At 34.5% G+C, this 72,089-nt stretch overlaps 5 protein-coding genes and 1 non-coding gene across 9 annotated transcripts in view; 3 read left to right on the top strand and 3 right to left on the bottom strand.

Annotated features, from left to right (window-relative positions):
• Positions 1-3,293: 3,293 nt before the first annotated feature.
• Positions 3,294-5,653, top strand: LOC107889843 (GDSL esterase/lipase 7). The gene is made up of 5 exons (XM_016814393.1): positions 3,294-3,606; positions 4,450-4,580; positions 4,681-4,750; positions 5,255-5,323; positions 5,436-5,653. Exons 1-5 carry the CDS (start codon positions 3,294-3,296, stop codon positions 5,651-5,653), a joined length of 801 nt encoding a protein of 266 aa, XP_016669882.1.
• Positions 5,654-21,488: 15,835 nt separating this feature from the next.
• On the bottom strand, positions 21,489-21,594 carry LOC121221425 (small nucleolar RNA R71). Its single transcript, XR_005918816.1, has one exon. It is a non-coding gene; the product is annotated as a small nucleolar RNA R71 (small nucleolar RNA).
• Positions 21,595-56,727: 35,133 nt separating this feature from the next.
• Positions 56,728-61,544, top strand: LOC107888523 (uncharacterized protein HI_0077). 3 transcript variants are annotated; one of them, XR_005918360.1, is made up of 8 exons: positions 56,764-57,231; positions 57,382-57,623; positions 57,948-58,044; positions 58,876-59,059; positions 59,159-59,240; positions 59,777-59,846; positions 60,497-60,591; positions 61,027-61,544. XR_005918360.1 is itself a non-coding variant. In XM_016812662.2 (7 exons), exons 1-7 carry the CDS (start codon positions 56,827-56,829, stop codon positions 59,993-59,995), a joined length of 1,152 nt encoding a protein of 383 aa, XP_016668151.1. In that variant the 5' UTR covers positions 56,728-56,826; the 3' UTR covers positions 59,996-60,205. The 3 variants fall into 3 exon arrangements, 2 of the variants coding, with proteins under 2 accessions (XP_016668151.1, XP_040957446.1); XM_016812662.2 differs by lacking the exons at positions 60,497-60,591; positions 61,027-61,544 and adding an exon at positions 59,924-60,205 and having other exon boundaries at positions 56,728-57,231; XM_041101512.1 differs by having other exon boundaries at positions 60,497-61,544.
• Positions 61,545-62,632: 1,088 nt separating this feature from the next.
• Positions 62,633-65,137, bottom strand: LOC107888524 (ABC transporter G family member 10). Its single transcript, XM_016812663.2, has one exon. The coding sequence runs from the start codon at positions 64,929-64,931 to the stop codon at positions 63,120-63,122; it is 1,812 nt and encodes a 603-aa protein (XP_016668152.2). The 5' UTR covers positions 64,932-65,137; the 3' UTR covers positions 62,633-63,119.
• A 738-nt stretch (positions 65,138-65,875) lies between these two features.
• LOC121221193 (uncharacterized) lies at positions 65,876-69,230 on the bottom strand. The gene is made up of 6 exons (XM_041101838.1): positions 69,135-69,230; positions 68,702-68,885; positions 68,385-68,620; positions 67,632-67,922; positions 66,749-67,475; positions 65,876-66,234 (listed from the first exon to the last, which is right to left on the bottom strand). The coding sequence occupies exons 1-6, from the start codon at positions 69,228-69,230 to the stop codon at positions 65,876-65,878; spliced, it is 1,893 nt and encodes a 630-aa protein (XP_040957772.1).
• A 1,698-nt stretch (positions 69,231-70,928) lies between these two features.
• LOC107888525 (probable protein phosphatase 2C 28) overlaps positions 70,929-72,089 on the top strand; it is a 1,818-nt gene continuing 657 nt past the window's right edge. For both annotated transcript variants that reach the window (XM_041101511.1, XM_016812666.2), the window contains exons 1-5: positions 70,929-71,040; positions 71,185-71,229; positions 71,437-71,493; positions 71,577-71,816; positions 71,886-72,089. The exon at positions 71,886-72,089 is cut by the window's right edge and continues 70 nt beyond it. In XM_041101511.1, coding sequence (XP_040957445.1) covers positions 71,035-71,040; positions 71,185-71,229; positions 71,437-71,493; positions 71,577-71,816; positions 71,886-72,089 — 552 coding nt within the window. In that variant the 5' untranslated portion in view covers positions 70,929-71,034. The remainder of the gene's footprint in view (positions 71,041-71,184; positions 71,230-71,436; positions 71,494-71,576; positions 71,817-71,885) is intronic.

Here is a 72,089-nt window from a genome sequence, read left to right as displayed (position 1 = left end):
CACTTACATTCTCATCATTATGCAATTGAATATCAAAGGTTTCTTTTTTACCATGTGTTCCCCTATTAACCCGACTCGGACTCGAACAGATACATTGATCCAACCAACACACTAGTTTGGCACCTAGTGTCTCATCGGATAAATCTGAAGCAAATAGTTGCACTCTGTGTTGTAAATAAGTTGACACCCAGTGTCTCATTGGTTAAATCGAAGCAAATTGGCACCCAGTGCTTCATCGACTCGTAGTCGATGAATCCCTGGACTCTTCTTATCCTATGGCATGTCAACTATATTTGACTCTACCCGAACAATTAATACGGTTTTAATTTCATAATTCAATTCCAACCAATGTCTCAATTTCACAATTATTTCTAATAAGTAAACATTTATTCAACATATATAACAGCAATAATTATCCCAATTCATATTAAATTTTCATAATTAATAAAAATACACATATTTATCAAAAATATTCAATTTAATCCTCATAATCGTTATTCGATTCAAATCATTTCAAGTGAACAAGAATTCTCACCTCATATTCTTACCATGAATGAATAAATCAATATACACCAATTTATAATCAATTTGGATTATAGAAACACAAATCGTAAACACTGAGCTATTTGTCGACGACCTTTTCTTTTCCTTTATTTTTCGAGGACTCTGGGTCGATGTTAGCTACAGACAAAAAAAACACATACAATTATCAATATACAACCATTTTCACATTCAGTTTCAAATTTATGCAATTTTTTTATTTTATTCTAGTCCCTAAAATCGAGACTAACATAACTTTCAAATTTAACCTCAAAATTTTATATTATTTTCACTTAAGGCCTAATTTAACTCTCTATTTCACATTTTTACAACTAAATTTGAAATTTGTGCATTTTAATCTCTATTGCACAAAATCATGAATTATCTTTACAATTTAGTCCTTTACCACTTCTAAACTTAAAATCTACTAAAATAACACCTAAAACTTCAAATATTTAACAATGTTAACATTTTAAATCTTTAAAAATACAAAAAAATCAACATGGGTCGGTTAACTTATAATGTCGGGATTCTGAAAACATAAATATTATAAGGAAATGACTAAGTTGAACTAACCAATTGAAGCTTGAAACTTTTAAACCCTAAGGTAGTACGTTGAGCATTACTCTTCTCCCAAAATTGATTAAAACATGAAACCGTTCATTTTTTCTCTTTCTCCCCACTTTCTTCTTTAATTACTCATGTTTTGTTTTGTTTTAAAATACTTTAATATTTTTTTACATTTTAATTCAACAAAAATTGTATTTTACACACAAGTAGAAATCAATCATTAAGCTCTAATGATTTAATTACTATATAAGCTATTTTCCTTAGGTTCTAATTATAATTCTTTAAGTAATTTCACTTTTATCACTTATGTGATTTAGTCCTTGTACTTAAATTAAGCTCTAATTATACGAAATTACCTATATGAAGATCAATTCACTTAAATTATAACTCCATAGATATGTAATAAGCATATTTACAAATTTGGTTTACGAAAATAGGGTTCCAAAACCACACTTTTAGACACTACTGACTTTTGGGTCGTTACAAGAACCAAGCTGTTGTAGATGAAAAGACTTAATTTTTTATAAGCACACTTAACCACGAGAATCAAGAATGTTAGTGGAATTATCTGATTTTTCTGCCAAGCCTTGTCCCTGTGCTTAAGTATATAAAGGTAGCAGTCCCTTCACCGAAAATCTTTGTGTCTTCTTTGTATTCATCTTCCTCCTTCATCTTTTTTGCATTTTATAAAAACCAAAGTCCAGAAAACCTATCTGAAGTTAGGTTCACTGTAGTCAACCAACTTATATGTTTTCCATAGCTCCCTGGTAATTAGCAATAAACCCTAGGTTATTTTTAATTAAAGTGTTTCTGATTTTGCATGCATAAGGGTCAGACTAGTGTGTAAGGAAGAAAACTTCCTAGGTCTGGGTTAAGTGTTAATGTTTCATGCATGCATGTTTAAATTTGATGAAGTAGTAATCTGATATGCTTAAATGACCTTATTTTTAGCTCAAGAAACTACTGAAGGTCCAAGTGACAAAGGCAAAGGACCTGCTATTTAGACTTTGTTATTTTTCTTGTGAGTTCCTTCTTACTTCGATGTATTGTGATTATTTTTACTTTATCATAATGTAAGGAAAGTATTCTTACTCTGTAAAGGATGATCAATGCATGTGTGTGTGAATAATGGTTGTTTGTCCAGAGTCATTATTCTAAGTTCTGTATATGTCTGGGATAAGAAGTATGGGTCATTGTTATGTAAGTCACTACCATCTTATTCTAATATGAATGATATGATATGGACTGATCTATGAAAATAGAGTCAAAGGAAATATATTATGTACCCTTTCGGTAGGGCAGATATATATTGCAAACTAGATTGGCATAACACAATTATACATGCTACTGAATGATTCTAAAATGGGGAGCTATAAGGAGAGAATGTAAATGAATGAAACGAAAACATCTTATATGAATCTGGCTCTGAACTCTGCGTATCTAGCTGGCATGAAAATGGAATGTCTGTTTATATTGTGTTGGCATATAGTATTAGCCCATGTGACACGCCATTGGTGTACCAAGTCTGTCTAAGTTCTATATACGCCATTGAGCATACTTTATAATGTTGAGAGATTCCTTTGAAAGATTGGACTGTGCTATTAGTATTTTGCTTAAGATCTCTATGGAACTCACTAAATTCTTTTAAACTTACCCTCATTCCCCTTTATTAGTATTTTGCTTAAGGACTACGCTAGAGGACATCTGCTGTTGTGAGACATCTTTTTATTTGTACAATGTATGACATATGAAAGGTGATGTTTAGTTGTATTTTAAGATAGAATTGTAATTACCTTAACAATTATACAAACAAGAAACAAAAAATTTGTTTTTACAGTTTTACAATAATTATCTTAACAATTAGAACTAAAATTTTTAAATGATTTAGACAAGAATAAAAATTTGTAGGAAACTAATATCAATTTAGCTTAACAAAAATCTATTAGTAACTAGTAATATTATATTATAGTTAATTTGATTAGGAGTTTCTTTTATATATGTTTAATAATCAGTTTATAACTTGCCAATATTCAAGAAGTTGGTATGGTTAATTTAAACAATTAATTGAAATCTATAACAAAATAATCAAAGAGACACAATTTATAAATCCACACAAAAACCCAAGCTCAAATATAAGAATTAAATACCAAATATTCTAATATTCTTTGAGTGTTGCAATTATCATGGTTAAACTTCATCTTTGGGTTTTTATCGTCTTAATTTATTTATTAGAATTTGGTTTAAGCGATGTGATTGAAGTGCCGCCATTGAACATTAATCAAAAGGATCTTATGAAGCATTTATCATTAATAGATATCAAGATTGCTTTGCCAGCTATTTATGTATTCGGTGACTCTTTTGTTGACAATGGAAAAAACAAAGCAATTTTGGGAAATAAAGATGCAATTGGAGGAGGTTATTTGCCATTTGGAATTGATTTTGATGGAAAACCTACTGGTCGAGTCACCAATGGTAGAATTGGAGTAGATTTCATTGGTATGACACAAAAGTAAAATTACATTGTACTTTAATTCATTTTATTATATATATATGTATTGTTTAGTTGATATCTACTATTCTGTTTCATTCTTATTAGATAAAGTAATTCTATTTTAATTAATACTTTGAGATAGATTCCTAACTACAATAGGTGAGGATGGCCTAGGCCAGGTTGTGTTTAGGTCGAGATTGTATACTTTACATGCTAAATCCATGCTTGTCGAAGCCTAGATTGGGGTTGGACCTTGAATTTTGGAGCCTAAACTCGTTCATATTTTAAACATGTCTAGTTTCTTTTGCCCAAACTCATTTCTGGAGTCTAATATTTTGTCCAAAGCTTCCAAAATTTCAAGCAAGACATTGGACTTGGTCGAGTAGCTTGTCCCTTGAACATGGCTATTGTTTATACTATAATATTTGCATTAGTAATTTTATCTTGTTGGAAATGGATCTAGGTTGTGATTCTTTTTATGAGATAATTTAAGTAGGATAGCTATAACTTACTTATAAAAAATAGCTTTTTAACATTTTTTTAACTAGTAGTATGAACTTTTAGTATTTTTTCAGTCAAATTTTTAACAAAAAATTCTTTTTCCTAACCTAACTTACTCAATCTGATCCCAAAACTATTTGAGTTATTATAATTCACAATATTTTATACACAAAGACTAGATGAGATCAATCCATGTTCCTACATAATTCCTCTCTTAGACAAATGATTTAGTAATAATAATCTAATTTTGAATAGAAATATAGGCTCATGTTCGTATATGTCTGTGTGCAAGAAGTCCAATTACTTTCCTTTTAAGTAAACAATTTTTTTTCTTTTCCATATTACAGCTACAGTGGCAGGTTTGCCATACCCACCACCAATTATGGGTATGTCTAAGATAGACAGAAAAAGAATTCAAACTGGTGTTAATTATGCATCAGGATCTTCTGGACTTCTCCCTCAAAATGGACATTTTTTGGTAAAACACCTATAATATTGAACCATTTAAGTTGACTTTTTTATGTAGATAACACACTAACTATATATATTCTTGATTTGGATATGGATATTATTTATAGCATAAGAATGTCATCAACTTCTTTCAACAAGTTGACTTGTTTGAGAACACCACAATGGAAGACTTGAAAGGTAAATTTGATAGCTATAAAGGCTTTACTCAATACCTTTCCAAGTCTCTATTTTTCATCCATCACACAGGCAATGACTTAAGTCTTACCTTTGAAGCTGAAATCGCAAAAAAGTACTCTATTGATAAATATGCCAAACTTCTCATTAAAGAGTTTTCCAAGCAATTGAAGGTTAAATTATACAAATAATATTGGGTTTTGCAAACATATACTTATGACTCATATCAGACAGACTAATTTTATATCATTAAATAGATAAACTAACCCTTTTACTCAAATATTTCTTTTAATGTCTAATGACTTATACATTTAACAATGCAGAGATTATATACACTAGGTACTCGCAAATTTTTTGTAAGCAATGTATCACCATTAGGATGCTCACCATTTAGCATAAATACAAAAAATCACAGTGGGCCATGTGTCGAAGAAATAAACAATCGTGTATCGATTTACAATGAGCTCCTTCCTAGTTTGTTGAAAAATTTGCAATCCACTCTTTCAGGCTCTAAATTCGTTCTTGGAGATATTTACAAGGTATTTCAAGATGTGTTTGAAATGCCTGAATCTTATGGTGAGTAAATAATATTTAGCAATAATCCTTAAAACTGCAAACAAATTAACTTTTATGTGAGGTATTTTGGATTTTGAATGAAAGATAAATATGTGTATATTTGTATATGCAGGATTTAAGGATGTGAACACTTCATGCTGCATTGATAATAATGGGACTAAAATTCAAGTTTATGCTCCAAATATTGCTCTATGTAAAGATAGGAAGACTCGTGTGTTCTTCGACCCATTCCACCCAAGTGAAACCATGCATTTCCTTTGGGCTAGGCGTTTCTTGAAGGACTCCTCCGTTTGTTCGCCTATCAACTTGATTCAATTAATGCAGGCATAATTATAGGCACTAGTGAATGCATGTTATGTATTGTATTTCTTTCAGATCAATCATGGAAGCATAAACATAAGTTATTAAATGCATTCAGATCTACATATCAATGACTACCCTACATTAAAATTGTGTTCAAAAACACCAAATCTCTTAGTCAAGTATCTTTAATTTTAATTCAAAATGCTTCATTTTTTTCTCGAGGAATGGAAAAAGAGAGAAAATAAGTTATGTGTATACCTTTACTCTTTCTAAGGCCCCCTAATCAGCTCTCATTCTCTAGTTTCCCTTCTATATCTTAAATTTGAACCAGGTTCTTCCTACCACTCTTATAATCTCGCTTGCAGCTAAGATAACATTATTTTGTCTCTAAAGTGACATCTTCAACCCCATCATTTTGTTCCAGGCAACACTCTATCATGTTATTTTTTAGGATTGTTAAATTATTACTATATCACAATTACCATTACAAGTCATTGTAAACTCAAAATTATATAGGATTTTTTATATATTTTTACCACCTTTTGACTTAATAAATATGTTAATCTCGAATAAATTTTATTGAATTAAGTGAATTTTACTTAAATATTAATATTGGACATGAATTTATAAAGTATGTGAAATTATGCTTTATTACATGATTTTTGTGCATAATTTATATTATTTCATGTTAATTATTAATATGTGAATTTTCACTATGCAGTAGGACCATGGAAGATGAGATTAATATAAATGTTTCATGGACATGAACATACCCACTCTATTTGGATGGCAAGACCATGTAAAATTAGGTTATAAGGATGTCAATTTGACCAGTAGAAGTGTTGCTATATGATGGACATGTCTGATTAATTATTGGATCAATAAACCATCCAACAAAGAGGAATTAAAGCCCAATTTCGGTGCAAGCAAATGGCTGCCCAAAAATAATCTTTGAGATATTTTGTTGAAGGTCCCTGTAGTTGGAAATATGTCAGAAATCGGTACACAAGTTCATACTTTGAAACCGTCCACCTTATGGCTATTAATATCAAAGTTTTGAATTCAAAATGAAGCAACCAAGTCATCCCCTTTCCACAATTTGTGGCCGGCCAAGCATGAGAGAAAATGAAGGATTTTCAAATGTTATTTTTAGTAAACTTCACCCTTACCTTCACCTATAAATACTATACAAATCCCACTTCTCAAATCATCCATTTATCCCTCATCACTCATCCATCATTCTCTATTCATAATATCCTTTCATTCTCTCTTATTTTTTTCATTTCCATTCTATTTCCACTTCCATTTTAGTCAACAAAACCCTTGTCAAGATCATCTCTTGGCTGACCACCTTGAGAAACCCTTAGCAAAGGAGCAACGGGCGGATCGAATGAACACCTCAGTCAAAAAGATCCTAAAGGTTGCTGAATTTAATTAGAGTTTACTCTTTCCTCCTTGTTGTTTAATTTAAGCATGTTTGCTAAGTGTTCATTGATCTTGCAATCAACAATGATAGCTTAATTCTTCATAGCTAGGATGGTTATGTTAATTCAATAATATTTGTTTGATTCATGTTTTACGTGTTTGTGCCTCAATCGATCATGTTTTCAATTAAAATCAAGATGTATTTCATTCATACGTGATTGGATGAATTTAGATTAGCTGAGCGATCCAAACCAGATGACGCCTAGTAGACACATAATTGAAAAGTGCAATGCTCAATTTAGATTATTAAACCTGACTAAATTAGAGGTTCATAATATCTTTAGTTAGCTCTATTATCTTGCATAGTTTTTAGGTTTATGTGATAAAATTGTTTCAAACATAAATGTTCCTTTTACCTCGCATAAATGCTAAGAAACCCTTAGTTTAATATGATTAGTAAAATGCATATTTCACTAAATAAAAGCTTCCGAAAGGACTTAATTTGGTTTCCAAACTCCTGAAAGATTGAGTTGCCATGGAATATTTTTCGAACACTGTTAAACATGATGAAAATGAATTGAGTTGATTAATATAATTATCCTAGCCTATTTACGTTGATTGTTTTTGTTGCTAAAGTCCATCCATTCATTTGTTTAGATAGTTTGCAAACTTAGATGAAATTTGCATTAAGGATCAATTTTACATCTAAATAATTTAATTATCACCATTCAATTTATTATGTTTTTTTTACATTAAATTGTTAACTATAATTTTCCAAATAATTGATTAACACAAACAGTCCCTATTGAGACAATAACTCATTTTACTTACTTATTACTTGAACGACTGTATACACTTGCACAAAAATTCCATTACAAGTTTTTAGCGTCGTTGCCAGGGACTGTTGCCTTAATCATTCTTTGTGAAATCATTTTTGCAGTTTGGTTTTTATTTAGTTTCTAACATTACTAATTTATTCTTTATGATTTATTTATGATTTATTTGTGATTTATTTATGATTTATTTATCAAGTGTTTATGAACATAGATCGAATCATTGATCTATTACTTGTAGACCCTAAAATTAAGTAAACATTTAGATAGAGGAGACGCGAGAGATTAGCTCAAAGACAAACCGAGATGGACTATAACAGCCCATTTTAAGTGAAATCAGAACAGTGGTTTCGGGACCACAAATCTGAGTTCCAAAAAATTGTTTTCTAATTATTTTATTGCCTAAAGTATGATAGAAATACCGTATAAAAATTTCGTTAAGAAATTTTACCGTTTACATGTTCAATTTGATAAAAAGGACTAAATCACGTAAAATGCAAAAGTTGAGTTCTAATAGGTAAAGGTATTAAATAGCTATAGAACTTTAAAGTAGAGGTCCTTATACGGTAATTAGACCATTAAATGTGATAGTGGATGTACATGGCTTGGCATTAGTGTAATTTTTAATGTTAATTAAGGTTAATTTTGTAAATATGTAATAAATGATAAAACAAATAAAACCAAATTTGCTATCATCTTTATCCATCTTTTTTTTCAACCGAGTATTGAAGGAAGAAAGCCATTTTTGTTCAACTAGGGTTCGGCTACTTTGAAGCTCAATTGGTGAGTGATTTTTGTCCCGTTTTTAATGATTTTTATGTTTCCGTAATCGTTGTTGCTTAACCTAGCTAGCCTGGGGACTAATTCGTAAAACTGTTAAAGTATTTGAGTTTTGCCATTGATGAGCATGTTAGAGTTTTGAATTTTAATGGTAGAAAATGAATGGTTTTTTTTAAATAAACAACTTTTGTAATGGAATTTTTGATGAAATTATCAATTAAGGATTAAATTGAAAAATGTGATAAATTATGCGGTAAATTTGTGAATTTGTGGAATATATGGGCTTCTATAAACATGTTTATAATTCAGCTAGGCTTGGGTAGGGATAAAATTGAATGAATTTAATTTTCCGAGCCTAGGGACTAAATTGTAAAGAAATAAAAGTATAGGGGTAAAATGGTAATTTTTCAAGAATATGTGTTCGACTAAATTGAATATGAATTATATTGAATTGATTTAACTTCATTCGTATAGATCCGGTTAGACTTCGTATGGAGTTAGAACGAGGCAAAGAGAAAACTTCGGATTAGTCGCCTCCGTATCTACAAATACTCGTCGAGGTAAGTTCATGTAACTAAATTGTGTAATTATATCCTTTGATTGAATTAGATGTATGTTATTTTCATTATCATCATATATGAATACCGATCGCATATTCGATGTTGTACGATGATTATTAAGCCCCGTTTGAACCTTAGGAATTCTTAGGAATACAAATGACATGTAATTAGGATTACGGATTTCAGCTCGTACGAGCTTACCGATATTCAGCTCAAAAGAGCTTACCGTTATTCAGCTGGAATGAGCTTACCGTTTACAGCTCGTATGAGCATACATGTACATGAATTGACATATTATAGTTCAGTACATCTCGTGTGTACTAACCGCGTATTTAATGATATTCTAGATGGTTCAACTGGCACAGTTCTGTTTCAAGTTTATATGAGTTCAATACGAACTAGTACATGTATTTACATGAATTACTTGGAAATGGTTTGTATATGATATATGGATACATGATATTGATGTTACATGTATATGGAGTTTGAATAGTTGTTGAACTCATACATGATTCTCGATTTTTATATGAATTATATGGCTAATATGGTTGATGAATATGTGTTAGGCTTTTGGCTAAATTTAGTTAAGATATGCTTTGGGTTTAGTTACCATAAATGTGATTAAAATGGTAAGTTAAATTCTCTATTATATGAACATACTAAGCTTAAATGCTTACTCTGTATTATTTTTTCCGTGTTTTATAGTGATTCAGGAGGTTGTTCTGGTTGGAAGCTTGTCAGAGCTATATCACACCATCCACCGGCTCTATTGGTACATTCAGTTATTTAATTTTGGTTATAATGGCATGTATAAGTTAATTTGGCCAATGTTGGCATATAAGTGTTTTGTTTAGATTAGCCATTTATATGGCTTGTGTTTGGTATATTTTGATGTGTATATAGATGTGGCCTTATCATGTTTGATGTGCATTTTTGTGAGAAGGTTGATGCAATTTTTGGGTGAGAAATGTGGCTTAGAAAATGACCTATTTTCGTCTACACAGGCAGAGACACGGGCGTGTGTCTCAGTCGTGTGTGACACACAGCTAGGTGACACGGTCGTGTGTCCCCTGTATCTTTTAAAGGGTGCACGTCAGTATGCTCACACGGCCTAGCACACGGGCGTGTGGCTTGGCCATGTGGCACAAGTCAGTGAATTACACGAGCACGAACACGGGCTAGGACACGACCGTGTGTCCCTATTTCGAATGCCCACACGGCCTAAAACACAGGCGTGTCTCTTGGTCGTGTGCCCTCTGTAGTTTTTAAAATTTTATAAGTTTCCAAAAAATTCTCTGAATCACTGATTGAGTCTTGATTTGCTTCTATGGTGTATTTTGGGTCCGATGGCTCGTATTAGGGACAACATGCATATCTATGATTGGTTTCGGTCATGAATGCTATATGTTATGAAATGGTTGAATTTTTCTGTCCGTTTAAATTGTAAACTTTGGTAATACTTTGTAACCCTATTCCAGCGACGTATTTAGACTAGGGGTGTTACATGGTGTAACAGCCCGATTTCGACTCTAATTGGACATAGCGGTTTCGGGACCACAAGTCCGAGTTAAAAAATATTTTAATATTATTTTGTGTGTTTATTATGTGTGAATTTAATTGTGTGTAATTTTCGTGTTTTAATTTCGTCGTTTGAGTGTCCGATTAAATAAAAGGATTAAATCGCGTAAAATAAAAATTTAATGGTTAAATATGAAAGTGTCTATTTGCTGTTGCCTTTTTAAGTGAGAGGTCTAAAGGTGTAATTAGACCAAAAATATAGTTAGTGGGTGACATATGACAACATTGTCCTTTATATATATGTTTTATATATTTATTATATAAGGTTAATTTAGTAATTTATTAAATTATGTCATATAATTAAAATAAGTAAAGAAAGCATAACAAAAAACAAAACATTCTTACCTTGGCCGAATGTTAAGCTTGGGAGAATTCATCAATGGCTTTTAGGGTTTCGGCAATTCCCATTGAAAATTAAGGTGTGTTTTGGTTTCGGTTTTTGAAAATTTTTATGTTGCTTTGTATACTACAAGACCCATGCTTGAATTTTTGAAATTGTTGATTATTTTGTGTTTTTCCATTCAGTATAACTTGTGATATGTGATGTTAGTTGATGAAATATGAAATATAGGTGTTAGATTAAAATGTTTTGTCTTCGAATTTTTAGTGAAATTGAGTAAATAGGGCTAAATTGTGAAATTAAATTTTTGGGTGACTAAAATGTGAAATAAATGAAATGTGTGGACTTGTATGAGAACCATGAATATTCGGCCCTTGTGTGGTATGGGCAAATTTTGTGTAATTTGTGTTTTATGCAATAGGGAGTAAATTGCAAAAAGTGTAAATATTAAGGGCAAAATAGTAATTTTCCAAATTATGTGTTTTTGGACTAAATTGAATGTGTTAATAAATAAATTATCTCATTTTAAATATATTTAGATCGAGAACCAAAGAAATCGGAGTTAGATCGGGGAAAAGCCAAAATAGTCGAATAATCATCCGACTTCGATTTTCCATCGTCTGAGGTAAGTCTACTAGCTTATAAATAGAACTAAATTAGTATATAAATGTGTGTACGAATCTATATTGAATTATTATTGATTTATAATCAAGTATACTTTGGTTGAATAGATTTGAAATATTGATAGAAATTGTGTATAAGCTTATGTTCGGCTAAATGGATATATGCCTACATAAGTTTTGGAATTAAATATAGTTACGAATGGTATATAGATAAATATATATATACATTGTTTGAATATTTAAATATATATCTATATGTTTATGTTTTTATTTGAAAATATTTGATGATATGAGAAATGTAAATGTAAACATAAGAATCGAACATATACATGTACATTCATGTATAACTTTTGGGATGGATTAAAAGTGTGTATATTGCATATGCATGGTAAATTTCGAATAAGTGTTTAAATGTGAGTTGAAACCTATATGTATACATTTGAATAGGTTTTAAACATATCTCAAGATATGGATGTTAAGTTTATATATATATGGGTAGTATTGAATACGTACAAATATACATGTATAGTTAGTTTCGAATAGATGAATATATATATATATGTAAAATTCTTATATTGAAATTAGTTAAGTAGTAAGGTATAGGAATATATGTGTGCGCATACAATTTATAGAAATTTGAATTGAATTGAATATAGGAATTTATAAATTCTCTTAGGTTTGAATATGATCTTTTACAATTATGTGCTTTATTTAATGAATTACTTGAGGAGTATTTTGTATATGTGAAATTGAAATTTTCAGGTTTAAAACCTAGCAGGCTTAAGGCCGGTGAAATAATTCAGACTTTAAGTCTAGCAGGCTAAGAGCCGGTGATCTGAATCAGGTTATAAACCTAGCAGGCTAAGAGCGGGTGATCTGAATCAGGTTATAAACCTAGCAGGCTAAGTGCCGGTGAACTGAATCAGGTTATAAACCTAGCAGGCTAAGTGTCGGTGATCTAAATCAGGTTATAAACCTAGCAGGCTAAGTGCCGGTGATTGGAATCGGGCTATAAGCCTAGCAGGCTAAGTGCCGGTGAATATGTTAAATTAAGTGATTATATGCATTTGATATATATATATAAATGATTATGGGATATATATATATAATGGATAATTACATGACCATTTGTCTATATGTATTTGATGAGCATATAAAGGTTTGGATCTCTGTGTTTAGTGAGTAGGCACATATATTGGTTGTTATGAAAACTGTTGAATATACTTATATGCATTCGGCATATGTGGATTATAAGTATAGTTGTGCATTTGGTTTATGTAGTTGATAAGTAAAAATATAAGCTTTTGACATATGTATTTGAAGGATCATATATATGCATTCAATGAAATGCAAATGATAAGTATATTACAAATCAGTATATGTAATTAATGATTATGTCTGTAATTTGATTATAAGCATATAATGTTTATACATATGTTCGTTTATATGTTTTTTAGATATGTTATAAACTTATTGAGCTATAAAATCTTACTTCGATTGTTTTTATCCATTTGTTTTATAGATAAAAACCAAGCTGCAGACTTGGGGATCGTTAGCGAAGATCATCACTCTATCTACTATCTCGGTATTAAAACGTTTAAATTTTAACTTATGGCATGTATAGGCTAGATAATATTTTGGGAGTCGTACTTTAATGTATTGTATATATATATGTAATTAATAGCCAAATGATACTAGCTTATTTTTCTTACGGTTTAACTGAACTAAAATGATATGTTTTGGTTATAAAAGGTTAAAGTCAAAATTTTTTAATGTCTGTGTTAAGTTGCGTTTTATCCGGTAACGCTTTGTAACCCTAATTTATCGACGTATACTGGTTATGAGTGTTACATTTTATTGGTATCAGAGCTACGGTTTAGTCGATTCTAGGACTAACGTAGCGTGTATGAGTCTAGCTATACATGCCATAATTTATACTGAGATAGTGTGATAACTTCTGACATCTATAAAAATGTGTTTTCATATAGTAATGGATCCCGATCGAGCAGTAGCTGATGATGTTGAAAGTATAGCATCTGCTCCCGTGCAAGGGACAGAGCCGGTAGATTCTAGACCAACTTTGAGTAACCAGAAGGGAGACGCTAAACAAGCTTTCTACCAGATCATGAACGACTGGTTTACTCAATATATTCAGACTAATCCGGCTGCACAACAACCTCCACCCCCGATTAATCCATCTTCGGTTCCTGTTATACCTCAAGTGAGTGATCCGATGAGATTACTTAAGCCTCCTGTTGATAAAATTCGAAAACACGGGGCCGAAGAGTTCAGAGCCACTGATGATGATGATGCTGAGCGAGCTGAATTCTGGCTCAATAATACTATTCGTGTGTTTGATGAGTTATCTTGCACCCCTGAAGCTATTATGTGTAAAAGATTTGAAGATGGGTTGAATGAAGATATTAAACTGTTAGTTGGCACACTTGAGATAAAAGAGTTCGTAGTACTTGTTGAACGAGCTTGTAAAGCCAAGGAGCTCGGGAAAGAGAAGAGAAAAGCTGACTATGAAGCTCGAGATTCCCGTAAAAGATTATTTAGTAAATCGTTCCAGTCGACTTCAAGGAAATTCAAGAGGATCATAGCCGATCCAAAGCTACTGTAGGATTTCCTAAACATGATCGAGGTCAACCCCCTGTGGGTTCACGAGCTACTTCAGTTGCTAGTGTGGGTAATGTTCGACAAAATAGATCAGAGTGCAAGCATTGTAGTAAATGACATCCAGGAGATTGCAGATTTCATGATCGGTCTTGCTTTAAGTGTGGATCAAATGATCATTTTATTCGAGAGTGTCCGATGGTGGCTGAGCAAAATACTGTACAGAGTACCAGACCGAGTAATGTGTCAGTACGAGGTAAACCACCCAGGCATACGAGTAATGTTAGTGGTAGTCAGAGAGGGACAAAGGACACGACAGTTTGATCTGAGGCTCGTGCACCTGCCAGAGCATATGCCATCCGTGCTCGAGAGGAGGCTTCTTCTCCAGATGTTATTACTAGTACTTTCACTCTTTATGATACTAATGTTACTGCATTGATTGATCCTGGTTCGACTCATTCTTATATGTGTGAGACTTTTGTATTCAGTAAGACTCTACCTATTGAGTCTACTGAGTTTGAAATTAAAGTATCAAACCCTCTGGGCCGAAGTGTTTTGGTTAACAAAGTGTGCAAGAATTGCCCGTTGATGATTCGAAATTATTGTTTTCCAGCTGATTTGATGTTGTTGCCATTCGACGAGTTTGATATAATTTTGGGTATGGATTGGTTAACTCTGCATGATGCTATAGTAAACTGCAAACGGAAAATTATTAATCTACGGTGTCAGGATGATGAGATTATTCGGATTGAATCTAATGATCTGAATGGTTACCAGCAATAATATCCTCAATGTTGGCTCAGAAGTATGTGAGAAAAGGTGGTGAAGCTTACCTTGCATTTTTTCTTGATAGTAAAGTGACCGAAAAGAAGATTGAATCCGTATCAGTAGTGTGTGAGTATTCAGACGTGTTTCCCAAAGAATTACCGGGTTTGCCACCTATTCGAGAGGTAGAGTTTGGTATTGAGCTAGTACCAGGGGCGACTCCAATTTCGATAGCTCCGTACTGTATGGCACCAACCAAATTAAAAGAATTAAAAGTACAATTGCAAGAGTTGACTGATAAAGGTTTCGCACGATCGAGTTTCTCTCCTTGGGGTGCACCAGTTCTATTTGTGAAAAAGAAAGACGGAACGATGAGAATGTGTATTGATTACCATCAGCTCAATAAGGTGACTATAAAGAATAAATATCCGTTGTCATGTATTGATGATTTGTTTGATCAGCTAAAAGGGGCTTCAGTGTTTTCGAAGATAGATTTGAGATCAGGTTATTATCAATTGCGAGTTAAAGACACTGATGTGCCAAAGACAGCTTTCCAAACGAGGTATGGACATTATGAGTTCTTGGTTATGCCTTTTGAACTTACTAATGCACTTGTTGTTTTCATGGATTTGATGAATCGGATCTTTAGACAGTATCTGGACCAGTTTGTGGTAGTATTTATAGATGATATTTTGATCTACTCTCGTGATGAAACCGAGCATGCCGAACATCTGAGAATTGTGTTACAAACTTTGTAAGATAAACGGTTGTATGTAAAGTTTAGTAAATGTGAGTTCTGGTTACGCGAAGTCAGTTTTCTGGGTCATGTTGTGTCAGCATTGGGCATTCGGGTTGATCCGAGTAAAATTTTAGCTATACTTGATTGGAAACTTCTGAGAAAAGTCTTTGAAGTTCAAAGCTTTCTGGGGCTCGCTGGTTATTATAGACGGTTTGTGAAAGGGTTCTCTAGGATTGCAACACCGATGACAAAGTTACTACAAAACGACGTTAAGTTTGAGTGGTCAGAAAAGTGCCAGAAAAGTTTTGATCAGTTGAAAGTTCTTTTGACCGAAGCTCCAGTCTTAGTTTAGCCCGAATCAGGTAAAGAGTTTGTTATCTACAGTGATGCGTCTTTAGATGGTTTGGGCTGTGTTTTAATGCAGGAAGGCAAAGTTGTAGCCTATGCCTCGAGACAGTTAAAGCCACATGAAAAGAACTATCCGACGCATGATCTGGAATTGGCCGCTATTGTATTTGTATTAAAAATGTGGCGTCACTATCTGTTTGGTGAAAAATGTCATGTTTATTTCGATCACAAAAGCCTGAAATATTTGATGACTCAGAAAGATCTGAATTTGAGACAGGGCCGATGGTTAGAATTGCTGAAAGATTACGAGCTTGTGATTGATTATCACCCGGGAAAGGCTAATGTTGTTGCTGATGCCCTAAGTCGAAAATCACTGTTTGCTTTGCGTGCAATGAACGTGCATATGGCTATGTCTAATGATGGTGCGATAGTAACTGAGTTGAAAGCAAAACCGTTATTTGTTCAACAGATTTGTGAAGCTCAAAAAGTCGATAATGATTTAATTGCAAAACGAGCTCAGTGTGATTTAAATGTTGATTCGGAGTTTTTAGTTGATGCTGAGGATTGTTTGAGATTTAGAAATCGATTATGTGTTCCAAAAAATTCAGAGTTAATTCAGATGATTTTGAATGAAGCTCATAATAGTCGATTTTCTATTCATCCGGGTAGCATGAAAATGTATAACGATCTGAAACAGCACTATTGGTGGCATGGTATGAGACGAGACATTTCTAACTTTGTTTCGAAATGTTTAATATGTCAGCAAGTAAAAGCCGAGCATCAGGTACCATCTGGGTTGCTTCAGCCGATCATGATACCTGAATGGAAATGGGATAGAGTTATGATGGATTTTGTATCCGGTTTACCGTTGACACCAAGCAAGAAAGATGCAATTTGGGTTGTTGTTGATAGATTGACAAAATCGGCTCACTTTGTTCCAGTTCGTATTGATTATTCACTTGATAAACTTGCTGAATTGTACATTTCTCAGATTGTGAGATTGCACGGAGTACCTATTTCTATTATTTCGGACAGAGACCCAAGATTTACATCGCGATTTTGGAAGAAACTACAAGATGCTTTAGGTACGAAACTACATTTTAGCACCACTTTTCACCCACAAACAGATGGTCAATCTGAACGAATCATTCAGATACTTGAGGATATGTTGAGATGTTGCATTCTCGAGTTTGAAGGTATGTGGGAACGATACTTACCTTTGATTGAATTTATGTATAATAATAGCTTTCAATCTAGTATCAAAATGACACCTTACGAGGCTTTGTACGGTTGTAAATGTCGTACACCATTGTATTGGACTGAGCTCAGTGAAAACAAGATACACGGGGTTAAATTGATTAAAGAGACTGAACAGAAGGTGAAAGTGATTCGGGATAGTCTGAAATCAGCATCGGACCGTCAGAAATCTTATGCGGATTTGAAAAGAAAGAATATAGAATTTTAGATCGGGGATAAAGTGTTTTTGAAAGTCTCACCGTGGAAGAAAATACTCAGATTTAGTCGTAAAGGCAAATTGAGTCCAAGATTCATTGGACCGTATGAGATTATAGAGCGTGTTGGACTGGTTGCTTATAGACTGATGTTACTGCCTGAGTTAGAAAAGATTCATAATGTATTCCATGTTTCGATGCTCCGTAGATACAGATCTGATCCTTCACATGTGATTAGTCCGACGGAGATTGAAATTAACTCTGATATGACATATGAAGAAGAACCGATTAGCATTCTGGCTCGTGAGATCAAAGAATTACGAAATAAGAAAATTCCGTTAGTTAAAGTATTGTGGCATAAACACGGAGTTGAAGAAGCAACTTGGGAGTCAGAAGATATGATGAAAGAGCGTTATCCAGACCTATTCATCGGTAAGATTTTCGGGGACGAAAATCCCTAAAGGGGAGAGTTGTAACAGCCCAATTTCGACTCTAATTGGACATAGTGGTTTCGGGACCACAAGTCCGAGTAAAAAAATATTTTAATATTATTTTGTGTGTTTATTATGTGTGAATTTAATTGTGTGAAATTTTCGTGTTTTAATTTCGTCGTTTGAGTGTCCGATTAAATAAAAGGATTAAATCGCGTAAAATAAAAATTTAATGGTTAAATATGAAACAGTCTATTTGCTGTTGTCTTTTTAAGTGAGAGGTCTAAAGGTGTAATTAGACCAAAAATATAGTTAGTGGGTGACATATGACAACATTGTCCTTTATATATATGTTTTATATATTTATTATATAAGGTTAATTTAGTAATTTATTAAATTATGTCATATAATTAAAATAAGTAAAAAAAGCATAACAAAAAACAAAACATTCTTACCTTGGCCGAATGTTAAGCTTGGGAGAATTCATCAATGGCTTTTAGGGTTTCGGCAATTCCCATTGAAAATTAAGGTGTGTTTTGGTTTCGGTTTTTGAAAATTTTTATGTTGCTTTGTATACTACAAGACCCATGCTTGAATTTTTTAAATTGTTGATTATTTTATGTTTTTCCATTGATGATAACTTGTGATATGTGATGTTAGTTGATGAAATATGAAATATAGGTGTTAGATTAAAATGTTTTGTCTTCGAATTTTTAGTGAAATTGAGTAAATAGGGCTAAATTGTGAAATTAAATTTTTGGGTGACTAAAATGTGAAATAAATGAAATGTGTGGACTTGTATGAGAACCATGAATATTCGGCCCTTGTGTGGTATGGGTAAATTTTGTGTAATTTTTGTTTTATGCAATAGGGAGTAAATTGCAAAAAGTGTAAATATTAGGGGAAAAATAGTAATTTTCCAAATTATGTGTTTTTGGACTAAATTGAATGTGTTAATAAATAAATTATCTCATTTTGAAAATATTTTGATCGAGAACCAAAGAAATCGGAGTTAGATCGAGGAAAAGCCAAAATAGTCGAATAATCGTCCGACTTCGATTTTCCATCGTCCGAGGTAAGTCTACTAGCTTATAAATAGAACTAAATTAGTATATAAATGTGTGTACGAATCTATATTGAATTATTATTGATTTATAATCAAGTATACTTTGGTTGAATAGATTTGAAATATGGATAGAAATTGTGTATAAGCTTATGTTCGGCTAAATGGATATATGCCTACATAAGTTTTGGAATTAAATATAGTTACGAATGGTATATAGATAAATATATATATACATTGTTTGAATATTTAAATATATATCTATATGTTTATGTTTTTATTTGAAAATATTTGATGATATGAGAAATGTAAATGTAAACATAAGAATCGAACATATACATGTACATTCATGTATAACTTTTGGGATGGATTAAAAGTGTGTATATTGCATATGCATAGGTAAATTTCGAATAAGTGTTTAAATGTGAGTTGAAACATATATGTATACATTTGAATAGGTCTTAAACATATCTCAAGATCTGGATGTTAAGTTTATATATATATATGGGTAGTATTGAATACGTACAAATATACATGTATAGTTAGTTTCGAATAGGTGAATATATATATGTAAAATTCTTATATTGAAATTAGTTAAGTAGTAAGGTATAGGAATATATGTGTGCGCATACAATTTATAGAAATTTGAATTGAATTGAAGATAGGAATTTATAAAGTCTCTTAGGTTTGAATATGATCTTTTACAATTATGTGTTTTATTTAATGAATTACTTGAGGAGTATTTTGTATATGTGAAATTGAAATTTTTAGGTTTAAAACCTAGCAGGCTTAAGGCTGGTGAAATAATTCGGACTTTAAGTCTAGCAGGCTAAGAGCCGGCGATCTGAATCAGGTTATAAACCTAGCAGGCTAAGAGCCGGTGATTTGAACCAGGTTATAAACCTAGCAGGCTAAGTGCCGGTGAACTGAATCAGGTTATAAACCTAGCAGGCTAAGTGCCGATGATCTGAATCAGGTTATAAACCTAGCAGGCTAAGTGCCGGTGATTGGAATCAGGCTATAAGCCTAGCAGGCTAAGTGCCGGTGAATATGTTAAATTAAGTGATTATATGCATTTGATATATATATATAAATGATTATGAGATATATATATAATGGATAATTACATGACCATTTGTCTATATGTATTTGATGAGCATATAAAGGTTTGGATCTCTGTGTTTAGTGAGTAGGCACATATATTGGTTGTTATGAAAACTGTTGAATATACTTATATGCATTCGGCATATGTGGATTATAAGTATAGTTGTGCATTTGGTTTATGTAGTTGATAAGTAAAAATATAAGCTTTTGACATATGTATTTGAAGGATCATATATATGCATTCGATGAAATGCAAATGATAAGTATATTAGAAATCAGTATATGTAATTAATGATTATGTCTGTAATTTGATTATAAGCATATAATGTTTATACATATGTTCGTTTATATGTTTTTTAGATATGTTATAAACTTATTAAGCTATAAAAGCTTACTTCGATTGTTTTTATCCATTTGTTTTATAGATAAAAACCAAGCTGCAGACTCGGGGATCGTTAGCAAAGATCATCACTCTATCTACTATCTCGGTATTAAAACGTTTAAATTTTAACTTATGGCATGTATAGGCTAGATAATATTTTGGGAGTCGTACTTTAATGTATTGTATATATATATGTAATTAATAGCCAAATGATACTAGCTTATTTTTCTTACGGTTTAACTGAACTAAAATGTTATGTTTTGGTTATAAAAGGTTAAAGTAAAATTTTTTAATTTCTGTGTTAAGTTGCGTTTTATCCGGTAACGCTTCGTAACCCTAATTTATCGACGTATATTGGTTAGGAGTGTTACACATGGACCTTGGAAATTAAAATGATGGACAAGGTAATGGAGTCAATCATGTGCACAACCCAATCCTTATTGTAGATGATAGGGATCGTGCCATAAGACAATACGATGTGTCACTCTTCAATGAGTTAAATTTAGGAATTAGAAGGCTAGATATCGAGGCACCCCAATTCAAATTGAAACCAGTGATGTTTCAAATGCTTCAAACGGTGGGCCAGTTAAGTGGTATGCCCATGGAAGATCAACATATTCACCTTCGACTATTCATGGAGGTGAGTGATTCGTTTAAGATAGCTGGTGTGACTGAAGATGCATTAAGGTTAAAGTTATTTCCGTACTCGTTGCAAGATTGAGCACGAGCATGGTTGAATTCATTGCCACCAAGTTCAATATCTACATGGCAAGAATTAGTAGAAAGATTTTTGGTAAAGTATTTTCTATCGAGCAAGAATGCAAAGTTGCGGAATGAGATAACTACTTTCCAACAATTGGATGATGAGTCCTTATACGAGGCGTGGGAAAGATTCAAAGAATTCCTTCATAAGTGTCCACATCACGGGATTCCTCATTGTATCCAGTTGGAGATTTTATAACGGTCTCAATGGAAATAAAAGATTGATGGTAGATGCTTTTGCGAATGGTGCGATTTTGTCTAAGTCTTATAACGAGGCTTATGAGATTATCGAAAGGACCGCTAGCAACAATTACCAATGGTCGACAAATCGAGCAGTTTTAAGAAGACGAGTAGCTGGAGTGCATAAAGTGGATGTACTGACTTCACTCTCTGCTCAGGTATCTTCCATTTCCTCAATGTTAAAACAATTTACCACTAATGGTTTGAATAATTTTGCAACTCCATCACCAAGTCAATATGATGTTGTTTTGTGTGTGTATTGTAGGGATGGTCATTCTTCCTTGAATTTCCCTTCAAACCCCAAGTCTATTTGTTATGTAAGGAATCAATATCAAAATAGAAGTGGACAAAGACCACAGTCTAACTTTTACAATCCATCATGGTGGAATCATCTGAACTTTTCCTAGAGTAACCATGGAAATGGACCGAGCAATCATATGCAGCATAGACCCAATCAATCCCAAGGGTTTAGTCAACAAGCTCCAAAACCACCTCAAGCTGAATCATTAAATAGTTTAGAGGACTTGTTGAAGGCATACATTGCAAAAAATGATGCTTTGATCCAAAGTCAAGCAGTAACACTGAAGAATATGGAGAATTAGATAGCTTAGCTATAGAGTTTCGTAGTAGACCGCAAGGAACCATGCCAAGCGATACAGAAAATCTAATAAATTCTGGTAAGGAACATTATAAGGTAGTTGCATTACAAAGTGTTAAGATTATGGAACCCAATGAGGTTGGGATTGAAGATGAGCCTACTGAGAAGGAGGAAAGTCAACCAATAGTTGAAGTTCCTACACCGAAAGAATCAGATGCAAAGAAATATGATGAGGTAAACCCTAAACTAGTAAATTTTGAGAAGGTAACACCTTCTTTTGCAGATTTACCTCCTCAGAAAAGTTATCCGTACCAACCTAGAGTTCCATATCCTCAAAGACTTCAGGAGAATAAGCAGAAAGAAGAGGTGCAATTCAAGAAGTTCTTGGATATTCTAAAGCAACTTCACATCAACATCCTGCTAGTGGAGGCTTTAAAGCAAATGCCCAACTACATGAAGTTTATGAAGGATATTTTTCCAAGAAGAAATGGCTAAGTGAGTATGAGGCTATTGCATTAATAAATTAGTGTAGTGCGTTATTATAGAACAAGCTACCTCCGAAACTGAAAGACCGTGGAAGTTTTACGATACCCTGTAACATCAAAGAATCTTACTGCGGTAAAGCTTTCTGCGACCTTAAAGTAAGCATCAACTTGATGCCCAAATCTATTTTCAAATTTTTGGGAATAGGTGAAGTAAGACCCAATACTGTGACACTTCATCTAGCGGATTATTCGTTAGCATATCTCGAGAGAAAGATCGAGGATGTTTTGGTAAGAGTTTATAAGTTTATTTTTCCTACTGACTTTATTGTGTTAGACATTGAAGTAGATAAGGAAGTTACGATCATCATTGGGAGACCTTTCCTAGCCACGGGAAGAATGTTGATAGATGTGAAAAAAGAAGAACTCACAATGAGAGTTCAAGAAGACTAGGTAACATTTAACGCTCTAAAGACCATGAAATTTCCTGATCCGATAGAGGAATGTTCAGTAATTGAGGAATTAGAAACCTTAGTTTCTATGGAATGCAAGAGAAATTTTGAAGAAGACCCATTAGGGAACACTTTAGGGTCCAAACCATTGAAAGATGAAAAAGGTAATGAAGGTATGGCTTTGATGGAAGCCAATATGAGGAGTTATGTTCGACCACTACTTTGATGGAAGCCAACTCTAGAGTTGGAAGTTCGAGGATTTACATAACCCAAGTTGTCAATCGAGGAACCGCCTAAGCTTGAACTAAAGGTATTTTTGTCCCGTTTAAAATACGATTATTTAGGTAACAGTTCTACTTTTCCTGTGATTGTTTTAGCAGAATTGACAGAACAGCAAGAGGAGCAACTAATTGCTGCTTTAAAGAAATTTAAAAAGGCAATTGGTTAAACCATAGTTAACATACGAGGTATAAGTCATTCCTTCTGTATGCATAAGATTGTTTTAGAGGAAGGTGAGTGAAGAAGAATCGATGGGCAAAAAAGACTTAATCCTATCATGAAAGAGGTAATATGGAAAGAAGTGATCAAATGGTTAGATGCGGGAATTATCTACCCCATCTTAGATAGTTCTTGGGTAAGTTTGGTACAATGTGTACCAGAGAAAGGTGGAATCACGATTGTCAAGAATGAATGTAAGGAGTTAATCCCGATGAGAACTATATAAGGGCATTGTGATGCTTTTGGGACTAGTGTTATTTTACTTGTAATGGGCATTGGACATTAAATTTTGGACTTTAATTTTGGTGATTTTAAAATTGCTTTAATACATGATTTTATGTCTAATTGATGTTTGATTTATGGTATGTTGATGAGTGTTCGAACGGTGGTTGACAACACGGTGTATGAAGCATGTATTTTATACTAACAATGTTTAATTGAAGTTTACCATAGAGTGGATTGCTTGCGACTAAGGTATGTAGCTTGTGTAAATTAATTGGTGTTTGCTAAGCGTGTAATTGGGTGTTAAATTTTGATTAATTATTGCATATTTGTTGTAAATAAATTAAATTGGAGATGTGCGGATGTTTATGGTAATTAATTGTAGTTATTTCAAGTTTAATGGGTAAGTAAAATATGAAAAATCGGGTAATTAAAACGAATTTTTGACAAAATAGGTGTAGTGGTTTGTACACGGGCGTTTGTCTTTTCACACGGGTGTGTGGGTTTTTGGGGTTTGATTTTTGGTTTTTGTAATCTAGTATTCTAATTTGCTTAATTTATAATTTAGTCCTAAAACTTGATTAGATTAATTGAAGCCTTTAATGATAGGGAAACTTGGTAATATTTTAAGATTAAACTTGTAACTGTTAATATTTAATAGAAACACTCTTCATTTTTAATATTGAAAAAGTACTAAAGGTTTGTAAATGTTATGATTTAGCCCATAAAAATAAAACTTGAATTAGACATAGTAAATGAACTCAAATTAAGCTGAAATTTTTAGGGCTTGTATAATTTGACTAAAAGAAGGTCGATAACTATTCAAAAATAAAATCGGGATAGTTTAACCTTAGGTGGTAAAATAACCAAAATACCCTTAAGTTTAAATACATAGAAAAAGTTTACAAATGGTTCACAAATTGCTTCCGCATTAATAAATGATAGTTAATTAGTCATAAATGAGGTGTTATAAGGTTGGGGTGTGTGTCAAGTGGTCGTTAGCTAGAGAGTCGCTTTGGTGGCTAATGTCACATTTAGGATTCGGGCTAGTCTGTCCCGGTCGAGTTTGGGGTGTCATGGTATCAACAAACAAAATTGAGGTGTGACCTGATCTTACATATGATCAATAGCCAGTGGAAATTATAGCTCACGAGGAAAAGGTCTTACGAAGCAAGAGGATTCCTTTAGTTAAAGTGTTATGGAAAAACCACAAGACCAGCGAAGCCACTTGGGAAACTTTGGAAGCAATGAGGAGTCAATATCTCTGTCTGTTCTAACATAGGTAATTTCAAGCACAAAATTCCTTAAGAGGAGAAGAGTTGTAACATCCCAAGATAGGGCCTAGGAGTTTGGAATCTAGTGAGCCGAAGTTTGCCAAATAGTCAGGCGAGCATGTAACACACCTATACCCAGTTCGACTGTATGGACCTGGTATAAGACTATTACATCTGGTGCCAAAACGGTTTTGGCTAGACATTGCATAATTCAATCATTCATACATAGTGTATTAACTTATTTAACCCAAAAATTATTAATATAAACATCCGGGGTTATTAATGGATGTTCGTTTGCGTTTGGAAATGATTTAAAAATTGTTTTTACTCAAAACTGGGACAAAGTATCGATACTTAAACAAAAGGTATTGATACCTTATGAAAGGTATCTAAACCACTGCACAAAATCGATACCAAAATAGCCTTCTCGAACTCTAAAAATTCAAGTTTTGATGAAGGTATGGATACATAGGCTTTAATATCGATACCCACCTAAAAAACGATACCAAAATTGCTCTCTGTTTCTTAAAATTTTGATTTTTAGGTCAAGGTTTCGATACCTTACCCTCAGGTATCGATACCTTGGGTTATAATGACATAAAAATAGTTGGAAAATTTGTTAAAAAACCCACTGCACTAATTCAAAACATTCAAACACTTCCAAACCAATTCAATTACACTCAAACTCATTAAAATTCACCACAAAATCCATATAGTAACATCATATATGCATGCATATGTTAGGATATTATAAATTCCTTTCAAAAGCTAACTAAATATGCCATTAGATCACCAAAATAATAAGGCTTCTAAAGTTTGCACTTTAGTCCATCTAACATTCACATATACCAAAAACCTATGTGCATGCCATACTAACCCCAAAACTCATACATACAACTTTGCCTCTTGGAATGGTGATGAGATGGGATGCACTCGACCTCAATATTAGCCCAACAGGATCTACAGCACCTACGAGTTAGAGAATTAACACGGTAAGTCTGTGAAGACTTAGTAAGTACTTCAAGATTTTTAAAAGTCTACTACTAATAAAAATATAAAATAAAATTATATCCATTTTATAGATATATAATTCATATAAAATTAGTCCCTAGAGTTCAAAATTTTTCTAAAATCGTGCTTACCATTACTTACCGTAACTCATTAATTGATAATAGCTAAATTACGACACTGTTGCCCAATGTAGACTACTTGAACACTTAGGATATACGAAAATAAATCGATAATGTATTGTTAATGCATATCATATATCACTAAGCACAAAGTGAAAATAACAATAAGCACCGAAGTGCAAAATAATATGATAAGCGCGATAATTTTCCTTAATGGCATACCACCAATATCTCAATAGTTTGGGACTCGTCTACATGGGATTTTCTTATTATTAAATCTTTTCATTCATTCACTTGATAGAAAATAATATAACTTTGTATTTTTTTACGATTTAGTCCTTATCACAATAATAACAGTAAAACTTGTAAATTCTCTTCACTTTTACCACATACAACACTATAATTTTTATATCACATCATTTAAACTCACTTTCCACATATTCATAATATCATAACATATTTTAATTTCTTTCAATTTAGTCTTTTTTTTCATTATCACCACAATACGTCATATAATGGTACACCAACATCAAAATTCCTAACATTTACATTATTTACCCCTATTAAATACTTATTATGATATCATAATTTAGTAATTAAACTACTTAATTAACATAACTTAAACAAAGTTACTACTTGAACTACTTACAACCAAAATTTGGATGATGAGTTTTTCTTCTCTTCTACCCCTTGGCCACTTCTTTTTCTTTCCTTTCACTTTTTCCTCAAACTTCTTCTCTTTTTCTTCAATTTCATAACAACATATAACATTTATAAGTTAAAACTAAAATGAAATAACTTTTCTATACTAGATTATGAAAATAAGCATGTATGTTATGAGAGTTTCCATCATTCTTACCTTAACTCTTTGAAAACCCAAATGTCTTTCTCTCTTTTAACCTATCTATGGAAGTTTCCTCATGAAATAAAGTAGCTCACTAGTCTTCTTTTTATCTTGTACTAAAGAAATTTCAAAAAAAATGAAGGTTCGAAGCTTGGATGGTTCAACAATAGAGGAAGGACATGAAAGGAAATAAAAAGAAGTTGGATGGATTTGGGGGTGAGTGACGGTTTGGTGTTTGGGAAAAGATGATATCTTTCATATTTTCTCCAGTTTTCTACACATTTCTACTAAAAATATCTCACATTTTATTAAATGGTCAATTTGCTAATAAGTCCTCAAGTCATCCATATTTACACTTTTACCCATCATTACACCTTAAAATATCTACTTGGCTATTTACCATTTTATCCCAACTCATCTTTTATAATTCCTAGGATGACTCATACTTCTCTTTGGTTAAATTTCTTCTTAATCATTCCTTCCTTTCTACTACCATTATGTATCTCCTAACTTTCTAAATTCCTACTTCTACAACAATAATTTCTATACTCTTTCAATTTAGTCTAAGCTTCTATTTAAATCTTTTCTATCTCAGAAATATTTTCTAATCTACTATCAGGTCTAAATACTTCCTAATTTAATACTTAAAATCCCTATTTAGTCTATTTAAAAAATTCTCCATTATTTCCTAACCCGATCCATCACTGTACCTAACTCCAAGTCAAAATGTGGTCATTACAGAGCAAGTATTGACCAGTTGTGCTGGCAAACAAGAGGTTCACCAAAGGAATTGGCGAACATGTATTCGCCAAAAGATTTGATGAGCTGAGGTCACCAGTAGGTTTAACGAATAGGGGTTTGCCAATAAGTTAGCGAACTAGGGTTGCCAACTTTGGTTGTGTGAAGATCAGTTATACCTGAGTTAGGAAATCAACTTATACTACAACACCATTCATACAAGTAACTATTTCCTACCTCTACTACAACTACAGTATTCTAAGAACATTAGAACACTTAATGCCTATAAATTAAGTCTTTTTCATTAGAAATTTCATATTTTGATTCTTCATTGATTATTCTGTTATCAAGTACTAAAAACCCAAAATTTAAGCCCTTACGACCTAAGGTAAGACTCTGTTCCTCTACCGATGTTTGGAAGAGTTCGCAACAAAGGAAACTAGGTTCACAATAAGACTAGCATGTGCGAACCTAGGCTCGCTTGTGTTTATGTACGAACCTTAATATGTTTAGTCTGTTAATGACTTGTAAAATTGCAAACTTAACAGAACCATCTATAAGTAAAGACAAGGAAAATACGAAGCTTGTCTAAAAATATTCAACAAATTGGTGAGTGTTCAGGGATCGCCACTTGTATGTGCGAACCACAATGTTAATCAGGAGCTTAGGGTTTTAACCTAAGTTCCAAGAGTAAGCTTCCTTTAAAAACTCTTCTTTTATGATTGTGTTTTAACTGTATGTTTTCATGAACAGAGTGATACATGAGCTCTTTATGGCGAGCTCTACATGTTTATAAGTTTTGTGAGCTCCTCATAATTTGCAAGCTCTATGTTTTAAGTATATGTTTTGACACTATAATTTTCTACAATTGTTGGATATAATCGCATGACATAGGATTTTGAGTACTCACACATATGTTTTATGTTTGGGGCATGAGGCCTTGGGGTAGGTTGGAGAGATAAGGAAATGTTGAGCTTAGCTCACTTCAATGGGACATGTTGGTGTGCTAGAGAGTACCTAGCTTTATGCTACACTTAAGGGACATGTTAAGCCTCATTGAGTCATTTTGAGGCATTATAAAGAGATTCGCTTATCCAATAGTAAAGATCAAGTATATGAAATTATGTTTTCTGAAATACAATGTTTTACAATTTTAAGCTATCTGGCAGTAAGTATTGGCGAACTAGGTTTCGCGTAAGTATGGCTGACCCAGTTCACAATTTAGTGATTTGCCAAAGTTCTTATTTAACTTATGTTTTACGCGTGCTTTGTGGTTGTTCTTTCCTATATATTCACTAAGTTCGTAAGAACTCACACACTCTTTCCTAAACATTACAGATAACTAGATCGCAAGTTGAGTTATGGCGAGGCGAGTGATCTAGGAAGCAAAAACTCTGGAAAGGTAGAACAAGTGAACCCTGGATTAAAAGCAATGCAAGTGTCTGTATGGGCTTAGAGATAAATTTTTTATGACTTTGCGGCTCGTCTTAGGACTTAGTTCTTTTCTTTATGATTCTTTATATTTGTCTTTATATTTTAACTGCGAACCGATATTACTTTATCAACACCTTTGTATTTCAAGAATAAGATTTTAATCCAAGTCTGAATGATGTTTTCTTAAATGATGAGCTCACAACTAAGCACTAATTTCTAAACCTTTAGTACGCCAAAGGAAATAGTGTGAATGTTTTAAAACTAACAAACCTATAGAGTTCGCCAAGGTTGCTGCGAAGTGACAAGGGTTGAACTTTACTAAACTATGAACCCTAATGATTGGGGAACTGCTATCTACGAACCCATAATGTTTTTAAGTTACAGAACCTTGCGAGCCGAGTTTGCATAACCTTAGCTCATAGAGGGAGCTCGCTAGACCTACCCTATTTAACAACTTATCCCTTAAAAGACTTTGAATGAGCGAGCTATTTAGGGTCAAACCCCTATATTAGATAGACGAACTGTTATGCTCTACGAAGTGCATTGTTTTGCAAAAACTTAGAGTTCACATGCTAATAGTTCCTTTCACTATGATTGTATATGCTTCCAGGGAAAGATGTTAAGTTTATTCTAGCGAAGTATGTCTGCATGTTTCTGCAACTGTGTACACTAAAGCCTGCGAAGTGAGTTCACGAGTTTCGGGTTGTCTTAAATTTGTGCATATTTACTTACAAATATATGTGTACCCCTAACTTATTATGAATGTGAAACCCCTTAAGTCTACGAACCCTTATTTGAATGCAAGCTGGTGAGTAGATTTTTGTTGTAAGTACTCAATTGAAATTCCACTACACATTAATAACTTAAGCATATTCTATGGTGTGATGGAGGTTAGGTTGGGATTTAATGGAGAGTCACTTTGGTGGCTAATGTGGCGTTCCATAGCTCGAGTTCGGCAACTAGACTGGGTATGGGGTGTTATAAACCGATGCAACAAACCATTATTTCAATAGTCTGGGAAGTTGATACAAATGTCTCATATGGTCGAAATAATATAGTTCGAGTGAGGGGTGTGGATGTTAACATAACCCCCAAGTGAAATTATAGGATTCATAAAACACAGAATATTCCATACGATTTTTATGAGAACCTTGATTTGGATTCGGTGAATTATGATGGTATTTTTCAACTCCTTACCAAGGGGTGAGGCCAATGGAAGTTGAAATTTGCAAAAAAAAAAAAAAAGCTCCCGTAAGTTCCCAAGAACCGATAATGTTTGCAAATGCTAAAATGTGGAAGTGCTTTCTTTGCGCTAGACTAATCGTGAACGAGCTGTCTTGTTATATGCTATTTTGAAGCAAGAAAAAATTGATGTTGGGGAAATGATTGGTCACCAAATGATGAGGATGGTTGTTTCCGCATTTGATGATTGCAATGTGTCACAAAGCGGGTGTGTAGTGAGGTAGGATGTGAAGCAAAGGGGATAATTGACGATGTAATTGTGGAGTCTCACGAAGCTGTTTTGAAGAAAAAAAATCAAAATTTAAAAGAGATGGCGAGTCCGCTTAGTTGTCCTACGCCTCAAGAGACATTTGAACCTATTCCTCCACGTCTGATCAAGAAAGGTAAAGAAGGGATGCGAATATGAAAACATTTATGGCATGGTTAGGACCAATGATCAGTCATTACGATTGATTTTGTTTATACATTCCTCCAATATCATAAACCCCTTTTTCACTCCCCAAAAGAATCACACTAGAAGACATTAAACAACCATTCCCATAGAAAATGAATATTTACATGGTGCTAAAAAGGTTTTAGTAATGTGTGTAAACTGTATTCTATCTTAAATCTCATCCATTGATTTTATTTAATTATTAAATCGTAATTAAAATAAAATAAAATCTAAAGTTGAGTTATAATGCAATCAACACATTTTTAAAATGCTTCTTTGTCACATGATGATCATTATTCACCAAATCTGCTACATCAAGCCTTGAAACAATCAACCCTTGCATGGAGCCACCACACTTTTAATATAAAAACTCAGGCTGGCTCAATTTTAAATTAGCGGCCGCCGCTGCATTATACACTCTCTTAATTTATCATTAAACATACCCTCCCCCAAAACCTAGTATCTTGCTGTCTGCCGCGGACTCCATGCATAAAATTTCTTTTTAGGTTTTTTATTTTATGGGATTTATATTTTTTAGTGATAAATTTAGTTTAATACAAGCTAGTATTCTAAATATTAGTCTGGTGAAATAAAGTTTATATAAGTATCTAAATATTAATTAGGTAAAGATAAACTTCAATAATTATAATATCTAATACAAATCGAGTATTTAACTGTTTTTTTTTAATTTTAGTGATCAAGATTATCTCAAATTTAAAAATATTTTATCAAAAAGCACAAGTCAAGCCTACTTTGAACATGCATATTTTTTTATAAATATCTTGATCCCTTTCAACAATTTTAACTTTGCCCCGTTCATGCTTTTTTAAGTGAGATTGAGGGTTTTTTTTTTCATTTTTTTTGAAGCTTATGACTATTTTTCTCAATAAAATTATATTCGAATATGAATTTGAGTTTTCTCTAAAAATGCAATGTGTTTTAACATATGGGGTTTATTAATGTGAATAAAAGAAAGAATTTTTTTTTTCATTTGCATGTATATAAATGTTATTTATTGGTTATCAGTAAGGTTAATAAAGATCAACAACTGTTTGGTGCAATGATAAGGTACATCACATTTTTAAAGAGAGAATATGAGTTGGAACCTTAAAAACAACATTATTGAGAGGGATAGCTTGAAACCCACAATATGAATCTCAAATTATTTTTCTCTCCTTTCATATGTATATAATTTTGTACATTTAAATATGGATACTCTCCTCCCAAATTAAATGTATAAATTTAAACATAAATTGATCTCACTTCTTAGATCTAATTAGACACAAACCCAATTACTTTCTCTTTTATTTATTTACTGTTTCTATTTATTCTTCTTTTGGTAAAAAAAAGGCTTATATATTATTCACTTGATTTTAGAAACTTCAAACAATATGAAATCTTCGTATTATCTTTTTTATGTTTTACACCTGAAGAGAAAAAAAAAATAGGTCAAGAATTATTTTTCAAACCTTTTTCAATTAATTTTAAAAGACCTTTTCTAATTCAAAAAATATGTAAGTACGTAAAATCAAGGAGGAAAGAAAGGTGGTGAGAGAAGGAATATACCTAAATTAAGGAGGAAAGGATTGATAAGAGATCAAGGGTCTAAGTGTTTTGGCTTCTCCTCAAGTGTTGTGATTAGGTTTATATATAAGAGACAAAGGAGTTCATATGTCTTGGACTTATTGACAACAAGAGTTATATCTGATCCTCTTATAGTGACAATTGTGTGACGTTCTATGTCAAAAATATGACATATTAAGATAGTTGAATAATCAATGAGTCTAAAATCTTACGTGTGATCTAATAAGGGTTTGCCATGGTATTGAATGTGATCTAAAGTTTACTCCACATGAGCTCGCCTAGCAGGTACACATGTTCAATATATAGTTCTCCTATTGAGGACATGTTGAAGGAGCATTTGGAGTAGGAATAACACCTATAAAGATATTGAAAATTCTGTTTTAATGTTTTGCTAAACAGAAATTTTATAAATGCATAGAATGTGTCAATATAATAGATCGTACTTGGGTTGGTTTTCGAATAGGATAAAGGTGTTATATATAAAGGAAGAAAAGCTTTATCATGGGTTCCATTAAAATGATGGCCTAATATAGAGTGGTTATAGAGGTATGAATGTTTCGTTAGGATGTGATGGGTACTTGATATTAGTGTGTAAAAATGAATATAACAATATTGTTTAAATTTTTATATATATCTTTTTTAGAATTATTTATTCAGATTTTTTTTCTTTATCTCTTACTATTTTTTTTATAGGTTTTTCTTAATTTATGGAATAAAAATATACAACTAACATTTATTAGACTTAAACAGAGTCAAGTTTGGTTGTAAAACAGGAACAACTAGCTTAAGTTTCAAATTAAAAAAAAAATTCAGAGTTAAAAAAGTTTTAGAATTGTTTTCAAAGAAAAATCAACTGAATCCCTTCATGAAAAACACATTTAATTAAGCTCTCAGATTTTAAAAATGCATCAATTAAATTTTTTGACTAATAATTTTCATCATTGAATATTATTGTACTAACGTGATCATTAACAATCGCTAAGTCAATCATTATAATGTTGATGTGATAGTTCACGTTAGTAAATATAAAAAATTTAAAAAGTAGACAAAGTAAACAAATATACAAAAAAATATCAAAAAAATTAAGTCCAATTAGACAAATATCAGTGAAGTTCATTTGTAGTTCTAGATGTAATTTTTTTAAATTATAAAAAATCGTAAAAACATGAAATGGTGGTTATTGATAACTCACATAGGTGAATTCCATTTGTTTTATAAGTTTTTCATGTTCTTGCTACTAGGGTAAATTATTCTAACTATTCATAAATTTGGTTTGAAATTACATTTCAATCACCTAACTTTTAAAAGTTACATAATAGTTATTAACGTTATCAAAATGTTACATTTTTATCTCTTAGTTGTTAACTTCTGTTAAAAAGTAACGTTACACCTTAATTCAAAAGATTAATAGTTAATTTGGTACCTGAGCTATTTTTAGACTAAAAATTACTAGAAGATCTATAAAACTAATTAAAATCATAACTTTCATAAATATTTAAATATGTATAAATTTAAAAATGGTTTTAAAATTAAGCTAACATTTTCTTTCAAATTTTAATTATATAAAGAATATTAAAATTTCCAAACTAAATTTCATTTATTTTTCGCCATTCATAAACACCTTCACTTTGCATATCATTACAAGATTCGAGTTCTACTTTTAAGTCTCTACGGTTCCATCATTAAAAGAAAGTTAGAGTCAAAGGTGAAGTGTCCATCTTCAACTGCTTAATCTAGAGATGATGATTAAAAGAAAGAAGAAAAGGACAACACCGTAGTTATCAAAAAGGCTTTTCAGTTATATAAATGAGAAAAAGCCTTTAAGAGTCGGTGTCATTGTCTAGTGCCATTATTATATTTATACACGCCATTTTATCCTCTCTTAATATCATTTCTTTCCCACTAATAACAATATGCTATTTCTCATCACATTTATAAATTTTAAATGATTATTTCTAAATATAACATTTAAATTTTGAGGATAATATTATTGAGAGGAATAGTCATCAACCTCAAAAATATTAAAAGAAAAGATAAGCAGCGGTAAGTGGCTACGAAGGAATCCGCCAAATGATGGAAATGGCAAGGATAGACATGAAAGCCGATGTGGCATGGGCGAAGACCCAACAAGAATTAGAGGAAGATAGCTCGTGCACGAGCTAGCCAAGTTTTGAAAATATAAGAAGGGAAATTATCCAAGGATCACAAGCAATGATCCGAAATAAGGGAGAGCTCAATGGAGTTGTACGCGAAAAGCAAATATCGTAGGAGAATGGAGAAGTGTCCTTCCAGGATAATGATTCTTTTTAGGGGATAGAATGTCAATCCAAACCATTCCTCTTGGAGGAAAGTCTATTGTGGGTGTACTACCACAAGGATAACTCTATAGGGAGGAAGCGAGCAAGTGGAATGGAAAGCTCGTATAGTCGCAGGAATGATAATCTGCTAGTTTAGCTAAACAGAATGATCTTCACTTAAAGGATAGTAGAGTCCCTAAGTAAAGGCTGGTGTATAGGGCGGACTACTAGAAGTAATCCTCTACTGCGAACAATGAGGAATGAGAATGGGTTCGTTAGAATGGCGAGGACTGTTGGAGATCAACACAACACAAAAATGTCAATGAGTTCTTAGGTGTTATTGAATGGAAAGAGAGAGTCCGCCAAAGGACTAGTTTGACCATGGAAGTCCACTAAGGAAGGTATGCTCTAAGAACCCTTGGGCAGAAAGACGAGGATTATAGGTGTCTGTTGGTAAACTGACATACCTCAAAGACAATTAAAGGTCAACAAACACCTCGAGCGAGGGGAAAGAGTAGGGAAGGAAGACAAGGTGAAAGGATAGGAATCGCCGATTTGGTGAGGTGTCTGGATTCACTGTCAAGAGGAAAGTGTAATACCCCAAAAATTTGATTGTTTAAATGTTAGATCTTGTTATAGTTAAGTCTTTGTATTTGTGGTTATGTGTTTTGCTTATGTGCACGAGGTCAGGAGTTTGAGTCGAATCTTTAGAATTTTGCTATTTTATTCTAAGCAACCCCAATCTTAGAATTGCATCATTAAGTTAATTCAATGTAGACCTATGTCAATAATGAGCCTGCTAGTTCAATGGTTAAGCATCTGTATTTTGTCTGGTTGGTGGTTAACTTAATTTATTTTGAATTAATTCCATCGTTCCTCTCCTGTTTCCTTATTATTTTTCTTTTTTTTCCTTTTCCTTCTTTATCTTTTGACTCACTTTTATAATCATTACTGTGTTAACCGGGAATTCTTTCATTGCTCGTTGCGTCGATTGTACAATTGTTGTGTAAGTTTTGTCGTTATCTCCTTATGTTTCTGCAAGCTTTCATCTTGTTGTCGTTCATTCTGTTGAAATAGGATTTTTCTCGTTTTAATTGAATTCTCAATTTAAGGGTTCGATTAGTTACCTTTTTAGGTGAAGATCTTATGGGAGATGCTCCTCCGTCACGTTATTCTAGTTTTCCTCTGTTACGTGCAAGGTGAGTATGCAAATTTGAGTTGGGGTTATGTTGAAACTTTTGACATAATTTTGGAGATATGTCAATCTTAGAAAAGAATTGAGAATAATTGTTTCATTGACTATTGGTTGGTCGTTATAGGTTCTGGAATCCTTTTACGTTGTTCCTTCTCCGAAACTATTACAAGTGCGTACCGAAAACCTGAGTTTTCTGAATTTTAGATGCCGAAAAACATGACTGTCGACCCCACACGGCCGTGTGTCAGACCGTGTGGTTGGCCGTATAACTCACTATTCATCGAATACGGCCACACGAACAAGGGACATGAGCGTGTGTCCCGGCCATGTGTGGCCATGTTAGTGTAAAGTTCACACGGGCGTGTGTCTAGACCGTGTAACTCACTTTTCACTGTATAGGGACCACACGGGCCAGGGAAACGGGCATGTACCTAGGCCGTGTAACTCACTGTCGTTTTTAAATACCACACGGGCCAAAGACACGGGTGTGTGTCCAGGCCATGTAACTCACTGTTTATAATTTTAAACCACACTGGCAGACGACACGGCCGTGGCGTGTAAATTGAATCTAAACTTGATTCTGAGGCCGTGAATGTCGTCTAACACAAGCACTGGCCTTCATAATGTATTTATGATCTGACTTAGATTGTATCAGTACTATCTGATACTCTAAGACTGAGATATGAATTATATAAATGTATATGTACTGTGATAACTGTTAATGGTACTGATCTGTATTACCTATTTATGAGTTGAATCGGAATGACTGAACACATGTTATTGACATCTATAATCTGCATTTGCATGGGTTGGGAATTATGTAAAGAAGGAAGAAATCTACTCTGATTCAGTGGCTAAGCCACGATTTATATGTGAACTTAGCGCTTGTCGCAATAGCTAGACTAGATTTTAGTAAATGTGTCAGACTGACACTATATGGTGTGTAGGGTTAGATGGATATTGAATGCCCTTAACGATGTGTTGGAATGGTCGAAGATGGTGTGTAGCAGATAGGGGTAGGAATAATTGCATATGTTTCTAATCTGTTCTGTATCTAAACTGAAACTATTCTGTTATATAGTTGTTCCATTAATTCTGTACAAAATGTTATCTGCTTTTGATTGAAATTTGGGATTTGAGAGAATTTTATTAAAACTATGCTTTTAATCAAATCTATATTCATTATACACTGAGTTCTCTACTCATTTTTGTGGTTGACTGAATTTCAGGTAACTCACAGGCTTGATCGGGTTGGCGAAGGGGAAGCTTGGCCAATCTACATTCTTATTGTATTATCTAAATGTCATGTAGTTCTAGTATTTCTTAGTGCTATGAGTATTTTAAGACTTCTGAATCGTTGTTGGATTTAATGGGTTTTATGATTTAATAATGGATCTATCTATATTTATGAAAGTTAGTTTTCTTGATAACGTTAATGTAACTCTTCGAACTTGGTCTAGATGCCTAGGCCGGGTTTAGGGTGTTACAAAAAGTTTAACCAGAGGAAGATCTCTAGTGAGCTGAGTAGTTCAGAAGATTGGGTGGAGTCTGCCATCCTAATAAAGAACTATCGCCTTGAGCGACCAAGGAGTTAATTTACGTTTAAGTTTGTTTTACATTTGTTACCCTTATGCGATAGGGTTTATTTATGGTATGGTAAAGGAACTCACTAAGTTTATTTGAACTTACAATAGTGTAGCTGATGTTTACAAGATTTGCGAGGATGATCGAGAACTTTGAGGATGGACTAAGCCAGATGGAGTGGAGATCGGGGACCGCTGATGGATCAAGTCATGCAGATAGGAAGGGGGTATCAATGGAGGCTTTTCCTTAGGATAAATTTTGGAGTAACCAAATGACGTCCTTAGGGTTCGGGTTCTGAATCAGATAACCCTAAGTTAAAATCATTAAAGGTCTCATTGTAAACAAACAATCTAATTAAAGATAGATATAATTTAAGGGATTAAACATTCAGTGGCTTAAGGCCTTAGTTGTAAGAATTATTGTTTTTAATTTCATTATTAGATAGTTTTATTTTTAAGTTGTTTTATAGCAGCTAAGTTAGCCAAATTAAGTATACGTGAACCTGGTTCATTTATGACGCGCCATACTCGAATCTAACTAACGGGTCAGGTGTGTGGTGTTACAAAAGAAGATTTGAATATTGTTATATGCTTTAAGTAAAGTTTAATAAGTTAGATGAAATGGGTAACGCATGTGTATTGTTACATTTGAGCATGAAATGTGATTATAAGAAGGCGTATTGAAATTTACAAGTGTGTTATGAATTGATCCTAGATATGGAAATTGATTTAACCATGTGACATGGAAATCATAAGTCAAATACGATTATGGTATGGATTTTATAGTATATGGATAAGTGTGAAATGAACATAAATACTCATTTGTTAAATGTGCCCATGTAAAGTTGGTAGAAAGGTTAGGATATGGCTGGCATGCCAATTAGGGTTATATGTATATTTTTGTATGAGCTTGATATGGAGTTGGAGTCTTACCCTTTCATTTGTTGGTTGTGCATTTATTGCGTACCATTGGATATACACCATCTCTTTGAAGACTACTTTGGTATGGTGGATGTTTCGCATTTATGTGCGTTTTATATTGCCTTCCGGCCTTACACTTATGTGCCCTTGGTGTGGTGTAGTTTTACGCTCTCATGAGCCTTTGGTGTAATGGTGGTTCGCGTGTTTCCAAGTCCATTTTACTAATGTTGTATTAGGTGAAATAGTTGATATGAATAAAAAATTGACTAATGAAAATAAATATGAATATATTGAAGTATGAACTTTAATGAATAGTCATTATCACTACATGTATTTGCATTGTCATGATAGATACTATGCAATGTGTTTTAAATTATGGTAAATAGGTGTATTATATCACATGTGTAATATGGATTATAATAATTTGTATAAATGTTTTTCTATACTTAACTTGCCATGTGTATGTCTTACATGTTTGAAGTTAGTAATGTTAATGTTCTATTGTATTTGGTATGCTCATCTCATCTCAAGCCAAGGTAAGTATAGTGAATTCCATTTGAACTTACTAAGCATTATGCTTACGCCCTGTTGTCTTTGCACATAGATTTTCAACTTTTGGATTCTTGAAGCCTGACTCATCTCAAACACCACATTATCAACAAGACAATCAAGAGTATGAAAGTAGCATATTTGTAACTTATGGTATGTACTTAGGGTGTCTACATGTATAAATATGTTAGTCTCATATGCTATATAGTACTTGGAAAATTCGTTTTTGATCCATTGAGTTTGGAGGCATATATGATACTTTTAAACGTGAAGTGTTTGAATATTTCTTTCGCATGCATGCACATAGCTCTCATTTGTTATGAGCTTTGATTATTTTAAGATTAAACTTGTTTTGAATGTTATTTGTGAATGAGCTTGGAAGGGTTACTTGATGTTCCTCTACTCTATCTTCTTTTGATTACTTGTGGGTATGCATACCTACTCTTCTTTTGATGACTATGAATACAAATTGAAGTGTTAAAAATGCCTCCAAAATCATTAAGAATTCTTTTGAGGGGTTCATTAGAAATTTCTATGATTGAAGTTAGTTAAGAAGGAATTTTCAATGTTTTTAAGCAACTTTTAGTCTTACTTTGTACTTGTATGTTAATGAGATGTTTTGGAATGGTTTTAGTGTGTTTTCAATTTGATTTTATGGTCCCCTGCCTTAAGTTTCAAGACATGGAACCTATGTCTCGGGACTTGCATGTTTTTAGGCTCAATTTTTGCTCCAAGGGTCTAGTGCCTCGAGACATACACCTTGTCTCAAGATATAAAACAACGAAGCTAAAATTCTACAGTAACCAGGGTCATGTCTCGTGACATACGGACCAAAGTCTTGAGACATAAGAGCCAATGTCTCATTACATGTAGGTCTGCACCTACTTAGTTTTATTTTTGACTTTTTAAACCCTCTGTAACCTCAATTCATGATTTAAATACGTCAGAAACCCCTCGAAATGATTCAAAATGATTTTAAAGATGTTTCTAAACTCTTAAGTGACTTCAAACATGTTTTAATGGTTTTATTTAGTGATTTAAAGTTTAAAATTCTTACTTATTTTTAACCTTTTCTTTATGTATATGTTTTGATAGCATCTCTTAAAAGGTGTTACATTTCTCCTAATTGTGGCTTCAGTTGGTACAACAGTTTTAAAAAAATTTCTATCTAAAATCGAACTTGATTAATAATTAAATAAAATCATAAAAGATATTTACAAATTAAAATTAAATTGTTAAAATACCGTTTCAAATCAAAATAATAAAAATTATGCCCTATAATATTCTATACATTTTATTTATGATATTATTCATAAAATGTCTAAAATAATTAAATTGTGCATCATACAAATATATAACTAGTTAATCTAAAATTAAACAGTGCATATTATTCATCTTAATATAATTTATATCTCACAAAGAGAAAAGATTGTATGTAATAAGGACGTCACTTCATCTTGTATCATTTTCCAATTATTTAATAACACTTCAACAATTTTTTCCATGTCATTAATATATAATTGAAATAATATTTTTAACCTGAACTGTAAACTTAATTAAAAATATCAAAAATATCATTAAATAATTGAAACGATATACAAATAATGTGATGCCATTCTTGTTTTCTTTAAAAAAAAAAAGATACTGATAATAGAATAGGGGAAAGGCCTAAATAAGATTTCAAATGGGATCTAGCTAAGATAAGAGCTATAGGCAATAACCGAAAGAGAATATTAATGTTTTATATGATTGTGGAACGGTCCAACCATCTTTTGAAAAGTTTAGGAATGCAACAAAACGGTCATTTATAAAATATTGAAACAAAGAGTGAGTTGCTTGTTTTCTTCGAAACCCATGTGAACTGACACTCATCCCATGTTAGCATTAAACAAGAAATGACAATGGTGAAGTTTTATGTTTAATGATTATAATATTAATTCATCAACCAATGAGCATGTGTTTTGACACAAAACAACAAGTGAATGACTAAGCAAAACCCCATATCAAGAATCCAACACACAAAATCATCTCTCTCTGTGTTGTCGGTTTGGAGTATTTTGTCAGCCTCATTTTCTCCCCACTAAACCACTAACATGGCCTCAATTTTTTCTTAATAAAACTTACAACTTATATAAGTTGGAAATGTCGCACCCATGCACTATCATCCATTTGTCAATTCCCTACCTTCCTCCGCTACTACAATATGCCTAAATCCTCGACTACTCTTCCCTCAACTTCTATCGCATTTCTTATCTTGTTCTTCATGCTCCACATGAGTTGCGACGCACGTATCCTCAAGATCCCGGAGACACACATGCACAGCAAGCAATTTCTTTTACATAAGTTAGGTTTTGATCTTCACCAACTTAAACGTTATGAAAACAATTCAACACACGTACCGATTTCTGATAGAGTCTCACCAGGTGGACCAGATCCGCAGCACCATTTCTGATTTGCTCCTGTAAATTAGTTCATATACGTTGGGTTAAAGAACAAATTGTTTATTTCTATTAAAAATTCCATCCATTCTACTATTAAAAATTGGTGCAGCTGAACCAAACAACACGATGTGTCACGTGCACCTCATACTAACTTATAATGACCAATTTTTAAAAGTAGAAATGGGTGAAATTTCTAAGAGAAAGATTACTTTGCTCTTTGACTTAATGTACAATGACTAATTTTCATCTTTTTTAACAGAGGAAACAAAATGTAATTTATCTATTTTACCACTTTAAAGTTTTACTGTATTACGAAATGCACTTGCATTAATTTGTACCATCAAATTTCATCCGTATAATTATTAGTATTGATAATTAAAACTAAATTTTATTTTTCTTTCCATGTCATTAAATATCTTAATTAAGTTAGGCAACAAATTTGCTTATATTACGTTTAGCAATTTTCGAAGTCATTTTATAACGAGATACTGCAAGGGAAATACTGAAGCTACAATGTGTGGGAGATTGGCTGGTATCGTGAATTTATAATAATTTTGTTCATACACAATATCTCACCAACGTAAGATTGAATCTAAGTTATATAAACATTTGTTTATGTTGATGTTTCTATTATAATTTGTATTCGGTGAAATTGGATAATTAAGTGTTGAGTTGAAGTTCTAAGTTAACTATGCTTGATGGTTCAAATTATACGTACTAAAAAGGCACATATAAGAGTCTATATAATGCTGATCAATGCGAAGATATAGAAAGCTGTTTTATTAAATTGGTTGGGAACCTCCCCCTAATGAGATAAATGAAGCTCGCATTCCCAAACTTAAAAACAATCATTACAAACAAACTATTATATCACTACCATTTTATTATAATTAATCTCATTATCTATTAAAAATATTTTTTTTAAAGTTCCCTCCACATGGCAACATTGGACTTGGGCCTATTTTGGTTTCAACTCCAAAAAAGTATATTGCACTTAATTGACTTTATATTATGGAGGTCCTTATTTAGTAGTTAGATTTTTTTTTTTATTTATCAAAAAATAAACTAATCTTTTATGTTAAAAATTTTATTTATTTCTATTGTTAAAAACTATCATGATTAATAGAATAATCAGATAATTAAAAGTGGTGTCTCACATGCACCACATTCTAACATATAAAAACCGATTTTTAAAAGTATAAATTGATATAATATTTAACAGAAGAGTTAATATATATATATATAAAGGTACTTGAACTAGACAACTATTATACCTACTTGCTACCTAAACTTTTTTCGAACCTAATTGGTACCTAAACTTGGCAACTGTAAGCCAATTTATTTCTTTTTCTTTAGGTATGTGACTAATACCATTAAAGATGCTAACATGACATTGTCGACCAATAGCACGGTAAAACGTGGCAGCCTCACATTTTGACACGTGGCAAAAAAATTAAAAATAAAATATTTAAAATTTATTTTTAAAAATACATCTTTTTACCACATGTCAAAATGTAATGCTACCACGTGTCACCATGCAATTGGTTGTTAGTGCCACAGTAGCACCACGTCAGCGTATTTAATGGTGTTAGTGAGGTACTAAAAAAGGTACCAACTTGGTTCACTATTGCCAAGTTTAGGAACCAGTTAGGTCCAAAAAAGGTTCAAGTACCAAATAGGTATAAGTTGTCAAGTTCAAGTACCTTTATATATATTAATCATTAACGTAAATGTAATCGAACCCCTAATACAAGGACCTCCATGATACTTTTATCTGATTATCCATAAAATAGGTTTGATAATTAATCTAATCTTGATTTACTTTCCCATAGGGGCGGATCTAGATGACTAGTAGGGGTTCAACCCCCTAAAATGGAAAATTTTCTATTTAGGCCCTTCATAATTTATAAAATTTTAAATTAATAATGGTAAAATTACACTTGGGCCCCCCAAAAGTAATCAAATTTTAATTTAATTCTCTAAAAATTATAAAGAAATTATATTTTTACTATTATAAAATTATATAATTTAAATCCGCCCCGCCCTATGCCTAAGTTGTATTTTTGGATCCACCACTACTTTCCTATGCAACAAAATTAAATCCTTTACCAAATATATCTTTTGAAAGTTTTGAACAAAGAGAATAACTCTACAATGGTTTGACCTAATTGTATTCTATGTTGCACTTTATTTCCACAAGGATGTTTCATCCTTTAAAAAGAAAAAAAAAAGATTTTTGGCGACAAGTATCAGTGAATTATTGGATATTGTTTTGGTTGAAGAAAACATGCATTTCATTACTTAAGAAATAATGATTACAAATTTGTGGACATTTTTGCATGCAGTAAACATCCTCAATATAAGAAGAAACATGCTTGACCAGCAGTTTGATTGCCATGTGGGAAAACACGGGATTGGAACATTCTTGCTAAACAATGGCCCAATATTAGACATGTTAAGCCTGTGATGTGATAACTTTAATAGCGCCCGGCACATACAAAATTTTAGGCCTAATTTATAGGCTTAGATCCGATCCAACCCAAAATATGGGCCTAAAAATTTATTTAAATCCGGCTCGAGAGAAAATTGCTAAGCCCGAGCTCAGTCCGGCCCGGTCCATATTAAATATATATTTAATATATTTAATTAAAAATAAAAAATATATATTTAATATATAATTCGGGCTAGGCTGGGCCGGGCTCAAGTAGAAAAATTTTTACCCGGGCCTAGCCCGTTTTTTAAACGGGCATAATTTTTTTGTCCTAACCCATATTTCAGGCCTATATTTTTACCCGAACCCTCCAATTTTTTGAACAGACCGTTTTACCGGGCCGAGTAGCCCAACCCATGATCACCTCTAGGTGGTAGACATGGGTGTATAGGGAGAGTGTGTTGGTTCGAATTTTATTGATGCCTTCTCTTCCTTGATTATTTTACTTAATGTCATTAATATTTCTTTCAAAAAAAATTTAAACCATGTAAAATAATAAAATTAAGGGTAAATTATATAAGTGGACATTCAATTAGGATTTTTTTTATCACTCATGTCGAAACCTTTTTTTCAAGAAAACGGGGTCGTACTTGGGTTTTGACGAAAACAAAAAAAACGGGAGTTGCCACCAATCCTTTTTAATGAGGTGTGATTGGATCACCTCGAAAAGTGGTTGTTTTTAATAAACGGTTGGATTTTATTAAAACAACGATTTTGGTCCACGAAATTCAGAAAACGGGTTCGGGAGTCGGTTACATACGAGGAAGGATTAGCACCCTCGTAACACCCAAAATTGATACCTAATTGATTAATTAATGTCTTAATGTTGAAAATTGATAACTTTGAAGAATTTTAAAAGTACGATCCTTGTATTAAAATGTTGAAAAATTTTTAGGAAAAGAAGTATATTTCACGTTAATCGAGAAAGAGAATCATATCCAGTAAGTTAGGACATGATGTCTCAAATTACTGATACCCGAATAAAAATGCTTATTTAAAAAATATTTGGCTACCTCGGATTTAAAAGGGAGATCACGACCAGTGAGTTAGGACGCGATTTTTTCAAATCCCGAGATCATTTAAAACTTGAGTTTGAAAGGATTCGTGTATTTAGATATTGTGAAAATCGAAACCCAGTAAGTTAGGGTATGGCCTTCTCGAATCTTAACACGAGATGCTATTAACAAATTTTGACATATCGAGTAAAATAAAATATGGAGTCGTAATAAAAGAATGTGAAAGCAAATTACATTTGTTGTTATACATGACAAAATCACAATGAATATGAAAGTATAAAAATGATACGAGCAATTGCAACAAATATGAAATAAATAAAAGGACAAATCGACAACATGCAAAATAACAACGTATACAAACGAATAAAATTAAAACATTCATTTCAGATAATAATGAAAATGAAAATAAATAAATAATAAATACAATTAAAAATGTAAAAGAGATATATATATATAATAAGACATATAGATATATAATAAGATACAAAGATATATAGATATAAGGTATATATACGTATACGAAAATTAAAAATGGCATATAAATATGAAAATATGTAAGTAAATCTTAATATATATATATATAGAAATAATATACGCGCATATATAATAAATGTAAAAAAGGAAGTAAGGCCTACTTATGATATTTTGTACTATACGTAGGTACATATACATATATAATAATCTTTTAGACATAAAAAAATAAAATAAAAAATACACAAATGAAATAAAGATAATAATATCAATAAAAAATAATATTGTATAATAATACTAAAATATTTAATTTAATGGGGAGAATAAGTATAGTAGTCGATTTAGGATCAAATCGAAAAGAAAAAAAATTTCAGGGCCGTAATTAAAGATAAAAGAGACAAAAAAGGACTAAATTATAACGCGCATGAAAAGCAGAAGACTGAATAGGGAAATAACCCCTGTTGATTAAACGACGCCGTTCCACCAAAGTCAAAGTGCATGGTCTAGGGATCAAACTGAAACAGAAGCAAAATTCGATGCCAAAATTGCAAATATAAAAGAACTGCATTGAATACGCCGCAAAAGCGCGCAATTACCCCTCCCCATGCCAGAACACGTGGATCTAGCTGCAATCTGGGTCGTGTCATCGGGTAAGGCTTTTAAACGGCGTCGTTTGGACACTAGGAACCCTAGCCCAAAATGGCGCCATACTATGTCATTATTTAAACTAAAATTTCCTAAAAAAATCATTTGCAGCTTATGGTTTTTTTTTAAAAAGAAGTTGCTCCTCTGCTAGGGTTTCAACCCTAGCCTTTAATCACCTTGCCGCCGCATCTGTAAATCGACTGTTGAGGGACCTTCAACCCTCACCCAACTCCAATTATGACGGAGCGAACGAAGATCAGGTAAACTCCTCACCTTCTACCCTTCTTTCTCTTTAATTTCAGTGCTATTTAATAAACAAAGGAGCACAAAAAAAACCAAAGAAAAGCGAAGAAAAATTAAAAATCACCTTTAGAACCTTTTTGATTTCTCTGAAATATTTTTGTATTTGATATGCACGCGCGTGTGTGTGTGTGTGTGTGTGTGTGTGTGTGTGTGTGTGTGTTTGTAACAAAGAAACAAAAAGGAGAAAGAAATCAGTGGAAAATGAAAAAAATCTCCCTTAATCTTCTGTTTTTTATTTTTCTTATCTCCTGAAAAAAAAGAAGTCCCTTTTACAACCTTGGAATCAGCCTTATCTAGCCGAATTGAAAAATAAATAAATAAAAATCCTCTTTTTTTTCTCTGCCCTTTCTGCTATATTGTTTTGCCTGCTACTCGTTTGTTGGTGTCTGCTGCAGGTGTACGGGGGCTATGGACGTGGGCGCGTGCGTATGGAGGCTTGTGTGGGTGTAGAGGCCTGGCACGCACGAACAAGAAGAGCTGCTGCGGTGCTGGGGTGTGGCGCGGCTCGGCGCAGCGCATGGAGGCGCACATGAGAGGGCAAAGCCCGATTGCGGCGCAATAGCTTGCTGCAAGCTTCTAGGGTTTCTGATCCTCTTTGGGTGTTAGGTTGGGTGTAGTGGGCTAAGCTAGTGATTGGGCTGGAGGGTTGGGTCTTTGTAAATGGTTTTGGGCCACTGTAATATGGACTTTTGGACATTTTTGCTTTTATATTGGTTTTTAATATCTGTATCGGGCCCGGGCAAATTGGGCCTATTACAGCTGCCCCTCTTTGCTCATTGTGGTGTAACGAGAATAGAACAAAGACTAAAGAGGACCAATTTTGCCCGGTCGTGCTTGGACCTTGGTGCTCTTCTTCTTTAAGTGGCTCCATTCCATCCTACTGCATCTTCAGAGGTATAGGAACTGGTGCTTCGATCCACACCACCGCAACGTTGAGGATATAGGGTTTGTAACTTTGAAAGCACAAAATTTGCTATCTCTAGTCGGCAAGACTTGATGCGATCTGCTCTACTGCAGCTTCAAAGAGATAAGATCTATTACTTTAATCCGCTCCACTACAACTTCAGGGAGATAGGATTATCGGCTTCAATCTGCTCCACTGTAACTTCAGGGAGATAAGATTTGTCATCTTCAGTCTGCCCCACTGTGACCTCAGGGGGATAAGACTCGATGCGATCCACTCTACTGCAACTTCAGAGAGATAAGATCTATTACTTTAATCCGCTCCACTACAACTTCAGGGAGATAGGATTATAGGCTTAAATCTGCTTCCTTACACTTGAAGGTAAGATTCGCCGTCTTCGATCTGTCCCACTGCAACTTCAGTCGGGATAAGACCTGCTTACTTAGTCTTCTCCACTGTAACCTCAGAGAGAAAGGAATCGGGGCTTAAATCTACTTTCTTACACTTGAAGATAAGATTCGCCGTCTTCGATCTGTCCCACTGTAACTTCAGTCGGGATAAGACCTGCTTACTTAGTCTGTTCCACTACAACCTCAGAGAGAAAGGACTCGTGGCTTAAATCTTCTTCCTTACACTTGAAGATAAGATTCGCCATCTTCGATCTGTCCCACTGCAACTTCAGTCGGGATAAGACCTGCTTACATAGTCTGCTCCACTGCAACCTCAGGGAGAAAGAACTCGTGGCTTAAATCTGCTTCCTTACACTTGAAGATAAGATTCGCCGTCTTCGATCTGTCCCACTGCAACTTCAGTTGGGATAAGACCTTCTTACTTAGTCTGCTTCACTACAACCTTAGGGAGAAAGGACTCATGGCTTAAATCTGCTTCCTTACACTTGAAGATAAGATTCGCCGTCCTCGATCTGTCCCACTACTGCTTCGGGAGACAAGATCTATAATTTCCAACCTATTCCACTGCTGGTCAGTGACATAGAACTTGTGGCTTAAATCTGTTTCCCTACTCTTGGGGAAGATAAGATTCGCCGTCTTCGATCTGTTTCCCTACTCCTGGGGAAGATAAGATCCGCAATCTTCAACCTATCCCACTGCTGATCAGGGACATAGGACTTGTGGCTTAAATCTATTTCCCTACTTCTGGGGAAGATAAGATCCGCAACTTTAACCTATCCTACTGCTGATCAGGGACATAGGACTTGTGATTTCACCGATCTGTTCTCTAGGGATAATGACCTGTATAAAGAACCAAATTATGCCTAATGATTAGGATGACATGATCAAAATGAATCAAATGCTCCTAACTAGACGTGCGTGAATGGTGTTTGCATGAATGCAGAATTTTTTTTCCGAGAATGATCCCGCTTAGGTTGTCATTACTCAAAGTTTATTAAGGATTTGTGACTGACGTGCTACAAAGCCTTCTTGCTTGACCGGCTTCTTCAAAGAATCACTTAGTCAGATTGCCCCCACTATAAACTTCAAAGTTTAATCTATTGGGGCCCATAATTTGTACCATCATTCTCCCACTGTAATCCAAGGGTAGAAATATGTGGCTTTTCCTCAATCTTCTCCTATCCCAATTCAAGGATGCAGGATCTGAATCGTTCTGGTTTCTTACACCATTCTCAGGGTGTCATACCCATGTGCAAATGAAGGTTCTCTTCTCCAAGGTAACCTCTTCCTATTGCCTGATGATCATTGCTTTCTTGTTTATTCAAGCTTTGTCACCAACATGGTGTCTTGTCAATCAACGCATTTGACAACAAAAATCCAAAGAGAAAGTCTAAATTTAGACAATTCTTTCCCAAATTTCCAACCTTTAAATTCGGTGTGTTCTAAACAATAGTCCTGTTTCAGGCTCCTATATTATTTAGAAACTTTTCAAAGTAATATGCAAAACTTCCTTTGTGAAAGTTTTATTAGTCCATTAATCATTATTCCAATGTAACATGTTTGCAAAAAAGGTCATAACAATGGATAAGAATAAACTTGGTTCTGAGCATAGCTTGAAAGAACAAATTATTGAAAATAGTAAAGAAGGATGACAAAGAAATTAATTGGGAATGTATATCTTGGAAAAGAAAAAAGTATTCCAAGAACGAAAAATAATAATATGAGAATTGGGTGCCCCAGATATCGCAGCTTGAACTTCTCTATACAAACTTTCTGAACCTTCTGAGTTTGACATGTGTTTGAGAGATCTACAATGCTTTGTCGATGCCCCCAGATGTCACCTATCCTTCCAGTTGATTCAGGCATAGCAAGATCACCATATGCCTAATCTGATCCAGATTTGAGTTGCTTTGATTACGTCATGCCCCACTTTAATCAATATTTGAGCTGCCCTTTTCGGGTTTTCAACTCAAATCCCCTTTGGCCTAAGGTGCCCTTTGCGGGTTTTCCCCTTAGCCTCTCCATTTTACTTTTCATTTTTTCATTTTCCATTTTCATTTTTCATCTCCCTTTTTTTTGAACTTCATTGTCTTGCAATACAGTGACAAACTGTGGTGCCTAATTTTGAACTGATTACAGCCCTCAGCTATCGTGCTGTTGTTTAAGTTCAATACATTCTCCGATATAATTTTCTCTGGAAATTTATATCTGCATGTGATGACTTTGACGCATGAAGCAGCCTCTATCCTTTTGATGATCTCAAAAATGAAGCAATGCACATTGGAAATCTTCGATGATGATGACGGTCATGCTCTATTTTGCTCAAAATTTGAGTCGCCCTTTTCGGGTTTTCAACTCAAAACCTCCTTTGGTCACAAAGCGCCCTTTGTGGGTTTTCTCCTTGGCCTCTCCTTTTCTTTTCTTTTTTTCTCTTTTTCATATTTTTATTTTGACTTTAATTGATTTCTTTTTTTTACTTTTGACTTTGATTTTTTCTTTTTATTTTTTATTTTGATTTTGATTTTTTTTGTTTTTTTATTGAATCTAAACCCTTCGATCAGAATCAATGTTTTTATAGATAAGATTTCTCACTTTTATCTTGTATGCGAAAAACCTTCATTTCTTTCATAAAGCCTTTTGGGGCATAACTACGACAGAAAACATCTTGAAGGGATAGAAACCTGACTTCAAATGGGCAAAGCTATGCTGACTCAACGAGAAAGGCATTGCCCCGGCAAAGAATTGCATCGCTCATACAAATTTTGACATCGTGCCATTATGCAGATTTCATTATCAGTGCTTAACCCGAGCATATCCTCTGAACTGTAAAGGTAACTTAATGGGTCTCACTTCATTTCTGCGGTCAGGTCAATTTTAATCTTCACCAAGCTCACAATTTCTGATGATTCCTTGTGAGGTAGGATCTGTCTATCCTCTTGTTCAACCATCCTCAACAAGTCAGGAGATAACCTACAATCTTTGTCATTTTCAAAGCCCTGATATCCCTCTGAACACATGCCTCGCTCAAAAGGAAAATCTGGGTCTGTAGTAGAGTCATTCACGTAATTGATATCTGGGGACCCATAATAAGTACCGAAGAATATACAAAAGAATGTATAAATTCATGAATAATTATTTATACAATATGATTATGAATGAATGAATGATGGTTTGGAAGAAAATCCAAAAGAATGAAAGAATATAGAATTATTCGTAAAGAATGAAAATATTGGCTCAAAAATAATCGCAAAGATGTATTTCATAAAAATAATAACGTTCAGACATAAGCCTATTTCACAAAGGAATTTCTATAATTTCTAGGCTAAAAACAACAAAATGTTCTGAACATTACTCTAGATAAGCTCTAAAAACTATAGGGATTTCTTCCGCAGTCTAATTGCTTAGAACACTCCAGATTTATAAGGGCAGATATCTAACAAGGTCCCTTTTCATTCATGTCTTCAATATGTCATTTGTGTGAACACTTGCCAACATTGTGTGTATGTTTTCCTTCTCTTTAATTTTCTCACAAAGCTTCATCCCCTTGTCGTCCATCATGTCCTGAACCAAGGCCTTGAATTCTACACTCTCTTGGGTCTCGGACCCCCTCTCGTGATGGAAATCGCAATGGTTCATTGTCTTTCCTTGATTTCCTCCTAAATCAGAAATAACTAATCCCCTTCCTACCTTCATGTCTACCCCATTATCAATATAACTAGGTAGTGGATTTTCTGCGCTAGACGGGTCATCAAATCTGACAACACCCATATTAATGAGTTTTTCAACCAGTTTCTTGAAGGCAATGCAATTCTCTATTGAATGCCCCGTAATTCCTGCATGGTAGTCGCATTGTACGTTCGTGTCATACCATTTGGGATACGGAGCCTATATGGGTTTTAAGTAGAAGGGGGACACCACACGTGCATCAAATAAGCTTCGATATAACTCACTATATGACATCGGAATTGGTATGAACTGGAGCTTCTCAGTACCTGGCTTCACTCCAGATTCTTGCTTTGAAGGGCTCTGATGGCAGGTGGTTGTCGTCTTTGGTTGGCCCGCAGTGATTGGTTTTGAGTAGCGCTTGTTATACCTACCTGCATTATCCCATTTATTCCTCTTCTTCCTCGGGGCCTTTGTAGTACCTAGGTACTCCACCCTCGCCTGCTTTGTTTTAGCCGGGCTATCGAGAGCAACAGGAAAATTGTTCCTCACATTGGACCTTGGGTCTGTCAAGCAACCCACTAGTGTTGCTGTACCAGTCTAATACTGTTGTGATCTGATAGTAAAGAGTGCCCCCGTGTGAACGCCCATCTGGCTGGATCTGTGCACTTATCGGAGTACAATCTAGGGAATAAGCAAAATCTTCATTATCAACCCCTGAGTGGTCCATCGGGTCCTTCCTTTTCTCTCCAGTTAGCAATCGGTTGAACTGGCTCATCATGGTTCTCTGTAATTCTAGCATCTGATCTCTCGTCTCCTGTTGAAATTCGGTCAATTGCGCCTGCATCTGTATCTGTATTCACTCTAATTTTTCCAACCTTTGTTCCATTTCTCTAGTCTTTGCTTGGATACCGTAAGGGTGTTTGGTTGGTTGGTTTTCCAGGTTAGCTGAAATAAATTGACTCAATTAGACTCTTTCAATGGATTTTAATGCACATAATGCGAATGCATGAAATGTATGCCTAAAGAGACGTTGATTCTAATCCAATCACATTTAGGAAACTTTTCTAGAAAGTAAATTCTTTTATATAAAATGGATACATGTACAACCTCACCCTCATATTCCAAAAAACAACATCGATGCGTGTTTGAGGTAATCTAACCAATTTCCAATAGATGCCACTGCTAGCTCCTTTTCTTGATCTTGGTCGCGATCCATCACCTGCCCATCTCATAAGGCTCGTCAGCTTCTTTAAGGGATTTGGAACGTCGAAGGCTCTTAGACAATCGCTTTGAATCCTCAGGCCACAAAGCAAGGTCACAAACTCTTCTATCGCCATTCTTGTGTTTCTCAGAATATATTCGGGAAGTCGTATTGTTTTCCACTTTATCAAGGAATTTGTATTCCATGACAAGCTTTCTAATTTAGTAATCGGACTTGAATCAATATCTCTTTCCTAAGATGCAAATGCAATGCAATCATAATCAAAACACAACAAGAGGGGTTAGTACAAAATAGAAGCAAACAAGGAAAATAGAAAGTACCTAATCAGGTAACCACTAGGGATTTGGAGTGGCTCTACTTAGGTTAAGTTCCTAAGTCCACTATATGAGGTTTGGTTCTAAAGTCAAGGTACCCGAACCAGCAGATTCCTCGATCCTCACCCATTATAGGCTCAAACAGACCGAGTTCGGTTCAAGGGAATACATTTCCCTATGGCTGTACAGAGATGAAAATCTCACGAAAACATAGGTACGGATGTATCCCGAAAGTGATTCACTATCCTGCACGGAGGTGAAAACCTCACGAAGGAGTAGCTTCTCACTCCCACTTAAAAAGGGTAAGACTAAATAGTCTTTATGCAATATGATGCCAAGGTATAAAACAGTAATTATACAAACAAATGCAAAGAAAGGATCGTAATTTTTCAAATCAAATTTTCAATTTCGATAATAAGACAAGAAACAATCAATGTTACGGCTTGACTCTCTAAATAGTCTCCAGTGGAGTCGCCAAGCTGTCGAAACCTTTTTTTCAAGAAAACGGGGTCGTACTTGGGTTTTGACGAAAACAAAAAAAAAACGGGAGTCGCCACCAATCCTTTTTAATGAGGTGTGATTGGATCACCTCGAAAAGTGGTTGTTTTTAATAAACGGTTTGATTTTATTAAAACAACGATTTTGGTCCACGAAATTCAGAAAACGAGTTCGGGAGTCGATTACGTACGAGGAAGGATTAGCACCCTCGTAACGCCCAAAATTGGTACCTAATTGATTAATTAATGTCTTAATGTCGAAAATTGATAACTTTGAAGAATTTTAAAAATATGATCCTTATATTAAAATGTTGAAAAAAATTTTGGGAAAAGAAGTATATTTCACGTTAATCGAGAAAGAGAATCATATCCAGCAAGTTAGGACACGATGTCTCAAATTCCCGATACGCGAATAAAAATGCTTATTTAAAAAATATTTGGCTACCTCGGATTTAACTGGGAGATCACGACCAGTGAGTTAGGACGCGATTTTTTCAAATCCCGAGGTCATTTAAAACTTAAGTTTGAAAAGATTCGTGTACTTAGATATTGTGAAAATCGAAACCCAGTAAGTTAGGGTATGACCTTCTCGAATCTTAACACGAGATGCTATTAACAAATTTTGACATATCGAGTAAAATAAAATATGGAGTCGTAATAAAAGAATGTGAAAGCAAATTACATTTGTTGTTATACATGACAAAATCACAATGAATACGAAAGTATAAAAATGATACGAGCAATTGCAACAAATATGAAATAAATAAAAAGGACAAATCGACAACATGCAAAATAACAACGTATACAAACAAATAAAATTAAAACATTCATTCCAGATAATAATGAAAATGAAAATAAATAAATAATAAATACAATTAAAAATGTAAAAGAGATATATATATAATAAGACATATAGATATATAATAAGATATAAAGATATATAGATATAAGGTATATATATACGTATACGAAAATTAAAAATGTCCTATAAATATGTAAATATGTAAGTAAATCTGAATATATATAGAAATAATATACGCGCATATATAATAAATGTAAAAAAGGAAGTAAGGCCTACTTATGATATTTTGTACTATACGTAGGTACATATACATATATAATAATCTTTTAGACATGAAAAAATAAAAAAAAGAAAAAAATACACAAATGAAATAAAGACAATAATATCAATTAAAAAAATAATACTGTATAATAATACTAAAATATTTAATTTAATGGGGAGAATAAGTATAGTAGTCGATTTAGGATCAAATCGAAAAGAAAACAAAATTTTAGGGCCGTAATTAAAGATAAAAGAGACAAAAAGGACTAAATTATAACGCGCATGAAAAGCGGAGGACTGAATAGGGAAATAACCCCTGTCAATTAAACGACGCCGTTCCACCAAAGTCAAAGCGCATGGTCTAGGGATCAAACTGAAACAGAAGCAAAATTCGATGCCAAAATTGCAAATATAAAAAAACTGCATTAAATACGCCGCAAAGGAGGGAGGACCTAGCGCAATTACCCCTCCCCATGCCAGAACACGCGGATCTAGCTGCAATCTGGGTCGGGTCATCTGGTAAGGCGTTTAAACGGCGTCGTTTGGACACTAGGAACCCTAGCCCAAAACGGCGCCGTACTATGTCATTATTTAAACTAAAATTTCCTAAAAAAAATCATTTGCAGCTTATGGTTTTTTTTTTAAAAAAAGAAGTTGCTCCTCTGCTAGGGTTTCGGCCCTAGCCTTTAATCACCTTGCCGCCGCATCTGTAAATCGACTGTTGAGGGGACCTTCAACCCTCACCCGACTCCGATTGCGACGGAGCGAACGAAGATCAGGTAAACTCCTCGCCTTCTACCCTTCTTTCTCTTTAATTTCAGTGCTATTTAATAAACAAAGGAGCACAAAAAACCAAAGAAAAACGAAGAAAAATTAAAAATCACCTTTAGAACCTTTTTGATTTCTCTGAAATATTTTTGTATTTGATATGTGTGTGTGTGTGTGTGTGTTCGTAACAAAGAAACAAAAAGGAGAAAGAAATCAGTCGAAAACGAAAAAAATCTCCCTTAATCTTCTGTTTTTATTTTTCTTATCTCTTGAAAAAAAGAAGTCCCTTTTACAACTATAGAATCGGCCTTATCTAACCGAATTGAAAAGAAAAGAAAAATAAATAAAAATCCTCTTTTTTTTCTCTGCCCTTTCTGCTATATTGTTTTGCCTGCTGCTCGTTTGTTGGTGTCTGCTACAAGTGTACGGTGGCTATGGACGTGGGCGCGTGCATACGGAGGCTCGTGTGGGTGTAGAGGCCTGGCACGCGCGAACAAGAAGAGCCGCTGCGGCGCTGGGGCGTGGCGCGGCTTGGTGCAGCGCATGGAGGCGCACATGAGAGGGCAGAGCCCGATTGCGGCGCAATTGCTTGCTGCAAGCTGCTAGGGTTTCTGATCCTCTTTGGGTGTTGGGCTGGGTGTAGTGGGCTAGGCTAGTGATTGGGCTAGAGGGTAGGGTCTTTGTAAATGGTTTTGGGCCACTGTAATATGGACTTTTGGACATTTTTGCTTTTATATTGGTTTTTAATATCTGTATCGGGCCCGGGCAAATTGGGCCTATTACAACTCAATTATGAAAAAGAATTGGTAAGTGGGAAATAGACCTGTCCATGGGCCGGACGGGCCGGGCATGAGAGGGTTCGGGTAAAAATATAGGCCCGAAATATGGGCTTGGGTAAAAAAACGAGGCCCGTTTAAAAATCGGGCCGGGCCTCGGGCACCACTTTTGGCCCGGGCCCAGCCCGCCCGAATATAATAAATTTATATTTTTTATTTATATTTTTTAATTTTAAAAAACTTTTAAAATATTTTTATTTTTATTTTTTTTATTTTTAAAATAATTTTTTAATGTTTATTAAAAAATGGGCCGGGCCGAGCTCGAGCTTATGATATTTTTCCCAGGCCGGGCCTGGGCAAAATTTTAGACCCATATTTCGGGCCGGGCCCGGGCCTAAGAGGCGGGCCGAAAATTTTTTCCGGGCTCGGCTCGAACCCGGCCCGGCCCATGGATAGGTCTAACGGGGAATGAATTGTTTTTATTTTAAGTATGATAATTTTAAAATTGATATAATAACACATTTAATCCTTAATGGTTATACATTTTATTAATTTAGTAATTATTATAAATAAATTAACCTTTAAACATTTACAAATTAAATAAAATTATGTCGTTAAAAGTTTTAAAAGTGATACAAAATTATCTCAATCTTAATTTCAGAAACGAGGATACCAATTCCTTCTTAAAATCAGAACCATGGTGATGGTGCTGCTCACCCCCAAGCTGAGGTTCTCACATCTTCCTACCCATTTTCACCTTACCAAGCTTCGGTTTTGCTCTTCTTCTTCTTCTTCTTCTTCCCAATTTTCTCCTTGGTCTGGTCTCCAAAGCTGGAGAGAGAGCCCACTGAACGAGGACCGGTTTTGGGGAACCAGTGGCCCTCAACCTCTGTCCAACACTGAAGTCCCCAACACGCCGGCCGCCCTTGAAGCTTCTGGTTCCTCTCTTGCAGAGCTTGGTTCTCTGGTTCTCTCTACCAGTGACCCCCTTACTAAATCCAAGCTCTCTCATTTGGCTTTCTCCAGGTGGCGCAATGAGGGTCTGCCCATTGGGCTCTGCCAGCCTCCTTCTCGACCTGCTCGCCCAACTAACCCTCAATTGGTTTGTTTCCCATTCAAACTTATACCGCATGGAATTGGAGTTTGTGTATAAATAGCATGTGTAATTAATCTTTGTGATCAATTATTCATTTTGGAGTTGCTATTGTTAGGTGAAAAGTGATTATTTTTTAGTCGTTTTCCTGAAATGCAGGTTTCTCCAAAGGAGATTCCAGACCCTAAAAACTCTGGCCTGCCTCTTAATGCTTATCTGCTTCACAACCTGGCTCATGTGGAGTTAAATGCAATTGATTTGGCATGGGATACTGTTGTACGATTTTCACCCTTCTATCATATTCTTGGGGACAAATTCTTTGCTGACTTTGCTCATGTTGCTGATGATGAAAGCCGTCATTTTGCTTGGTGTTCACAAAGGCTTGCTGAGATTGGTTTCAAGTAAGTAGAGTTCTCGCTTTCTGCAGTGTGTTAATTTGCTATTTCCTTGTTTAAACGACTTTAATCTCTTTTCCCTTGACTTATTATCAACATATGCATGCTCTTACACTTAGGTTGTACCTTGTTAATCATTAATAAAGCTCTATTTCCATGTACAATCCTTTCCTTTTCAGTGTAGATATGTTATTTCTGCTTGTCTTTTCACATGATAAATAACTAGCATTTGTGTTTGAAGAACCAAAATATGCCATGAATTGGCTCACCTTAACTAATTTACACTCATCATATGCACTTCCATGCAATTGTTTTTTTTCCTTTATCTAGTTATGGAGATATGCCTGCTCATAACTTACTTTGGAGAGAATGTGAGAAATCATCAGATAATGTTGCTGCACGTATGGCTGCCATCCCATTAGTACAGGTGATCTTTTACTGTTGATCAACTTTTAATTCTTGAAATAGAAGCTTCCTTAAAGTACTTTATGATTTCATGAAAGTAAATCTTGAGTTGTTTTCTCTGTAAAATGCAATTGCTCAAAATGTAATTGCCCAGCCTGCATATTCTACTGCTTTTCATCTAACTTGAACATTTCACAGCACCCACCTTTGAGTAGTGATTTAGGCGGATTAGATTTCACTCCAGTCTGAGATTTTCATAGCACTAACTTTAGTTGAGGACATTTCATTGGAAGTTTCATAAACCTAGATTAACTCAGTTTTCAAGTTTTTGCACCCGTAGTTTCTCATGTCCAATCTAATGCCTTAATAGGCTCAAGTCAAATTCAGGGCATTTCCTAAAGAACCATTTATGATCTAGTCTTGGTCGAAGTTGAAGCTTAAAAAAATTGATCATCTGAAATCAAGATTGCTCTTGCTTCCTTTAAGTTTCAATTTAACCATTTCAATGTCAGGTCATATGCATAAAAGTTGCTTCCAAATTCCAGTTACCTAGGTTTTTTTTTCCCAGTCCGGTAATCTAGCTTGACTATTATTTTTGAGTTTATAGAACCTTTTTTCTGCTATGCTGCGCAAGTCAATGTCATAGTGCTATTCAGACCATTTTGTTTTAAATGCATTAGCCATTCTCTGCTGGATTCTGATATCTGTGTTATTATATTTGTTTCTAAATTTAGAAAAGAGTAAAAATTTCAGTTCATCCCGTTGATCCTTCCTCTGATATACCCATATATTTTCCAATTTGTGTTATTTTAATTTGGTTTGGAAATTTAAGTACTTGTTTTTACGGATATAGGAGGCTAGGGGTCTTGATGCTGGCCCACGCCTGGTCAAAAAAATGGTCGGCTTTGGGGATCACAGGACATCTACCATTGTCGCTAGGATTGCTGAAGAGGAAATTGCACATGTAGCTGTTGGCGTATACTGGTTTATGTTCATCTGTCATAAAATGAATCGTGCTCCATGCTCCACATTTAAAGGTTTAGTAGCATTTTATCACTTCAAGACAGGTTTTGTGTTCAAATTCAATTCCATTCAGGCTTTGCAATATCTTAGTATTTCTTTGAGAAACCGTGCAGAGTTATTACAAGAGTATAATTTGGAGTTGAAAGGGCCATTTAATTACTCAGCTCGAGATGAAGCTGGTATTCCACGAGAATGGTAAGTATGAATTGAGTCATTTGCATGAAAGAAATGTAGATACAAATTTCGTCATATTTATTGATATGGACCTTCGAAAACCACACCCTAAAAGCTAGCTGTTGAGATTGGAGAGCCTAGGTCCACATAAACCCAACAATGAAATTTCGTGGGATCCAAGTCCAATACTTGGGCACATAGCAGTCTACCACACTCCGCAATCCAAATGCCCACAAGGTGGGCTGGCTTTGTGCTAGCTTAATCTAGCCCCAAGCGAATATTGCATTACCGACATCACCACCCGCCACACAATTGCAACTGAGAAACATGATGGCTGGTTCTAATACCAATTGATATAGACCCTTGAAGAACCACACCCCAAGAGCTAGCCTATGTGAGATCCTCGTCCCATACCTTGCAATTGGGCATGTAACATTTATCGTCATCTAATTCTAGATTTTTAGTCTTTATAACCAGCTTGCAATGCAATTCCAATTTAGAAGTTATAATCATATGCATATGGCTGTCTTTAACTAGCTATCTGACACACTGTGTAGGTATGACTCATTGTCTACAAATAAACAAGAGCGTGAAGGGAATTGGAAGAGTAGTCAGCAGCTTTCTGAGGTCTGTGATGCAGTATTATACACTTAAATTTTGATAACTTTTTGGAAAAAGGATTGATTTTTCAAAATTGATTACAGGTTTATGATAGGCTTGCTTGTATTATCTCCATGGAGAGTGAGAATTCAAGTTTAAATAGACCACCTGAATGACTTTTATTTAAATAGCCACTGTTAAGATTCCTGTATAAATCTAAATTCTGGAATTTGATGTCCAGTTTTTCATGTAACAAAACTTGGGCAAGATGGCAAGGGTCAGGCACAAAATTTAAACTACTTTGTACATCAACGCAAAAGCTGTATCAAACTTAGGTTTTGCTTAGTATGAAGGATGGAAAGAAGTGATGATGGAAAATTTGTTAATTGTTGGGGTTTTTGACCTGCTCGTTCCATGTTCTATTATAACGGACCTGTTTTACTTCTTGGGCCATTGTATTGGGCCTTGTACAGATTTGGTTAAGCTAAATTTTGTCCACTTGAGTGTGGCATATTTGACAAAACAGAAGTATGAGTCGACTTAGATACTAAGTCTCAGGGCGGTTTGATAAGTATGAAAGTCTTTTGTCTCGGTGATTGAAGTGTTATGTTTTAGAGATATATAGTCAGATTTATTCAAGAGAGTATTTCAAGCTGTTGACGAACTTGTTTATGAAGGTTATTGTGAGGTAAATACTGAAGATAATTAATGGATAAAATCAGCAATTGAAGAACTCTGGAAGACGGAGCAAGAATTGCATGCAATTGTTAAGGTACACTCCTCCAACTGTCACTGGTTAATTACTGATGTATATGCTAGCCCTAGGTTTAGAGAACGTAGATTTTTTTGGGAAAACCATATGAATGTTGCTAGTAAACATAGCATGCCCTGGCTAGTCACCTGGGATTTCAATGATATTCTCACTATCGAGGATAAAAAAAGGAGGCCTTCCTTCATCCCCTGGAAGATTAATGGCTGATTGCTTAAATGATTGTAACCTCTTTGACCTGGGCTCCAAGGGACCCAGCTTCACATGTTCAAACCTAAGAGAGTTAAGTCAACTTATCTGAGAAAGGTTAGATTATGCCTTCGACAATAAACAATGGAAACTCATGTTCCCTAAAGCATCAGTCATTCATTTACCCCGTGTCAGATCTGACCACTGCGCCCTTCTTATCTCTTTTTCTAATTCTCAATGGCAACGAAGGACTCGGATGTTCAAGTTTGAAAGAATGTGGCTTGACCACCCATATTTCCCTGGGATTGTGGATAACTTTTGGAATGACACAACCAACCCTCTTGTAAACACGATCAGAGACTTCACCAGTTTCTTGAGGGATTGGAACTGAACTAGTTTTGGCAATGTGTTTAACAAAAAGAAGAAAATCCTTGCGTGTATCAATGGGGTTCAAAGAGCCCTTGCTAATGATCCCAATGAATTCCTAATCAAGCTCCAACAAACACTCGCCAAAGACTATATGGATATCCTCAAGCAGGAAGAGGACCTCTTGCTCCTCAAAAAGAGACTAAATTGTTAGCTATCTCTTATCTTGCAGGTATACAATCTGTTTATCAAGAGTGGTAGGACTTGCTAAATATCCTTCAATGATGCATAACCATATTGATGTAATGCGTAGTTTTATTTTTGTTTAGCTTAATCCAAAATGTGTAGGAACCATATTAGTGGTTTTTTTCTTTTGGTATAGCTACAGGTATTTTCATTCATTTTACGAAGTACTATTCGGGCCGGGGTGGTATTCAGGTGAAGTCCTTCCAATAATATTGATTCCAGAATTCGAATTTGATCCAAATATTTGAGGAAGTTTACTTCCACTTCTTCCAACCACTTGTTGGTAGAACCATACTAATGTTAATATCTTGCTCAAGAAAATTTATAAAATTGTTGAAAAAAAGAAGAGAAAATTATGTTTTTAATTTTTAATTTTTTTTAAATAATGATCTTTAAAAGGTGTGGGCTATGAGTTGAGTTGAATGTTGATTTAGGATATTTGTCCAATCAAGTAGGAAAAATTCCAAAGGAAAGAAAATGAAGTGGCTGCTAATTTTATGGGAAAATTGATCCTAAAAGAAGAAAAATGTACATGGAAGATTCAATGGGTTTAGTGGATATCAAACATGTCATAAATATATAAGTATAAATAACTACACTCAAATTTAAATTTAAATTTAAACTTAACTCAAATCTAAATTTAAACTTAATTATTAACTGACTCGAATATGTAGGTTTTTTTCTTGTTTCAAAGAGAATGAAAACAAAAAAGAATCTTTTTTTTTTTTTTTGGTCTTGAATTAAACACAACTTTTCACTTTTAAGATAGTCATAATTAGACTTGTTAATGGGTTGAGAGGATTTTGACAAAAATACTAAGCTTGAAAATGGGTTGGACAAAAAAAATAGACTAGTTTAAAATATGGCTCGGGCTCGGGCCTTGAAAATTCAAGGTTCAAGCTTGGCCCAGTCTAACCCAGCTCGTTTTCCAAGTTTGTTATGTTATTTTTATATACAATATAATTTATAACATAAAAATTAAATCTATAATAATATAATGTAAAATTTAAAAAGTTAAAGATGGATATATATATATAACTATAATAAATATAAACATATATTTTAAAATTTTAAAAAAAATAATATGAGCCTCTGTTTATAAATATGGATAGGTTTGGGAAAAATTTTGGACCCATATTTCGAACCGGACTTTAATAAGTATAAAATGTATTAATATCATACTTAAATCTAACTTGACTCAAGAATACCTCTAGAAGTAATGAAACCAAAAGTAGAATGGTAGTATGGAACTTGAGATAAAATACTGCATGATCTCTTCGCATAATACATGGATAAAACCCATAAATCAACTATAAAACATAAAGTTGTTGATATTGCTAACTACGTATCACATGTAATTGGAATAAAAAGATAGTTGCCACATAATGCCCTACAACTATTCTCCTACACAACACTGATGCTATATCTTTTGCATTGTCACCAATTTTTTATAACACATCAGCATGAGAATTGTTCTTTCCCCACAGGTTTCTCCTGCAAAAATCACCCCTTTCTGTTTCACCCTGCCATCATCCTCTCTCACTATTAGCTAATACTATAGAACTATGACCAACTGATATAGGAAATTTCAACTGCTTGGATTGAGTGAGTCCTGTTCATTTATTGCACTTTTAAAGAGCTAAACTCAAGTATGCATAATGAAACTAATGGTAATTATGATAAAAGGGTTTGTATAATGTGAAATAGAAAAGCAGGACAGAAGCAGCTAGTCAACATTTTGTTCTACAGGACCTGTAACTCAAAAGCAAAATGCTTAAAAACCTGTACCCAACAATGAAACTCAACATGACAACAATGTTACTCCATTTCTGTGACTCATTGAGACCTTGCCGCTTCAAAAACCCTTCACCATTGAGATAACACTGCCCTTCTACAATCTTCAAGCATCTCTTTTGACCCTTCTCTCCTCCATACTCATTTAACATAAAACACTCAAAGGGATACTTGAACAAACTCAAGTAGTGCATGAAAATCCAATACTTGGGTATATCTTCTTTTGATATGAAATAGCCTGAAAATAGAAAAAAGGATCCTACGAGGCCGGCGATCAAAGATGTTCCCATGATGAAATTTGGAACAAGTGCACTAAAACATGCTACAAATGAATTTGACATTAGAACCACTAACCAGACCACCAATGAGAAGTAGAGAAAAGCATTGATTTCCCTACTCAATCCTACTAGCCAGTATACAGGGAAGGTGTACAGCAGAGCCACAAATAACAGGAAAGGCATGAATACCATTGTGTTTGATATGACATAAGAAGAAACTCTATAAGCTCCCCTTGAGGTTTCTTTCATTAAAATTCTTCTCTCCTGTAGATAAATTGGTAAGCCTTCCGTTGTGGATGAGAGCAAGAAGGTGAGACTGAAGGCGAAAAACCCAATTTGAGTTTGTAGCTTAGATCTCATAGAATCATTACCTGCATTCATAAATATTGTGCCAAGCACAATCCCAGCAGCTAGAGCTTGTATTGTTCTTGCTATGAAAAGCTGTTTTGTCCTATATATGTTATTAGAAAATCTCTGACATAATATCAGAACCTCCATGAACAGTGGATTGGCATAACAGATATTGTTTTCTTTGACATTACTGAGTTGAAGATTTCTTCTAATATCTTCACAGTCTTCACTTTCTTCGGTGCTTACAACCAAGTCTTGTGTCACTTCAATGGCAAACTCCAAAACATTAACATGGCAAGGAATGGAATGACCTGCAAATTGGAGACGTTGTTCGAGGAGATGCAAGGTCCCATGATGAATAACGGTTCCATTTGATAACAACAAAATTCGATCAAACAGCTCGAGAATTCGGAAACCAGGTTGATGGACAGTTAAAACAATTGTTTTGCCTTGTTTAGTAGCCATAGATTTCAACAACGATACTACATGAAAGGCAGATGCAGAGTCCAACCCTGATGTTGGTTCATCAATCAAAAGAACAGTCGGATCATGAACTAGGTCGACCCCGATTGATACTCTACGTTTCTGTCCACCTGAAATACCACGATTAGATTCCTCACCAATTCTAACATTGGCAACTTCCTCTAGTCCAAGTTCCTTAAGTAACTCTTTTACTCTGACAGCAGCCTTGTTGTGCTGCTGCCCATCATGCATCCTGAGACGAGCGCTATACATGAGTGTTTCTTCGACTGTTAGAAGCGGGAAGAGAAGTTGGTCTTGTGTGACATAACCTGATACCCTTCGGAAGTGTCCGGGATCCATTGCTTCGTTATTTACAAGAACATTACCGGAAAGTCTACTCAGTGGGATCATCCCTGCTAGCACTTCCAGCAATGTTGTCTTGCCAGCTCCACTCGGACCGGCAATTGCCAAGATTTCACCAGGTCTAGCTTCACAATTCACATTTTTTAAAATGCATTTACTAGCAGTTGCCTCTTTCCACAAAAACCACTTGAAGTCATCAACCCGCCGAGATAACCAGTAGGAAAGGTTCAAGGCTTTTATTGTGTAATGGATTTCGGTATCTCTACAATCCAGAGCTTTTATGGGTAGTTCCATTTTGAAGGCACGGAAAGAAGGGCTATGCTTCCAACTCGCTAGGCGCAAAGCTGATATTGATACGACAGATTCACCAGTCTGCAACTCTTTATATCATTTTCATTGCAATGTAGAGGGCCTTGAAATTTTCAACATTTGGCAGGTGAAGTATAGTGTGTGTTACATCACCCAAGCACCATTGTCCATGTGACTTGAAAGCTGCAGTTACAATATCTCTCAGAGACGTTAAATGGGATTTTGGTATTTCCGATGGATGCAGATAAGATTGCCATTATTTCTACTTACCAAAGAAACTCACACGAGGAAAATAAATATTAATAAGTGGTGCCATTTAATAGTTTTTTCTTAAATATTAAAAAAATATCTCTTTTATAATAATTACAATTTTAATTCAACTTTAATAAAAAAAATTAGAAACTAATTTAGCTTCTAAAATACAATTTTTTTGTCAAAACACCTACCGAGCTATTAAGTGATGATGTGATAATTAATGAGACAGTTGACATGAAAAAACTGAAAATGAGATGACTAGTGTGATAGATATAGGCTTAATTATTTTTTAGAAATTATATAAAATCATATATAAATCATTAAAATGATAAAAAATTTATAAAATTTTGAAAGTGCAATAAAAATTTAGTTTTTAATGATATTTAATACTTTTTAATCATTTATATAATCTTTTTTATAAGTCCTTTTATAATTTTATAAAAAAATTTATAATATTTTAATAATGTCTAATATTTTTTAAAAAGTGTCGATTGAGTCTTAACTTAATTAGTATCAGCATTGTAGCCAAAGTAGGAGAATGTGGGTTCGAGTGTGCTAAAATATGTTTATCTTCCTATTTACGAGTGGTAAGAGGTTCTGTGTAGTTCGAGTGTGCTAAAGGATGTGGGAGGATATGGGCATCCCTATACTGGAACAGGATTTTCCCTCTTTGCTCAATAACAACAAAGGAAGCTAATATGGATAGTGTCTGCGCGCGTGTTATCACTCCTTGGGAGTTGCTTTATTTGTGCTTTATCAAATCGTATGAGCAATTGAGCTGCAACTGAATGATATTTCTTCAACATTGCCTCTTTTACCTCGTAATCACCATTCATTTGCTTCGCCACCAATTGTGAATCTGTATGGATGACAAGATCCATCACTCTTAGTTGGCGTGCTAGCTGCAATCCCGATATTGAAACTTCATACTCTGCGATGTTGTTGGACATTTGAAACTCAAAAGATAGTCCATACTGCCACTCATTGCCACTAGGATCGATCAAGAGTACCCCTGCTCCCGACCCCGCCTTGGCTGCAGAGCCGTCAACATAAACTAACTAGCTTTTCAAGTTATCAGCTGTATGTACACCTTCCTGAGGTGGGTTAACTACTAGGTTGCATACAACAAGTGGAAAAGAGATCTTAGAATAAAGTAAAAACTCATTATGTATCATTATATAAATTAAATAACGAATTGAATTACTAGTATTTGCCAATATTCACACGAAATTGTAAATAACATACACATTTAACTTCATAAAATGTTCATTATCCAGTATTTCAAGTTATAAGTTGTATTACTTGCTAGGCCAACAAGCTTCTCGAAAGAACACTCAACCATGAAGTCAGCTAATACCTACCCATTTCTTGTTCTCGGGGCGAACTCCACTCCAAATTCAGCCAATTCAATGCTCCATTTGTCACCCTTCCTGAGGTATCGACTTTGGACAATACTTCCTTTATAGGTTGATTAGTCATGACGATAATCGAATGAGTTTGGAAGTACGGACGTAGTTAGCGAGCTACAATAATCGAAGAAAAGATACATTTTTCTATCTTTGAGTACCTCAATTCACTGTTCTGGAGTACTTTGCTGATGTAGTACACTGGAAATTGGTGAGCACCCTCTGCTCTAACCAATACTACCGCAACTATCTCCTTCGAGGTAGCCAGATACAAATAGAGGGTTTCTCCCACCCGTAGCGACTTTAAAAGCAGTGGGGAGGTAAGGTACAATTTCAGTTCTTCAAAAGTTGTTTGACACTTTTTAGTCCATGAAAAGGAGGTTCTCAAGGCCTTGAAGAAAGTGAGGCATTTATCTGCCATTCTGGATATGGACCTGTTGAGTGCTACTACCCTACATGTGAGGCTTTGGATGTCCTTGATTGTTTGTGGAGGAGGCATTTCTAAGATAGCACGGATCTTCTTCGGGTTCACCTTTATTCCCCTTTTTGAGATAATGAAACCCAAGAATCTACCAACCTGCACACTGAAAGCACACTTCTCAATATTCAACTTTATGTTGTGGGCCCTTAAAACTACGAACGCCTTCGATAAGTTCCGCACATGTTCCTCCATATTTCCACTTTTCACCAGCATATCATCCACATAAACCTCAAGTCTGCATCTTATTTGCTCTCTGAAAATCCTGTTTACCAAAATCTGGTAGGTTGCTCTCGCGTTCTTGAGACCAAAAGGCATGACTTGGTAGTAGAAAAGTTCTTCCTCGATGATGAAAGTTGTTTTTCCCTGGTCATCATGATCCAACAAAATCTAGTTATAACCCAAAAAGGCATCTATGAAGCTCATGAACTTGTGACCTACAGAGGCATCAGCCAAACGATCAATCGAAGGCAAAGGAAAACTACCTTTAGGACATGCATTGTTGAGGTTGGTGAAGTCAATACACATTCTCTATTTGTCGTTTACTTTCTTCACCATAACCACATTCGAGACCCAATCTGGATACTTAACTTCCCTAATAAAGCCCGCTGATAACAGTTTAGCTACCTCTTGTCTCACGGCTTCCACCACTTGCAGAGCAAACTTCCTCCTTTTCTGCTTAACCATTTTTCCCTCTAGGAGTACATTCAACTTGTGGACGATCACCTGTAGGTCCACGCTTGGCATATCTGCTACTAACCAAGCAAAAACATCCGAGTTCACTTTCAAACACCGGACCAACATGCTCTTTTCTTCAGTTGCTAACGCCGATGAAATCTTTACAGTTATTTCTACATTGTCACAGAATAGCTATAAAGTCTCGGTGTGCTCTACTAATTCGGGCTTCTTATTTCTCTCTCTATCCCTCACATTCAAACTGTCCAAGTCACGATTGTTTAATAGATAACATATGACATTGCCTCGTAATGCGTTGATTCAATCGCAAGAACCCTACCCCTATCCTTGTTGGTAACTTAATCTTCATACAAAACGTTGCAACTACCATTTTTGCCATCCTCATTGTTGGGCGCCCAAAGATAACATTGTACGCAATGGGATGATCCACAATAAAAAACAGAACATACTCTGTAGTCATATGTTCGCCATCCAGCAAGGTGACTGAAAAGTTGATAGAGCCCTTCACCTTGACTAGATGGTTCGCAAAACCATACAGTGGGCTCGCTTTGGACTAAACTTACTCTTTTAACCCTATTTTTGATACGCTTCCCAAGATAGCACCTCCACTACGCTCCCACTATCTACTAGTATCCTTTTAACCTCAAAACCTGCAATCATCACAAAAACAACCATCGGATCATTTCCCTCTTTGTTGCAGACTAACTCTTCATTATCATTACCAAATTCAACACTCCATCTTCCCTGATGACATGACCTTTTAGGGGCACTAACAAACATCACACTTCTCATGTGAGCCTTTCTTTTTGCATTAGAACCTACCCAGTCTTCATCTATACCTATAATCACATGGATGATACTTTTGACCTTCTATTTACCCTTAGGATCACCATGCGAACCCTAACCCTACTTGGGAGTACCTTGATCAACAAATTCAACGAGTTTACCATATTGCACTACCTCTTCGATAGCATCCTTCAGAGTGAAACAATCTTCAGTCTTGTGCCCAAAGTCATTATGGAAAGCACATTTGTCTCTTGAATTTGACCTTTCTGTGCTATGCCTCATCGAAGATGGTTTGAGTAAGATACCGAGGCTCTTCACCTGGTTCAGGATGTAAGTATGGGTAGCATTCAAAGGATTGTAAACTTTGAACATATCTAGTATGTTCTAGTTGAGACCTCTAAAGAGCCTTGGGAGAATCACCTTGCAGTTGTGCTCTCTACTACCTATCACCTCGTGCTTGCGACAACTGGTTAGGGGGCCCTGCCTACTGCGAGCTCCCTCACGGTTCTTGAACTACCTATCTTTCCTTTGAAATGTACGACACGACACCCTTTTAATCTCATTTACCTCTGTGAACTTGTGGGCTTGTTCATATAGGTCTGCCAAACTCTGGGGCATATTATCAATAAATGAGTACTGCACATGGTTATCTTGTACCTCCATAATGAAAGCATCGATAGCCCACTGATCTTCTAAGTTCTTCGTGTTCAAAGTTGCTGTATGAAACCACTTCACTTAGTCTTGGAGAGGCTCGTCTTCTCTCTATGTCACAGACATCAACCCCATAGGTGTACTCATGATCGCCCTATGGGCCTTGAATCTTTCGAGGAACATTTGACCCAACTGGGAAAAACTTTGAACTGAGCCCTAATGAAAGGACAAGTACTAATCCTTCGCACTTCCTTTAAGTGCCGTGGAAAAAGCCTTGCATTTTTCTGAATCCAATGCTCCCAGCATGTTCATATATTCTTTGTACTACATCAGGTGGGATCGTAGGTCTCTCCTTCCTTTGAACATGTCCTTTAGGACCTTAAAATTACGTGGCAAGTTCACTACTGCTATCTCAGGGCCAATGAATTATTAGAACAGAAAAGTCAATCCATGTTCTAAGACTCGAGGTGTAATACTCTCACGTCTCATCGCAACTCGTCCATCTCGTTCTATTATTTTCTCGCATGCATGCCTGGACATTCGTCCTGCGTATTCACATTATTATGGAAATCAAAATTTCCAGAATGTACATTCCTACTTAACTCATCATTTTGCTTTAGTAACTCTTTTCGAAAAGTTTGTTGTTGCTTGAACTGTGCATCTTATGCATTCATTTGTTCTCTCATTAACTTCATCTGCTCCTGAAGAGTAAGAAACTGTTGTAGTGAGGTTTCCTGGTTAGAAGGGAGAGGTAGCCCGTGACCAGAGGATATGTTCAAGTCCAACGGACTAGAAACTCCCTGATAAGTCGCACTGCTAAAGTTCTTTGGTCGATCAGCAAACCAGCTAATAAACAAGTCTGCCTCGTCAAGTTGACCACCAGAACCTAAGGCTCCAGCCTGTCCGGATGAAAGATTGAAGGGGAAATTGTCATTTGGGTGAGCCATCGTAATTTTTGTGAAAATTTTTTTCTCAAACTGAAAGAAATCTGCTGGTCGAAAATCTATCCATGCTCACCACACCAATTGCTGCGTAATTTTCCTTTGTGTCTCATTAAAGGGGACAATTGAATGTTTATATACATAGTTACTGCTCATGGAATTGATGCTCTTAGTAGACTCTATGCATGCTGAACACGTGTATTATCTTAGGCTGCCTGTTGGACTTTGTGGCCCCCACATGCGAACTCGTTAGGTATATGCGAGCTAAGACCGTGAGCTCCCTTTGTGAGCACCCCCTGACATGTGCTAGCCGAAACCGTGAGCTCCCCTTGCTGACTTCTCACTGTAAGGCTTGTACACATTCATTTAGTAGGGTCTAACCAACTCGAGAATAAGCAACCCAAACCTTACCTAATTCTCGAATTGATGATCATAAATACATAACAATATTACTATTTAATAAATTTTAGGTAATTCTTTTAAGGGATTGAGAAATGCAACTCTTTATTTTCTTATAATATTGGTTGGCAATTTTCTTATAGAGAAAAGGAAATACTTTGTAAAAGAAATCCTATTATATGGCATGAGACAGGAAGTTAAAAACAATAATAACTATGATACGTGGTGTTCCACATGGGTGTTACAGATTATAGAGAAGCGGTGGTGGCCGTGTCACATCACTTCTACAACCTTAATTACAAGTTCCACGTATCAGTGTAATGCTTTATCACTCTCTCAATCTTCAGACACATGGATTATTCTCTCTACTTTCTGTCTGGCTTTTACCGATTATCTGACCTTCTACAGTGAAATATAACTTTGAATTAACCCACAGACGTAGAGTAAGTGACCTTTCATTCAACTGAAGCAACCAAATGAAGGTAATACGTTTCATTTATTCTAGCTATGTTTTGTTTTAGTTTAATGTTATTTCAGGTGGGTTGAAATTACTTAAGACTGAAGTGACCTTTAAGTAACATGTTCATGTGCTCATCTAATCATGTTTTTGGAAATTTTTATTGCAGAGTGTGAGATATTTTCCGGAAGACCAAGTCTTAGGCGAGATAAAGGTATATGTGCCTCTCTAAATTATATATACTTAAGAATCTGTTGGACTGAAAATGCTGCACTTTGATTTATAAGCATCCTTGAACAAAAAGAACATTATAGCCGTAATCAAATTGTGCAAAATGAAAACAAGCGTTTTGAACCTTTTGAGTTCACGTCGTGTCTTTTTGGTTACCATTTTGACCAATTTCAAGTTGTTGAATGTATAGAAGAAGAGATCGAAGGCAACAGAAGACGCAGCTGCAGCCTCCCACAACAACAGTAAGGTACTAATATGTCCACCTTCTTTTCCTTTATCACGTTAACCTCTAATTTTACAGTATTTATGTAATTTTAATTATAATTGCAGGATGAATCTCATTACTTGAGAGAAGAAGAAGAAGAAGATAGAACGGAGATTCCACAGGTGACCCATGGTTATGATTTGGTTAAAGGAAAAATGGATCATGGAATGGAAGATTATGTTGTTCTAGAAAGTAGGAGAATCAACGGGCATGATATACGACTTTATGCAATTTTCGATGGTCATTTAGGTCGTGATGTTGCCAAATATTTGCACAGTCATCTCTTTGACAAGATGTTGAGCCAGGTAATTATGTTGTTGGGTAATCGACCCTTTTTCTTTCCCTGATTAATTATGATGATGTGTCATTGATAGTCTGATTTCTGGAGAAACCCGGAAGGAGCGATCAAAAGAGCGTATAAAGAAATGGATGATGAGATATTGGAAGATGTTGCGGGTTCAAGAGGTGGTTCCACTGCTGTTTCAGCGATATTAATAGATAGAAAGAAGCTAATGGTGGCTAATGTTGGTGATTCTCGGGCTATATTATGTGGCGGAGATGGGGTGAAACAAGTAACA

The sequence above is a fragment of the Gossypium hirsutum genome, chromosome D09 (genome assembly GCF_007990345.1).
Source record: "Gossypium hirsutum isolate 1008001.06 chromosome D09, Gossypium_hirsutum_v2.1, whole genome shotgun sequence".
Classification (NCBI taxonomy): Eukaryota; Viridiplantae; Streptophyta; class Magnoliopsida; order Malvales; family Malvaceae; genus Gossypium; species Gossypium hirsutum.
This window is presented reverse-complemented; position numbering and strand designations above follow the sequence as displayed.

Excerpts from the sequence above, each read along its gene's own strand:
- LOC107889843 (XM_016814393.1), top strand. The coding sequence starts at position 3,294 with ATGGTTAAACTTCATCTTTGGGTTTTTATCGTCTTAATTTATTTATTA. Across the intron at positions 3,607-4,449 it reads AATTGGAGTAGATTTCATTG|CTACAGTGGCAGGTTTGCCA; the intron begins GTATGACACAAA and ends TCCATATTACAG. Across the intron at positions 5,324-5,435 it reads TGAAATGCCTGAATCTTATG|GATTTAAGGATGTGAACACT; the intron begins GTGAGTAAATAA and ends TTGTATATGCAG.
- LOC107888523 (XM_016812662.2), top strand. The coding sequence starts at position 56,827 with ATGGTGATGGTGCTGCTCACCCCCAAGCTGAGGTTCTCACATCTTCCT. Across the intron at positions 57,624-57,947 it reads CTTGCTGAGATTGGTTTCAA|TTATGGAGATATGCCTGCTC; the intron begins GTAAGTAGAGTT and ends TCCTTTATCTAG. Across the intron at positions 59,241-59,776 it reads GCTGGTATTCCACGAGAATG|GTATGACTCATTGTCTACAA; the intron begins GTAAGTATGAAT and ends CACACTGTGTAG.
- LOC107888524 (XM_016812663.2), bottom strand. The coding sequence starts at position 64,931 with ATGGAACTACCCATAAAAGCTCTGGATTGTAGAGATACCGAAATCCAT.
- LOC121221193 (XM_041101838.1), bottom strand. The coding sequence starts at position 69,230 with ATGGAGGTACAAGATAACCATGTGCAGTACTCATTTATTGATAATATG. Across the intron at positions 68,886-69,134 it reads AAGCCCACAAGTTCACAGAG|GTGAAGAGCCTCGGTATCTT; the intron begins GTAAATGAGATT and ends ATCCTGAACCAG. Across the intron at positions 68,621-68,701 it reads CGTTGAATTTGTTGATCAAG|GTATAGATGAAGACTGGGTA; the intron begins GTACTCCCAAGT and ends ATGTGATTATAG.